This window comes from Callospermophilus lateralis, chromosome 16, assembly GCF_048772815.1.
Source record: "Callospermophilus lateralis isolate mCalLat2 chromosome 16, mCalLat2.hap1, whole genome shotgun sequence".
NCBI classification, from domain to species: domain Eukaryota; kingdom Metazoa; phylum Chordata; class Mammalia; order Rodentia; family Sciuridae; genus Callospermophilus; species Callospermophilus lateralis.
The window spans coordinates 83,901,931-83,974,019 of NC_135320.1; positions in this window are offsets into that span (position 1 = coordinate 83,901,931).

Sequence of the window (72,089 nt, forward strand, 5' to 3'; positions counted from 1 at the left end):
CTGGAGCCACAGGCAAGGATGGAGGACAGTGGAGGAAACTGAACCTAAACTCAAGGAAATGAGGAAGGTTCCTGGCCAAGGGGAGCCCTGAGAAAGGCCTGAGAGGGGCCAAGTGTCAGCGAGGTGGGACAGGAACAAAGGCCACCAGGCAGCAGGGGCAGTGAGTAGAGGGCACGGCCACATAGAAGGCTGCTGGCTGGTGTCGCCTGCTGCGGGGGCAGGAAATGGGAGACTCAAGGCTAGAGCACAGCAGGGCCACCTCGAGATGGTCTTGTCCCCAAGACTAAGGCTCTGAGCCTTCTCCTTCCTCTCTGCTCACCCCCCACCCCGCCCCTGGGCAGAGGAGTGTGAACCCATGTGGAAAATCCCAGAAGAAGAAACTCAAGTATCTCGACATGAGTTTGAGGTGGATCTGAGTCTGTGGTGCTTATTCCTCAAAAGCCACAGATATCGGACACTTCTTTCTTTATCTGAACTGTGCTTCTTTTCATTAAAATTGTGTTTTCACCAAGATCTTCCAGAAAAAAAAAAAAAACATTTACAATCCAAGAAGATTTTCCTTTCCTCCCTTTAACTTGTACCCAGCCCACTACCTCCGTCCTCCCAGTTGATGGTGGTTGGTGAGGGTGTGAGGATCCCTGCTGGCATGAGACCCTGAGGGTTTTGAGAAGAAGACCACCCCATAGGAGAAAGTGGGGGATTCAGAGTTGAAGACCTGCCCTGTCGAAGTCACATCATAACCATTGAATAGAGAAAGGAAAACAGAGCAAGAGCCACAGGACCCCATGGTGGGAGCTGTCAATTAGCTCTGGGAGCAAGGGAGATGTGACCAAGAGAAGGAGGAGATGTTCTTGCTGACTTTCTTAAACTATATGGGACAGGTCAGTTCTTCTCCTCTTGAGGGCAGGGCAATGCATTGTGTCCTCTTTCCTGCAATCCACACCCGCCCCAAACCTCAGAGCAGGTTCTTATCTGGAAATGGGATCTTTGCAGATGCAGTTGGTTAAGGTGAGGTCACACTGGATGAAGAAGGACCCCACCTCCAATGACTGTGGTCCTACAACAAGAGGGGCGAGACACAGACGCCCAGGAAGAACACTGTGTGAAGACAGCTGCATCTGGGAGTGCTGCAGCTCCACGTCCAGGAACATGGAGGTCTGCAGAGGAGGCCAGGCAGGATCCTCCCACTGACCTTCACCTGGAGCTGCCCAAGGACACCTCCATCTCCAACTTCTCATCTGCGGACTGTGAGAGAAGACACTCTTGCTGTTTCAAGCCACTAGTTTATAGTCATTTATTATGGCAGAAAATTTATCCCAGAAATCAATAGACTGGGCAGAGAACTAGGTGCCAGGTTCTGGATATATACGGGTGTTTCACATTCCTGATATACAGGTGTACAGGGTACGTTTCCACGTCTGGAAAGTAACAGAAACATCACAGAACTGGCGGGGCTTTGTTCATTCCACAAATGTTTCTGGGCATGGTCGAGGGGTGGAGGTAGAGAAGCCGTGGCTGGCACTGAGCAGTTTGGAGTCCTGTGCATAGCTCCTGCAAGTGTGGTCCCCAGGCCACCCAACAGTAGTGCTCCATCTGGCCCTGGGGCCAGCAGTGTGCATGTCTGAGCCCTGAGCTCCATTTCTGACTACTCTGCAGAGCCCCGGGGTGGGCTTCAGGGACCTACTCTGCAGAAGCTCTCCTGCTAACCCACAGCACGGAGGTGGCAGCACCATGGGTTCAGCTGTGGCAGCTCAAGGTAAGGCAAATTGGTGAGAGCAGCTAGAACCTCCCCTCCGCCATAGGAGGAGGTGGTCTGGACCCAGGATCAGAACCTGCTGAGACCATATGTGAGGGCATCAGTGTCCATCTCTAAGAGGGCAGAGATGAAGAAGGAGGCTCCTATTGGCCGGAAGCCTGTGCAATTCATGCACCAGCTCTGCTTCTCCTCTTTCCACCAATTTACCAGGATCCCTTGCAGCTGAACCATGAAGGGAGCGCTGCCTCTGGCTGCAGTGTGGAGCAGCGGCGATTCCCAGAACGTGAATCTCCAGGATTCCTCTGCCATCTCTATAGGTGCCTATCAGCTGTCATGTTAATAATCTTTACACACACGATATAGATTTTATCATGCTCATTTTACAGATAAAAAGATCGATCACGACTGATACAGGGATTGATTGCTAAGGTTACACACTCAGTGAATGTTGGAGGTGAGCTATGCTCTCACTCTTCCTGCCCATGGATCTCCCTCTATGCCACCTGGCTGAAGAACACAGTGGCAGGATGAAGGATGCCATTCTTTCCAATCATGGAATGAACCAGGTCAGTGATTCTTAAGTTGTGTTATGCACAGGAATCCCCTTGGCCAATGTGACATGCAGATTGCTGTTATGTAGGTCAAAGTAGGGGTGTTTCACATTCCTGACCAGCTCACATGAGATGCCAATGGGCTGGTCCCTGGACCACAATTTGAGTAGCAAGGAATTAGGTCACTTCAAGTAGACCTCATTTCTAAACTACATAGACATGCAGTAGTGTGGCTGAGGTCACTGGATCCGTCATGCATACTACCAGGCTAACTTTGAAGTGAAGGTACTCTCAGGCTTAGAGAAAGCAAAACACATTGAACTTTTCAAGTGCAGACACTCAGAACAGCTAGCCATCCAGCTGTGGTCAGTTCCTCACTCCCCCATCCCTACCAGAGACAGCTAGTCAACGTCTTCCCCAGATGCTGCCCCGGCTGCTTCCTGAACCAGCACTGAACAAAGTGTGAACAAGGATGATCCCACCCTACCAGCAATGGGTGGAACAGAAACGGGGTCTGTCCTCAGACTGGGCTGCTGCCTTTTGCTTGACCATGACCTCTTGTGTTTTGTTCCTGTGATAGAGACTGACCAACTGAACACCTTCTGAGTCTTTGTGACTCAGTTTCCAACTTGAACCTCTGCTTTACTCCCAGTTTGCCCTTCCGTTTCTGCACCACCTGACACAGGCATGTGTTTTCTCTCTTTTAAAAAAAATTTCTATTATAATACTGACTATTTATTAATTTTTAAATTTGTTTTAATTAGCTATACATGACAGTAGTATACGTTTATGCACTTTGCTATATTATACATAGATGGGATATAATTTCTCATTTTTCTGAGTGTACATGTTGCAGAATCACATTGGTCATGCAGTCACATATACACATACAGTAATAATGTCTGTTTCATTCTACTGTCTTTCTTACCCCCACATCCCCTCCCCTCCCTTCCCCTCCCCTCCCATCACTTCCTTCTACCTAGACTAAGGTAATGCTATATGAAATAAGCCAATCCCACAAAACCAAAGGTCAAATATTTCTCTAATATGCAGATGCTAATTCACAAGTGCCCCTTGCATCTGCACATTAGAGAAACATTTGACCTTTGGTTTTGTGGGATTGGCTTATTTCACTTAGCATGATGTTCTCCAACTCCAACCATTTACTGGCAAATGACATAATTTCACTCTTCTTTAGAGCTGAGTAATACTCCATTGAGTATATAAACCACATATTCTTTATCCATTCATCTATTGAGGGACACCTAGGTTGGTTCCATAGTCTAGCTATTGTGAATTGAGCTGCTATAAACATTGATGTAGCTATGTCACTATAATATCCTGATTTGAAGTCCTTTGGTTATAAACCAAGGAATGGGATAGCTGGGTCAAATGGTGGTTCCATCCCCAGTTTTCTGAGGAATCTCCATACTGCTTTCCATAGTGGTTGAACCACTTTGCAATCCCACCAGCAATGTATGAGTGTGCCTTTTCCCCCACATCCTTGCCAAAATTTATTGTTGCCTGTATTCTTGATGATTGCCATTCTGACAGGAGTGAGATGCTAGAGATATTGAACACTTTCTCATATATTTGTTGATCGATCATATTTGTTCTTGTGGGAAATATCTGTTCGGTTCCTTAGCCCATTTATTGAGTGTGTTATTTGTTTTTATGGTGTTAAGTTTATGGAGTTCTTTATATATTCTAGAGATTAATGCTTTATTGGAGGGGCATGTGGTGAAGATTTTCTCCCAATTTGTAGGCTCTCTTCTCACTTTATTAATTGTCTCCTTTGCTGAGAAGAAGCTTTTAAATTTGAATCCATCCCATTTATTGATTATTGATTTTATTCTTGTCCTTAATCCATATGTGTGATAGGTGTTTTTCCCATTCCTTCACCTTCAGCCTGTGGATGTCTTTGCCCATGAGGTGAGTCTCTTGAAGACAGCACATTATTGGGTCTTGCTTTTTAGTCCAATCTGCCAGTCTGTGTCTTTTGAATGATGAGTTCAGGCTGTCAACATTAAGGTTGTGATTGAGATATGATTTGTATTCCTGCCATTTTGACTTATTTCTGGTTTTGATTTGTCTCAGTGTCCCATTGGGTTGACTGTCCCTTCAGTGTAGACCCTCCCTTTGCTGGTTTTCACTTTTTTTTTCACTTCATCCTCATGGAATATTTTGTGGAGAATGGTCTGTAATGTACTTTCTAGTTTTGAATTCTTTTAATTTTTGCTTATCATGGAATGTTTTAATTTCATCTTCAAATCTGAAACTTAATTTTGCTTGATATAAAATGGGTTTCCATTCTCATTTCAGAAAAAGTAGACTCCAAACCAAAGTTAAACAAAAGAGAAAAAGAAGGACATTTCATACTTCTTAAGGGAAGTATATATATGCAGAACACAACAATTATGAATATTTATGCCCCAAACAATGGGGCATCTATGTGCATCAAACAAACCCTCCTCAATTTCAAGAGTCAAATAGACCACAATAAAACAACAATACTGGGTGACGTTAACACACCTCTCTCACTACTGGACAGATCTTCCAAACAAAAACTAAATAAGGAAACTATAGAACTAAATAGTATAGTCAATAATTTAGACTTAACAGACCTATGTAGAATAAATGGAATGAAATTAGCAATCAACAATAAAATAAAAAATAGAAGCTACTGTAACAAATGGAGACTAAATAATACACAATTGAATAATGAATGGTTAGTAGAAGAAACCAAATACAGAAAACAAAAATTTTAGAGGTAAATGGGAATACTGATTAAAAAATATCCAAATCTCTGGGCCACTGTGAAGGTAGTACTAAGAGGAAAGTTTATTGCATTGAGTGCATTCAGTAAAAAATAAAAAGTCAACAAATAAATGACCTAACACTACATCTCAAAGCCCTAGAAAAAAGAAGAACAAATCAACACCAAAAAGCAGAAGAAGATAGGAAATAATTAAAATCAGAAATGAAATCAAAAGAAACAATTGAAAAAATTGTCAAAACAAAAAGTTGGTTCTTTGGAAAAAATAAATAAACTAGATAAACCTCTGGCCATGCTAATGAAAAGAAAAAAAAAGATAAAACTCAAATTACTAAAATACAAGATGAAGAAGGAAATATCACCATGGACATGTTTGAAATACAGAAGGTGGTTAGGCCTGTGTTTCCCATCAGGAGTCAGAAGACAACTGCCCACCTTCCTTAGGGCATGGTTCCCATTGCCCAGGATGCCTGCTCCCAGGCCAGGTCCACCATACCCAGGTTCCTGCGCTGGTCCTCTGCCTCCCTGAGACACTGCTGTGGGCATCACCCATTCCTTGACCACACCCAAAACAGCCAAGTGTCCTAAACTCAAAATCAGTCTACGAGTCCTGGATTCTCCCTTCTTCCCCACAACCTGCTACTAATGTACAGAAATCTTTGCAGTCGAGCACCCAGCTCAAGGTACAATAAAGTAGTCTCTTTGTCACAGCACCGTAGATGGAAAAAAAAAAAATTCTTACTGGTCAGAAATAGCCTCAAGTCATTCTTAAACTTTAAGTGATAGGGCATGATAACAGTTCAAGGAAGTTAAACTTTGTTCAGGTTCAGTTGCCCTTATAAGTTTGTACATAAATAGAGATTAATTTTGTTGTTTTATGATAAGAACAGCTAGAATCAACATCCCAATGTGACTGGCTACATTCCTTTGGATAAAATACAGGTTGTTGGAACAGAAAAGGAAGGAGAACCAGATTTTCAACTCTTTAGATAACTATAACTCATCATTAATTAATTCACATCTAACAGCAGATGCATTAATGAGGTGAACAAATATTTAATGGAAAACCACACATCAGAGTTTACAAGTGCAGGTGGAACCCAGCTCATTCCGGCTCTCATTCAGGTTCAGTTGCTCTGTTCGTGCGTGTGTTGGCCTTGGCTCTGCAGCTCGGCCCAGTGCCAGAGTATTAGGATGTAGGCCTGGTGCCACGAGGACCTGGATTTGGGCCTCATCCATAGAGTTGCATGTTCTCTACCAAATTGTGCAGCTCCTCTCAGTCTCTGTTTCTTAATCCCAGTAATATCAATGACCTCTCCCCAGCCTCAGAGGCTACTCTCTGGACCAAGTGAGGATTTTAGCTAGACCTTGCCTTGAGACCTGACTGAGCCCTGTCTCGTCTTCCTGTGTGGATAACCAACCCCTCTTCTCCATCTTTCAGGTGTTCATAAACCCAAGGAAAGCAAGATGGGCTCCCAAACTTGCTGCTGGAGCGATGAGTAGAAAGGCTCAGTGACAGAGGCTCTGACTGGGTCAAACCCTGCGTGGGCCTGAAACGCGGTCACTGTGAAGTCCATGGTGAAGACCGTTTTCAACATGAGGAAGTCATAAATAGAGCTTGGGGGCTGACGTGTGAGAAGGCTCTTGCAGCACCCTTAAAAGCTGAGATCAAGGACTAGAGAAGTGGCTCAGTAGTAGAGTGCTTGCCTCGGGTGTGCAAGGCCCAGTGAGCAATCCCTGGCATTGCAAACGATCAAAAAAAAAAAAAAAATGAAGTGCTCAGAGCACGTGTGAGAGTGAGCAGCTAGGAGGGGGATGAGGCGGCTCCTCCTGATCCGAGGGAATACTGCCTGTTTTGTAAGCATCATGAACATGCTTATCTCTTCTTACTCACCTTTTAAGTCTCTCCTTTTCCTTTTAACTCATTCCTTGTGGCTCAGAACCACCCATTTCTCCACATTTCCATCAGTTAATACATTAAGTGAGGGTCCACTGCAATGAAAGACAGCATAGGAAAATCGTCAAGACCACGGGCTCTGGCCCCAGAACGCCTGGGTTCAAATCCCAGCCCAGTCACTTAGTAACTGTGCGATCTTAAGCAGATTAATGACCTGCTTTAACCTCAGTATTCCCATTTGCAACGTGATCAAAATATCAGTACCAGGCTTGTGGACAGTCATGAGGCAAAGCAAGTAAGCCCCTGGTGCTTAGTTGACAATTTATTATCCTGTGGCGGGTACTGAGGTGCACCCTGGGAAAGCCATGGGAGGAGCTGACGCTCGCTTTGGAATCTGCCTCTTTATGTAAGCTGTCTATTTCCCAGTTTCTCCCCCGTCTGCAGCCATACAATTTAGCTTTCTGCTTATGACAACGACCAAGTTCAATGCTCGGTTTCCATTCTAACCTAAGACTTCAGTGAAATGTAGCCAAAAAGCCCCCAAAACAAGAGGCATGGAGGAAGTGGAAACTGTTTTCTTTCGGCCTCATATTTTCCAGCTGGCCCCACTGAACCTGGAGGTGGCTTCTCCGTGGAGCCACACTTCTTGTGCTCATCCAAACTCTGCTTCCGCCAGGCTCTCTGCCAGCCATCCTTGGGGTTGTGCTTGTCTGTGTGCATGAAGGGGTCACAGCCTCGCCCAGGGAGGGAGGGAGGGAGTCTGAGGAACAGATGCTAATGTCTCAAAGGTCCAGACGGGAAGACAGACGCCAGTCACTTCTGCTCACTCACATGACCACGTGGAGCTGCCAAGGAGGCTGGAAGGCCATCCTAGCAGCCATGTGCCCAGGGCACTGCCACCAAGTGCCCAGCTGCAACTCCAAGGGGAGAATGGATTTCATGGGCTGCCATCTGCTTTCCTCTTGCTGCTGTCCTTGATCCCATCTTCTGAAGCCTGCTCAAGGGAGCATGTCAGAAAGACGACGCGCCAGGTGCGGTGGCCCATGCCTGTAATCCCAGAGGCTCAGGAGGCTGAGGCAAGAAAATTGCAAGTTCAAAATCAGCCTCAGCTACTTAGCAAGGCCCCAAGCAACTTGGCAAGACCCTGACTCAAAATAAAATATAAAAAATGGCTGGGGATGGGGCTCAATGGTTAAGTGCCTCTGGGTTCAAAACAAAGAAAAGAAAAGAAAAAAAAAAAAAAAAGACAAGTCAAGCTCAGGGAGGTGAAGGAGTTTGCCAAGTGGCCAGAGGCACAGACATGCCCTCATCACTGGCCTCCGCGGCAGTGTGACATTGGGCACCTCCTTTATTTACTCCCTTTTGAAAGTGAAATACTAGCACTAAATAACAAGGGTGTGATGGGAAAAGAAGGAAGTGCATTTGCACACACGACCTGGCACACCGAACACGCTCCTGAGACTTCGCCTCCTTCCCCCGGGCCGCAGGCCGTCTGTGCTTTTGGCTCAGTACTCAGCTGCAGAAATTCCTGTTTTACTTCCTTTCACTTGAACTTCTCTGGAAAGTCTCCGTATTTGGTTTTTGATCCCAACACCCAGAATAGCTTCTCTCCAGCACACCGGGCCTGCTGTCATGAGCACGTCCTGCAGGCTCATGCCCCATGTCCTCACTCGGGTGGCCTCTCCCTGTCTTTCCACCTTCAGGGAAACCCTTCACTGCTTTTCTCTGCCCCTCGTTGGCCCTCTTGGTTTCCGGTGGTTTGACCCCAGCAGAAGAGTGCCACACTTGTCCTTGAGGCCATGCAGCGCGCCTGGGGCGGCCATTCTCGGCTCCCCCTGAGATGGCGCCCCGGACTCACAGCTCCTGGTTGCTCCTTTGGGCTCTCCTGGTCTTCTGTAGCACTCACTCTGCCAAGAATGCCATTCCTCCTTCCCACACCATGGGGTCGGTAAGTCCCTGAACTGCAAATCAGAGAGCACCTTCTTTGTTTTCTTCACCTGCTCCCCATTTCCTCTTGGCCCCTGGCCCCTGTCCCCTGGTAAAGGAAAAACAGACACACGCTCTTAAACCAGTCACCAACTGACAACTCATCCTCTAATTTCTACAGAGAAGCTGCTGTAGAAACCTCATCTTCCAGGGCCCCCGCCCCACAGTGGGGTCTTGCAGAGAGGAAGCTTTTGCGCATTCCTGGCCGGCCCCTAGGGCTGGGCTTGCCTTCCTCAGGCGCTCTCAAGTCTCTGCAGGTGCCCCCTTCCCCTGCTCATCACAGGCTGCCTGGGAGACACAGCATGGAAGCACAGGGACACGGGAAACTCCCTCCTGTCTAGTCCTCTCACTGTCCCCCTGTTCAGCCCCCATCTTCTTTTGGTGTCTCAGTCTCTGGCTCAGGAGGTGACAGCTCCCATCAGAACAAAGGCCTCTTGTTGGACCCCTGGCTCTTCTCATCGGCTGCCCTGTGCCTTGCACCCCTGCCCCTGGACCAACCGGAGATATTGGGTCTCTTTTGTACTAGAGAAGGCCTCGGGGACTTGGGAGTCTCCCTCTGGCCCTCTGCCCTTCCTGAGTGGCGTTGGCACTGGGCATCCTTCCAGCTGCTGAGAACAGGTGCTCCCGTGGAGAAGCCCCGTGGGGAGGCTTGCCTCAGCCCTAATGGAGAAGTGGCCCTGAGTGTCAGCTCCCTGAGACCCTCCCCAAGCCTCTGCCCTCTTTTTCGCCCTGCCCAACACAGAAGGCTGCTCTCACTCCTGGGTTTGACAGATACATTTAACTGTGCGTGCAGTGATTTTATTGCCTAAATCTGGTGACCCTGCTCAGCCTTCTCAGGGGTGCCTATTGGAAGGTGGGGGGGGGGGGGGGCTTCTCCTTAGTCATGTGCTTCTTTCCCACCTTGTCCTCTCTTGTGAGTCACTAAACTTCACACCTGAGTAGTGGACAGGATGCAGAAGAAACCAACTTCCTGCACAAGTAGGGCACTGCTGGAGGTGACCAGAAAAGCTACAAACATCCCTGTGTCATGAGGTGCAAAGGCTGTAAGTGATAATATAAAGATAATTTGGGGGAGTCAGAGGCACCAATGATCCACTCTTGGGCCATGTTTACCCTGCATGTCTGAGCCTCCGTTTTCTCATCAATAAAATGGAGATAATAATGCACTCATCTAGTAAAACTATTGCAAAGACCAAATGTCCACGAAGGCACCATGACAGACAAGTCCTTTTCCCCAATGACTTTGGCATCTGTCCCGCTGGTGTTAATGGGGAAACGGAGATAGTTGGGGCTGCTCTAGACTCTAGAAGACTCTCCTTCAGCTGTTTGTTCGTGTGAAACTTTATATGAGCTCCAGAAAGAAAGAGAACAGCCCTGGTGACCCACGAGACACTGGCAGTTGGTGAGACTCACCATCTCGGCTGTCTTCTGAGGAAGGCAGTGCAGCCCACGATAATGGAGGGGAGGCCGAGGCTGGGGGACGGCCAACCTGCGACTTCCAAACTTGCATCCTCCACTATGCACTGGAAGAGCACCTACAGGCCTGTGCCGAAGCCCACAGAGGCAAAGGGGTCCGACCCAGGGATCTGCGGAGGTGGTGACTCTGCCGGAAACACTGAGCAGTTGGCAAGTTGAGGCCCCACGCTGTCATGGAGCTGACACAGTGGAGAAGCATGAAGAGGCCAAAGCCGGTCCTCCTCCACCTACTGCCACTTGGGCAGTGTCTGTCCTACGCTGTCCATCCCTTAAACGGATCCAGCCATCTTCTTGCACTGCAGCTTCCCTGGTAGGTCTTTCACCAGATCCTGTGCATTTTCTATTTATAGAATGAGATCATGTCTCCTCACCTCCAAATGGAGGACAAAGATTCTGCCATGTGCCTGCTTCCTCCAGAGGCCCTGAAAATCCAGCACAATCACATTAATACCAACAGCTGACAGTCCACCTGCTCCTGCCATGCGTGGGGCTTTGTGCAGGACGACTCATGAGCATCCACCAACAATGTGAGTGACCTTTGTCAGCATCAGGCCACAGATGAGGAAAGTGAGGCACAAAGGACGAGTCACCTGCTCATGGCAGCACAGTTACTAAGGGGAAGAGCCAATACTGGGACTCAGGGAATCTGACCCCAGGCTTCGTGCCCTACAGGGGTGGGGCTCTGGAAGCCTCTGGGGTTTATGGACACATCAGAGTCAGACTCAGCTTTGCTCAGGCTGACCCCTGCCTCATCCAGGAGGTGAAAATTCCAGGGTCATTACCTAGTCAGGACAGTCTGGCCAGTTCAGGACCTTGCAAACACCACTATTCTGTGCTATATTGCAACATTTATACGCCCATACTGCTCTAATACATGAAGTGGCTCCCACTGATGTTAGAGTAGACTTTAACTGCTTCCCCTTGCCTTGGACACTCCAGGTAGCCGTCCACCTCCCCTCCACCTCCCCTGCTGCAAAGTTCTTCTCGTTCAGCCTTAAAAAGGAAGCACATTTGGACACGCTCAGGTGGCCCCTGAAGACACTGTGGTAAGTGACAGGAAAGGATAGGTCCTATATGATCCCCTCATGGGAGGTGCCTGCAGCAGTGAAGTTCTGGGCACAGAAAATAGAGGGGGGCTGCAGGGAAGTCAAAGGGCCCTGTGGTTTTGTGAGCATGGAGTTTCCGTGGAGTTCTGCCCTGCAAGGTGAAGACCTTCTGGAGACCCGTTGCACAAGGATGAGAATGGGCCTAGCACTCCTTCCCTGCACCCCTAGAAAAGGAAAGATGGTCACTTATGTCACGTGGACTTTACCTCCAGCTTTATGCAGACAGATTTCTATGATTCTGAAGGATGTAACCTGAGAACAGGTGGCAGCTCTAGCCGCAGATCCATAGACATGGGCCAGTCAGGTGCTGGACAGGGTGAAAGAGAGGGCAGGAGCAGAGGGCTACTGGTGGTGTGGGGAGGGGGAGGCACTCTGGGGCCCTTGTACTCCTGGGGTCGAGATGAGCCACTCTGTGGACGGCCAGTGAAGAACACTGCAGCAGGGGAAGTGGAAAGCACCATGGATGGCTACCTGGAGTGTCCAAGGCGAGGGGAAGCAGTTGAAAGTCTATTCTAACATCAGGGGAACCACTTTACGTGTTAGAGCAGTATGGGCACATAAATGTTACAATATAGCACAGAATATCGGTGTTTGCAAGGTCCTGAGCTGGCCAGACTGTCCCGACGAGGTAATGACCCTGGAAGTTTCTCCTCCTGGATGAGGCATTTTGCGTCTCCACCTGATCTGGACTTGGGCCCTGTGCTGCCCCCACCTTTGGCTTCTGTGAACAGTGCCACAGGGAGCATGTGTATACACGTGAGCCCTGCACTGTAAGCTGCTCTCTTCATGATCTGGGCTGTGGATCTGCAGGGCTCAGCTCCACACTCCGTACTGTTCTAGGTCCCTGACATCACCAGGCCCCTCCTCTCTTCCTGTAATAATTTGTAGCTGTGACTCCTCCAAGCCTCAGAGGTTGCTCATTAGGACATTTTCTAGTGATAGTTTTAGGATGCTTGTTCAGGTTTGAATCACTACATATGTAAGTAGGGTGAATGGCCGGGTCTATGATGTGGTTTCTGGGGGCTGAATGGGGGGCACATTAAAGCCCTTCTCTAACCCCTCCCAAAAGTCTCCCATCAGACCATATTTCCATAGCCCTTGCCATGAATGGATTTCTCACCATAGCAGGCACTTGCTCAGGAATTGAGATCTGAAACAGGGACACTGTGGCCCTAATGGCACTGAGTTAGTAATGCTCAGTGAGCAGATCAGTTTCTGAGAGAAGTTTCTAGATGGTAGTAACTGGGAGCAGAGGATGAGGAGGAAGAGCAAGAGGAGGCCCCTGAGAGGAGGACAGGAGTCGCCAGACTCCAGGTCCAGACCCGGTCAGAACTTGGGATGTCATTTCCTGGAGGAGAAACCACGAGTGGCCTAATTGTCCTCATGAGGAGCAAGATCTTAGGGCAGGCTCTGGGGACAGCCAGCTGGGCACAAGAGAACTAGTGGGGCCAGGGAGGATCCCTACCTTTATTTAACTGCCAAATGGATAACAGAACATGGAAAAGTTAGGGAATAGTCCCCAGACTCTATTTTCTCTTAAGGAGAACAAACCAGAATAATGGCATGTACATTACGGTGTTTTGTGGGTTAAAATGTCTCTGCGGGGGGCTGAGGAGCGAGTCTGCCACGTCGCAGACGCTCAGTAGGAGCTGTCCCCCCTCACTGCTCCTCCTCACATACTTCACAGCCAGCAGGGTGCTGTCCTAAGGAAGGAGAGATGGTGTTTTCTCCCCTCAGGCCTGTTCTCGGGGAGTTCAGATCTCCAGATTGGGAGGGTCCAGAATGAGACTCCATGCCCAGAAGAAGGTTCCAGAATGAGGGGAAGGTAAGCGCGGCTGCCCACAGCTGAGGCAATGTCTGATGTCTGAACCGTAGGCACACAGTTCTCACTGGAAAGAAAACCAGAGAGTCCCTCGTGGGCAGCCTTCGTGCGGTGAATGGCTGCCCACAAAGCTCAGGAACGACCCTCAGGCCTGCCGTGAAGAGGGTCTCTACACCAGACTTGTCTTTCCTCCCTCATCTCCCTGGAAGGGATGTCAAGATTCGACTGCAAAACTCCCCTAGGAGGATCCCCACGGGAGCCGGGGTTCCTGGGTGAGACTGTGAGTGCTGGCCCGAGCCATCTGGGGGTGGGGGGTCCCCGGGTACATCAGCGCAGCTGTTTCCAGATGAACTATGGCAAGACCCAGTTGTGTATTCTGAAAGGCGCGCCAGGAGGGCAGCCTGGGGATGGGTAGAGTCCACCCTCAGGAAGGGTCAGTCTTCCTGGATCTCCTACAGAGTCACTGCTTAAAGGATCCTGCCATTTCTACAAAACTGCAGTGGGGAGCTCATGTTCTGTCTGTCCATGCCTGACCTCTCCTATCTGCCTTAGAAGGAAAAACAGAAGATAATTGATCTTGGATGTTTAATCACTGCCATCATACATCGTCCACATCGTCTTCATCATTACAAAGAACTGAAAGATCACAGTGCCACATCCAGGCTGAGACTTAGTAATTGAGGAAGAAGCTGCTAAGAGAGAAAGGAGGCCCCGCTGGGGAGGCTGGGAGCTGGAAGTAGCCCGGGCAGCTCGTCCACCCACCTCTCTGGCTTCCTTCACTCTCCTCCTTTTCATCTGCTTTCCCACGTCTCCAGTCTCTGCTTCAGTTATTCACCCAACTTCCTTTAACCTTTCATCCTTAAACCTGGATTCCAACCTATTTCCTGTTAGCAGACACTTGCAATTCATTGCTTTCACCCATTTGCTCGTTCACTGAGTCCTTAAAGCCTGCCTACCTGTCACGTCAGATGACTGTTGCCTGTGACGTGCCACGACAGGTACCAAAGATAGTGCAAGGAAGCAGACCTGCTCTGCATACTCATGAAACCCACAACCTGGGAGAGGAGCAGCCAGCGGACTTATATCAGCAGGTCATTCACTCTTGCATTCATTCATGTGATCAACAAGTAAGCATTGAGCTCCTACTGTGTGCCAGGGACTGAGCTATCCCCATGCACACCAATTTACCTTCTGCCAATCCTTACCCTCTCCGTATGTGCCTTTGAAAGGAAAATAAAAGAAAATTTGGCCCAGATAATGAATTATCATCATCATAACTGTCAGCATCACCAAACGGGAGTTCATGATTGAACATGAGTGGCACAGCCCTTCCCTGGTGGGATTCATGGTCTCCTTGGGGAGCCACTCAGGGATGATTGGGACCTTAGGAGACTCCCAGAGGAGGGATCATGGGAAAATATTTTTTGGGGAGGGATCTTGAGAAAATATTTTTCTTCTCCTTCTATTGCCAGTCTTTCTGTAAGTGCTTACTGCCAATTTCTGGAACAGATTTTGGTTACCCATGGCAACATCTAAAGCAAGTAATAAGAGCCAAGGAGAAGCACACGTTCACACCCTAACATTAAATTATCCACACAGCCCTCTGAGTGTGTTGATCAGGACACAAAACAAGTTCCTTGCTAATTAGAAATGCTCTAGACTTCGTCGTTAAGAGTGGGTGTGTTGATTTTGGAAGGGGTCTTTTAAATTTTTTTTTATTTTACCCTAAAATTTGCAAAATGTGTTATTTGCATAAACTAAGTTATTTTTAATTTTGGAATAGGAAGATGCAGGGATTCTTTCAAGTTTAATAAGACAATTGCCTGCCCTCTTATTCCCTCAGAATGAATTTAAAACATCTTCAAAAGACCTGCAAGCATGTACATGAGCTGGGCTCAGTCAGCTCGCCAATCTCACCCTTCACCACTTCTCAGGTTTTGGGAACGTGCTCCTGTCCTCAATGGTCCTTGTTCCTCTATCCCCCTGATGTGACCTCCCCCCTTCCACTCTCACTCTCTCCTTCCCATGTCCTCCAATCCTGGTCTTTCACTTCACTCTATCTTCAAATAAGACTCTACATCTTCCAGAGAGCTTCCCTGGACCTTTAGACCCATAGAACCACGGTTTCTCTACCTTCCTATGTTCTCCATTCTGGTAGTAGAAATATGTTACCATACTTCATTTAAATAACCGCTTTCCCCACTAGGCTGGGAATTCCATGACAACAGGCTCCCTGTGTCTATAGTGTTCACAAGTTATTCCTGAGCCAAGTACCTTAGCTACCAAATAAATAATAGTTGAACTAATTAATGACTCAGAGTCATCAGTAAACATAATCAATGTGAAGGATAATTCCGTCAGTCAGCTACTGCAGGTTAACTACCCAGAACACAGTAGCATTAACGGTAAGTTTTCATCCTCAAACTTAGTGCTCGATAGGCAGCTCTGGTGCCTTTGCTTCAACCTGCAGGTCAGAGGTCAGTTGGAACAGCCCTGTTCCACATGTCTGTCATTCATTTGGGACCTGCAGGTCACCTGGGGCAAGCATTTCTCATGGTAATTGAAGAAGTGCAAGAGGCAGAGCGTAATCACGTGAGGCTATGCCAAGCTTTTGCCTGTTTCATGTCCATTAGCATCTCATTATCAAAACCAGTCATATGGACAAGCCCAGCTTCCACAGGAAGTAGGTGAGGGGGCAGAACAGCTGATTGACAGTGATCCAAAATCTCATGATCATGAAGGCTCCGTCTCTGAAATACCCCACACTGGTTTCAAAGAAATTCTCTTTTGCTTGAAGGCAATTATTAAACAATTTCCACTCACAATGCAGAATGGCAGGATGCCTGTGAGATTCATAATTAGAAAATGAGTCACAGAACCTTCCACTAGACACATGCAAAGAGGGTAAAACATTTATACAGGTGGTATCCCTTAAGAAGTTGGATCTTTTATTAAAGACTGTGTCACAGTGGGGACAACAAAGGGTTTTGCAGGTAGACCTGGGTTCTGCCCTGTGCCAGCCATGTGATTCTGGTTCTCCTGGCCTCCTGGCTCAGGGGTATGGGGACAGAGATGGCCTTGGGGTGGCTGCAGGATAATATGGCATGTGGCCCATGTGCCCTCCTCAGCTTTGCTCTCTCCTCACATCCTTATACTCTTTGGGCCCTTGTTAAGGCCAAACTGTAGAGTGTCTGGCCCCATCATTTGCTAGGAATTGTGTGTCATTAGCTGCTCTGTCTTATCTCTCTTCTGGGGGCTATTTTGACATGTGGTTCACTGAATGAAATCTTCAAGGAATGAAGTTTGACTTAGATCTCATTTCTTAGAGCTGATTATCTTATCCATCTAATTTGCATTACTTTCCCCCTCGTCCTGTCCCCTCAACATTTATCAACTCCAAAGGGCTTCCGAACCATCTCTGCCTACTTACAGCCTGGGGTGCTCACCCTGCCCTCTCCCCCCACAGTGGTGGCCTCACACTGGCACCCTGTGGCTCACAGCCCTACCCTCACCCCCACATGCCGGCACCCTGATGCTACCCTTACACTGTCTAAATCCAGAGATCCCATCTGTGAGCCAAACCACTCACTGGATTTTCTGAATGTGTGTCAGGTTGGCATCTCAGATATAATGTATTAAATACTTGGCTTAGTCTCCATTCCCCAAGCCTAAACCGCTTCCTGTGTTCCTTAACTCAATGAATGGCATCGTAAGCCACCCAACCACAAAGGCCGGAATTGCAGGATTGCCTGATTTGTCCTGTTCCCTCATTGTCTAATCCACCCAGTATTATGTATGGTAGTTAAGATGGTTTTGACTATGGTGTAGCATAAAACCCCACCGCAAACCAGCTTAAACAGGAAGAGAACGTCATCATTTCATGTGATGATTAGTCTGGAGGAGGGCAGACCAGGCAGGCACTGGGTGTCCAGCTGCAGAACACTTCACTTCAGTTCTCTTGGCTTCTGTCTCCATGCTGCCTGTGTGAGCTTCGTTGCCACACTGACCACAGATTGCCCACAACAACTGGGGGCATCGTTGTCTATAAAGACACCCAGCACTTCCCTTGGCAGAATGGGCTTTCCTAGGAGTGAGAGACCCTCCACAGATATCACCTGGCCTTTGTGGGCTCCACGGTCCACCCCTGGACCAATCACCAGCAACACAATAGGTCCATCCGGCTTGGTGCAGGCCACCATGCTGACAGCTCTCCCTCCCACGTCTTTGACAACAGCATCTAACGAGTCCCACACACATCGCCTCCTCAACCCTCTGGGCTTTTTGTTGCTGGAGTCACTGCCTCAGTGAGGACGTTCAACACCTCTCACATAATTATTAATTTTGGTCCTACTGATTTTCTCACTCTGAGCTCACTACACCTCCCCATCCCAATCTTTTTTCAAATGTTCAGCAAATAGCCTAAGAGAGCTCACATCACGCCACTCACGTCTTAGAAAACACTTGCCTCTTCTCCTGGGATGACGTCTAGACTGAAGAACTGGCACTCAGACTCCTCAGACCTCAGCTCCCTGCCTTTCCAGTGGTGTGTCCTTGAATCCTGGGGGTGCATGCCAGGCCTGCCTTCATTGGCATTAGCCAGGCGCTGTGCCACATCCGCCCCTTGTGTTGCTCAGCGGCTCTGCATGGCTCTCTGTGAGGCAGACACTGTTGTCACTGTGCTTTAGAGAAAGGGAAGCTGAGATTCAGGTAGGTCAAGTAATTTTCCAAGGCCACCTCCAGAGTTCTATGAATGCCCAGTATGAGCTGAAGTTTAGAATCAGGGAGGACTGATTGCAAAGCTGGTTCTCCCAACCCCTCCGGCAGTCACCCACCTCCTGCCTGCATCTGGAATCTACTTCTCATGCCACACTTCTTAAATCTTTCTTGAGGAAGCCCAGTGAAGTTCTGTATTCCCAGGTTCATTAAGTTACCACTGAGAGGAACGTCTGCCTCTCCACTGTACCCTCCAAGCCCTATTTCTCCACCTCTCTTGCACCAACATCAGTCAGAGTGTGCAAGGACCCCTAGTTGGTTGTCAATAAGTGCATCGTTCTCACTTCCTCCTGACAAAGACCAGCTCTTCTCTTAATTGCTTCATTCTTCACAGGGTTGTAGAGCAACAATCTACACTCTCAAAATTGTCTACTTATTTTTTGAGAACACACTCAGGAGAGGACCCCACCCACAGTCACCATGTGATGAAGGTATTGAATGTACAGTTGCTACCTGCAAGGAATTCACACTCCAGTACGAGAGGTAGACATGCAAGCTAATGATTTCAGTTCTAAGGTTCTACATGAGCATCTTTGATTGAATTGGTTTCAGTACTGCACTCTGCAGGTTTGTACTTTGACCATGTATTGACCCCTGACTAGTGGCTTAAAAGTCTTGCATGCACATTTTCAAAAGAATCAGGATATTACTCCTCCACTGAAGCTTCTTCTTTTGTCAGAGGAAGACTCACTAGTGAAATAAACCTGGCTTCTCTCCAATCCTACACCCACTGCTCCCTGGGACAACATGGGATTTGGTATCATGGGAAGTAGGTGTGTGTAGGCTTCCTCACACTCTCTGCTCTCTCCTGTGAACAGGCTTGCAGAGCCTGTGTGCTCTCTGCTGCTCTCACCCTGGGGGAGCTCGCCTCATGGCTCACTGAAGCATCCCACATTCGGTGCCTATCACGATTCTCTGCTTTTTGACACAGAGCCTTCAGTGTTGCAGGAGCCTTATGGGTCTAAACTCAAGTGCAGCACTAAAGTGTGGGGGGATTGCCATCAATGGAAAAACACAGCCTGTGCAAGTCAAGATCTCTGGATGGATGCCCCCGGCCTCCAGTTCTTCAGTGGACAGGTCTGCAGGGTGTGGCACAATCTGGCTGAATCAAATCTTGTTGGTTATTTTGCTGAAACATGAAAACCCATCCTGACATTGGATTTTCCTTTTTTCTCTTTCTTGCTTTCCCCACTTCCTCGTTCCTTCTACTGGGTGATTTCCCAAATAGACTTACCAGAACCCAGTACCATAATCTCAGCATTGGTTCCGATCCAAGAGGTCTCTTCCCGTGAGCATCTGATAAACAGTGTGACTCACTCTGTGAGGACCTTGCCCGTCTCAGAGTGAATCTGGCTGGACGGCTGGAACATGCCAGTTAGCTGAGGCTGAGCCCTGTGGTCAATCCAGGGACAAAAGTTGTAGTCAGCCCCTCCCATGTCACATATGCAGACAGTCACGGTATGTTCCTAGAGAAAAATCATAGATTTCCTGAAGAAATGACCACAAGTGCTAGGTACACTCAACGACTGATGTGCATTAAGTGATTCACTAAGAGTCCCTTCATCCATAGGAGCACAGGTGGCCCTGTAGGAAAAGGAGACCACAGCATCTTTACCATGGACAGGATATCATTGCCTGTTAGAGTTCAAAGTGACCTGGGGAATGACCTCAAACTTCTCAAGTTCTTGCAGAAGAAGTTCAGAGAGATTGAACTCATTTGCTGCTAACTGTGTAGCCAACAACTGCGAGATCTAGGTGGGGGACCCAAGAGTCCAGCTTTCCAGTGCTGAGTTAATCATATTGTAAAACTCAAGGTGGTTCTGCCTGCCCATGCCTCCTGCGGGGGCTGCTTCCTCAGGGAGCCCAGAAGCTCCCCTAGGAGGACTGCAGAATTAGCCTTAGAAGCATCCCTTTGTTACAAAAATGATGGTCTTGGCTCCAAGTCAGGCCCATTTCTGGATTTACTAATTCACTCCATTAAGTCTAATCTGTGTCTACAAAGAAAAATGTTGCCTCTTGATTTACTTAGCTTACAAGAACATATTTCTTTTTATACACAGAATGCTTGGGACAGACCCTGAGTCAGCTCCCGGCTGCCCGTCCTTCATGATGATTTAGGACACAGTACAGAAAACGGGCTTGAAGAGAAGGAGGCGCAGACTTGTCTGGAAGCCTTCCCCACAGAGGGGGAGGGGCTCTTGGGTCTTGCAGGCGTGTGGTGGGATGAGAGAAGGAGATCAGAGTGTTGGGGAAGGGGCGTCTTATTTTGAGATAAGGACCAAGAAATTCATTTGAATGACTTGATATAACTATGAACATGAACAGCGCGGAAAGTCGCCTCCAAAATGACCTGATGGCAGCTGCAGGGGAGGACAAATTCAAGAAAGGGAAGGTAAATTTAATAAGCCATCAAAAGGACTGGAAAAAGGAGTCTAAGCTTATTATTAGAGTGGTAAAGACAGCCGACGGAACTATCAAATGCTGGGGAGAGGACAGCGGAGCAGGGAAGCAATCCATCAGGAAATGGAGTTCAAGCACAGCACCTGGAGCCGCGGAGACCGACAATAGAATAAGTAAGAGCAGAGATGGAATGAATAGAGCCTGTTTCTGAATAGTGGCATTAAGACTGGGGAGGGGACAGCATTCAATTCCGCCATGAGCTTCTCTGTACTATTGGAATCATTACTGTGTGCATGCATTGCTTTGAAATTTGAAAAACAAATTCCGCAATTCAGCAGTTAACCCCAGGGCACCCGTGTGGGTCCCTTTTCTGCATTAAGCCCTGTACCATGCATGGCTTTGAGAGTCAGGCAAAGGAGACAGCAAGGGGTCAAGTGTTGGAATGGAGGGGTCTTTCCGCTTGGGAGGAAAACAAGGACATGGGAGAGATTTCCCAATGAAATAAAACAGCAGGCAGATATTGAAAAATGAAGAAGAATCCACCAAATTAAAAAGGAGCAAGGACACTAGAGGCAGAGATCAAAACACCGGAGGCAAGAAATGCAATGAGATCTTTGAGCACCTGCGGGCTGTACGATACTGCCGGTATATTTGGTACTGGATTTTAAGTCTGCAGGGACAAATCAGGAAGGGCACCTAGGACATATTAGAGGGGCTGAATTGTCTTCCGCAGGCCAGAGATCAAAAACTCAAATACACCCATCAGTCAGGCAGATGACAGAACTAAGAGGGAAGGGAAAGACTCTGGGTAAAGGAGACAGCCCATGTCCTGACCAGAGCAGACGGTTTAGATTTTCTGGTTTCTCAAGTAAACCTCACATCAAACTTTTTATGTGGACTTTTTAAATTTCAAAGTGTTGGCAACTTTATGAGTTAGGCTGGGCTCTGCTCTGCTGTGATAACAAAGAAGCCCTCGATGCTCATAGTGCAACATGATACAGGTTTGTTTCCAACTCAGAGAAAGTCTAATGTGGGTGAAACAGCTCTCTTCCATGTTCATAGAAGAAAGAACCCAGGGTCATCAAGGTCATTGAAGCTGCAGCAGAGGTGCACCTTGCCTCTTGAGACCATTGGCCCAGGTCGCTTACCCTCAGTCTAATTTAAAGGGAGACTAGGAAACACGGATATTCTATGAACAGCTGCTTGTTTCTGCCCCAGCAACGAATGCAAACTCTATTTGTATATACTTCATGATCCTATGAATGATGATTGGTTTGGTAGAGGGTGGAAGTTTAAGAAGGTCTCTGCCATATTCAAAGATATTTTTTTAATGGTCTCACATTTTTATTTTGTGAAAAATAATTCCAGAAACAGTGGGACAGAATGACCTGGAGGGGCGTTACTAGAAGTAGGAGAGCTGCTGACGCTGACATTGCCTTCAGGACCAATCCTGAGGGCAGAAACAGGACAGGCATGTGGGGATGGAGGAGAAGAGGATCTCACAGTGATATGGACCCTCTGGGTCTGCAAATAAAGAGGAGGATGCTCATCAGGTGCGTGGGACTCGCCCAAGGTTGCCCAGTGGACAGTGGCTGGGCAGAGGCTCCCGTGGTCCAGCACACCCTTGTGTTACATCGGTGGAACGGTAGGAAGGAAAACAGAAGGAAATGTGAGATGTCCCCTTTGGGAAAGAGGCTTTGGGGAGCTTATCTAATGCAAACACTCAGCGCCATTGGATTTTGTTCATAACTGATTTTAAATGTGAGCCTCCTCAAAGATATCACTTTCCTCTTAACTTATAAGACCTGCCAATGGGTAAGCATCAAACAGATAATGTATTCATTTTTTAACCTTGATTTAGACTCTTTTCCTATTATCTTCTGGGAAATCCTCAGCTTAAGAAAGAAATATTTTTATCTTCCTCACCTCTAAACGTGTCCTGTGCTGGCACAGCATAAGCATTCTAATCAGCGCGGCTCCCAACCATCTGTGATGAGATTTCCACGGGAGGATTCATCTCAGTCTCTAATGCTCAGAAGTAGTTAATCCACTTGAGCCTAAAGCAGAAATAAAATGCAGAAAGGAAAATGTGGGAAGGAAGGAAAGCAGAAGTAAGGAGTGAGTGTGTGTGAGTGTGTGTGTGTGTGAGTGTGTGTGTGTGTGTGTGTGTGTGTGTGCATGTATGTGAATGGATTAAGAATAACAGTAATTTTTTTTTGCCTTAAAGCCTCAGAGAACATAATATATCCATATAAGAGCACAAAACAAAAGATTAGTGTTAAGCAAAAAATTTTGAAATTAATTATATGGAGGTTTTGTAGCAAGCTCAAGGCTGGTCTTTTTACGTCATCGTTCTAGTTAATCTGCTTTGCTCCCCCACATGATAGTCAATATCATTCCCATTTTACAAATAAAGAAACAGAGATTCACAAACCTACCAGCTTTCAAGCTCACAGAGAATCTTTGCTATTTCAACTCAAAACTCGGCTTTTGCTCCTTCCTTCATCCTTTGTACAGTCTTATATTTGGGATCAACGAATATTTATCAAATCTTTACCATGAACCTCCAATTCTGGCACCATCCATCTCCTCTCGTCTTCAACCCAGTCCTGTGAGGTCACTGTTGTTATGACAGCTGGTGACAACAGAGAAACAGAGGAGCTCAGAAGGAGAGGGCACTGCCTGGGGGCTCATCCTAGGAGCCAGTGGAGGTGAGAGAGCTCAAGTTCCCCAGGTCCTGGACCTCTTTATTGTGGTACTTTTCTGCTCTTTGGAAGAAGCTTCCTGATAAGGAAGACTCTCCGGTCTCCTGGTCTTTCTGTTTGTCTAGAGGACCTGCTGAAAAAGAAAAGTGGGAGCTGGGAGCACCTGACTATCACAATTACCTGGGGACATACAGGTTATCCTTCCAAAAGCAGAAAGCATGTTTTAACGGAATGGCTGGTCATAATGACATGCTTAGGGGCCATTTTTTTTTGGTGAAAAGACAAAAATATGGCAGTTGAAGCTGGTCTCTAGGGCATCTTTGTTAGCAATGTTTCAGCCAATATTGGAAACTTTAATTTTCTCATATGCAAAATGCCACTGTTGAGCATAATCACATGGATTATGAATCTGGATGATAGATCCATGAGGCCCAGCATACAATAAAAAATATATGCTACAAAGGCAAAGAAGCAGGAAAATGTGACCTAGATACACATATGAATTGTTGTGCTTTGCATATGAGGGATCTCCCCAAAAGCTCATGTGTGAACTACTGCAGGAATAAATAATTAGATTATAAGAGGTGAAATAATTAGATTATAACAGTTGTGACCTAATTAGTGGGTTAATCCATTTTATGGGTAAATCATTTGAATAGACTACGGGGTAGTAACTACAGGCAGGTGAGTTATGGCTGGAGAAAGTAGGTCACGAGGGGCTTTCTTGAAGATTATATCTTGTTCCTTTGTCCCTGAATACTCCCGCATATTCTCCCTCTTTCTCTCTCTCCCTTTCCCAGTCCTTTGCTATAATACCCCTCCCGTATAACGCTCTGCCTCATCTTAAGCCCAGCTCAATGGAGTCAGCTGACTGTGGACCGACGTCCCTGAAATCATGAGCTCAGATAAACTTTTCTTCCTCTTAGTTGCTCTGATCAGGTATTTCTGTCACAGCCACAAGAAGCTGACTAGCACTGTAATCCACAGAAACTGTCTCTGAGATGCCTCAGATGATGGAATGAGTTGACAAGAACTTTCAAAGAGCTATCAAAATTGTGTTCAAGAAAGGATGCACATTTAAAGGAATAGATTAGAAATCTCAGCAGAGAAATGAAAACTACATGAAAAAATACAGGGAAAATATAGAACTTAAAAGGAGGATATCAGAAGTGGAAGATTCACTGAACGATTGTGCCAAGGTTTGGCTCCACCTATTGCACAAATTAATAAGAAAACGCAGGCAATATAAGCAACTGTGAATATAGATTTATATTTTTAATTTTAGTATTATCACATATTGTTTTGTAAAGATGAAACTCTGTTCTTAGATGCATAGTTGTGTGGCCCAATTTTATGTGACATCATGACTTGGTCATGAGATACCTGGATAATTGGTCCAACGTTTTCCTGGTGTGGGGGGTGGTTTATGGATCTGTGATGGTATTTGCGGATAAGATTTACACTTCTCTGTGTGATACACTACATCCTACAGTAAAATTGTTTTTTCTTTAAAGAGTCAATTGCCAGAATCGGAAAAAAAAATCAATTATATGCTTGCCCTCTTATTTAACATTTCTGTTGGTCTTCATCCCTTCTGTTAAATACACATTTCCTTGTGTTATTATTTCCCTGCAACTTAGGAAGTCCTTGAGGCTTTATAGATTGCAGGTTCATTGACTTGGCACTCGCTGAACTTGACTTTTACCTAACATTGTGCAGGCTCCATCCCAGTCCTTGTGGGGTGTATATTTGCAGATAGGGATGTTTTTATTCCACCTTCAGGCTTGCTCCATTGGCTCTTGGTCCCCAGGACTGGATGAAAATTCAGCTACACCATTATTCTTATCATTACTTTCCTGTATGAAATGTGTTTTTTTATTCTCTAGTTAATATCCAGGTTTTCACTTTTTCTTTGCTTTCAACTGATTGTTGGAATTCTTTAAATTGTTTTTGTTTTAAGCTTCCATTTGACTCTGAGATTTCTGAATTTTTCTTTGTATTTATCCTATTTGGAATTTGCTGCAAAATTTGGGTCTTCAGTTTGATGTTTCCATCAACTTTGGGGACACTTTTGCCTTTATTGATTTACATATTTTTGTTTCACTGGCCTCATTTCTTTTCTTGCTACAAATTCAATTACCAATTGTTAGGCCATTTTGTGTACGCTATCAAAAGTTCCCGTGGCTCTATTTCCTTTTCTTGTACTTTTATAAGATTGGAATTGGGTGGAAGTAATCTGATTTGAGTTTTCTTTTTTCATTTAAATATTGGACATTCTAGCTGCCTTGAAACTCCATGTAAATTTTAGAATTAATTTTTCAATGCTACAAAAGTAATCTGGTTGATGTTGCATTGAATCAATTGATAAATCAATATTATAATCCTATTGCAAATGCCAAGATAACTAGAAAGATGAGAGATGATTTTCGATGCAAGAATTTTTAAAATAGATTGTCAACTTCAGGAAATAAGCACAACTAGAACAGTTATCAAGAAAAAACAAATTTCATAGATGTCTGAATATACATGTGATCACAATAAATATAGGCCAAAACAATCAACATTTTAATGAGATTATCAAAACAACAATTAAAAACTATTTTCACCTCTCATTGACCCAAGACATACCAAAAATAACTATGAAGAAACATTAGATATATAGGTAGGAAAAAATGCATACAATACACGTTCTAAGCAATACATTTTTTCCCAGAGGACATAAAAATAAGTGTTTTTTTTTTTTAAAAAAAGAATTTAAAGTAAACAGCTGCTATTGTTTGGATATGAGGTGTCCCCTGAAAGCTCATATGTGAGACAATGAAGGAATGTTCAGAGGTGGAATGGTTTGATTACAAAAGCTGTTAACAGTGGATTAATCCATTTCATAGATTAATCATTTGAATGGATTTAGGAGAGATAATTGGGAGCAGGCAGAGTGTGCCTGGAGGAGGTACCCTTGGGAGTGAGAGGACCCCGGCTCCTGCACCCAGGTGCTGTCTGTGCTCCCTAGCTGCCGTGTCCTGAGCTGCTTTCCTCCACCTGGCTCTCCTCCATGATGTCTGCCTCACTTTGTGTCCACAGCAATGGAGTCATCCTGCCACGGACTGAACCTCTGAAACCATGAGCTGAAATAACTTTTCCTTCTCTAAGTCGTTCTCTTTGGATATATTGGTCACAGCAACAGAAAACTGACAAACACAATAGCATTAATAGAAGGGAAGTTGCTCACTACTTACTATTAAACAAGAGTAATATTTGGTACCTAATGGATATCAAAGAATAGTTCTTGAATAAGTAAATATAGAGACACATATACAAAGAAGAAAAGTCATGATTTCAATATTTTCCCAACAGAAACTTGTAAGAAACACTGAATAACTAGAAAGCACATAAATTTTTGAATAATTAAATTAACAATGCACTCAACAAATAGATGCATGAACTTTACAGAAATGACCATTCATTAAGTGTTGAAAGCAGTCAACGGTCAATGTTCCTGAAGCCACCACTCCTCACACTTGTTGTGCATGAGAATCACCTAATGAGCTTATTAGGTCACATGGTACCTGGGGTGAATCCCTAGAGGCTCCACTCAGAACATTTTGTGGGGAGCTTGAGAATGACTTTTCTAACAAGCTCCCAGGGGATGACAAGCGTGCCGGCCCCAGAGCCATTCTGTGACAGCCTATTCTCTGAGAGTGACTTCAATCACTTCAAAACCAGAAATGAACAAATATCTTTTTTAAGTTAACAAGCAAAAGCATATGACTGAAACTTTTTAAAAATATTCTCCCTTAATTACTTGGAGGTTAAGAAAAATATCACAATGAAAAATTGCAAAATAGTTTGAAATGAACCGTGAAAGCACTGAGTGAAAACCTGAAAGATGGAGTGCATGTGATATGGAGAAGGAAATGGCCTGATATGTTTTTATTTATAAAAACAAGCAATGTGGGAATTAAATGAGTTATGGGTTCAATTCAGGAAGCCAGGAACAAACAAACAAAAACATAGCTCAACTTGTGGTAATGAAGAGCCGGCTTGTCACAGGCCGGAACCCCTGTGGAGAGCACAGAGAACGAGTGGATTCATTATAAAAATAACTAAGATGAATGTATCTGAGAGCCTCCAAGGGAGCAGCACTTGAGGCCCTGAGAGAAGGCCAACGCGGGAGCCTTTCTATGCCACTTTGTGTCCCATTGTCCTGCAAAGCACTGACAGACTTTTTACCCACATACCAGGTAAATAGGCCACGCAATAGAATACAAGGAAGTCCTAATGAGTACAGAACACGCCAGTTTCAGCACTCTCCCCATGGTTTCTGGGAGAGCTAATACTTGAGGACCAAAGATGCCACTGATGGGAAAATACAGAGCCTGGCAGCCTCCGCCACCTCATCCAAGATGTTCCTAAGTGGGGAAGCCAAGGAGCTGGACAGGTGTCGTGCTGAGATATATAATTTACATTTCTTGGTGGCCAAGAAAGATGGATTCCAATGAGTAATCCAGATGTTATCTAGAGACCCCCGAAAAAAATAAATGTTAGGAATATGAATGAAGAAAAGAAAAGCAAATTAAGTATTACAAAGAGTACAACCCAATTTCAAAACAGTTTAATTACTTATTTGGTTATGGAGGATTCATAAACAGAACTAATCAACATATATAGGATGCCATATGCAGCCATTATGACAAACACAATCTTTTGAAATGTGCATTTATGTAACATTTACTACATTATGGGCAATAAAGCAGTCTCTGAAAATTTCAAAGATTAAAATAATTTATAGTCTCACTGAACTGAAAATAAGCTAGACAGCAATTATATTAAGACAAAATAGGTTCAAATGCAGCCAGACCCACTGGCACACCCATGGCCTCAGCAGCTCAGGAGGCTGAGACAGGAAAATCACAAGTAAGAGGCCAGCCTCAGCGACCTAAGGAGAGCCTGTTCCAGTTTGTTCTATGTGTATATAGCATCAAATTAATTTAGAAAGTAAGGAAAACACTCAGAGCTGGGAAGGTAATTCAGAAGTAGAGCACTTGCCTAAAGTGTGGAGTCCTGTGTTCAATTCCCAGCACCAACGACAACGAAAAGAAAAGACATGTTCTTATAAATAATGCACAGATCAATAAAATAATCCTAAAACTGAAATGAGAAAATAGTTTGAAGTAAATGGTAATAATGTTATGGGCCTGGCTATATGGGAAACTACCAGACTCCAATTTGCCCTGAGACTCCACATCAGGTAAGAAATGCTTCTCCCAGGGAAAGCCCCACCTCTGTACCCATCAACAGTTGTTTAATAGCATGTTTGGCAACACAAAATGGCGATTCTTATACAATGTAAAAGTGTTCTCTCTTTGGTCCCTATTTTTCTTGGACAATGTACCCTGTCAGAGATTGATTTTCTAGATGTTTCCTTGTACACAACTACAGACGTTTTGGCTCACCTTCTTTTCTGCTTATGATTTTAGTTCACATGACGTTTGTTTATGGTTTTGAATCATAGAAACAACCACTTAGGCTTTAATATTTTGAACTATAAAAGGTTACTCAAACCCCGGGAGGGGGTCGAAGGTGTAGACTTGCAACCTATCCATTGGCCCACCAGCTGGTGAATAAAGTTTCCATCTCCTGCTTTAGGATCGTCTTGGGTGATTTGTTGAAATCTCGCCTAAACAATGAAAATAAGATTATCAAAACATATCATAAAATTTTAATTAAATTTGTAATCCTGACCACATGCCTTAGGAAAGAAAAAAGTTGGAAATTCAAGAATCTTATGTGTTCATCTCAACAAGTTTGAAGAAGAATGGAAAATTAAGACTTTCTCAAAAAAGGAACAAAATTGGAACAAGTGTAGAAACTAACAAAAATAGGGGACATAGGAGGTAAAATTAACACAAACAAAAGCTAATCATTTGAAATGAAGAATTGCAATCAATAGGTAGTTTGAAAAACTTATCAAGAAAAGAATGATGAAGCTATGGATTATAAATATGGGGAATGGAAACGGGATTTTGCTACAAATGGGACAAACATTATTTTGAAAAGTATAAATGACAGTTTACCCGTAGGTTTGAAAATTTACTATTTTCTGAAACTGACCTAAAAAAAAAAAAAAAAAAGAAAATGTGCACAAACTTAAATCAATTCTATCAATGCTATAAGACATCTCTAATCTTCCTAAATAAAAATTATCTCAGTTTAATGAATTCTTCCAAATGCTTAAGGAAGAAAAAGATTATAACAATTCTTCTAGATAGTAGTAAAATAAGAAATTCTTTTTACCTCATTCTATCAAACCTATTTAGACTTGACACACGTGGCAAGAAGATTGCCAGAAAGGAAACAGCAAGTTAATCTGTCTAGAAATCATGAAAATTTCATATTTTATATCAATAAAACCATTGGTGAAATAATGACCATGTCACCAAATTAGGAATAAAATAAAATTTTCCTTAAGGTAACAGATGAAATCTACATTGAAATGTGGGGGCGTGCGCACACACACACACACACACACACACACAAACCAAACCCTGATTAAACAGTGTTATTGATGACAAGATATTGAACGTTTTCCTTCATGAAACTGGGGAAAAGTCAATAATGCACAGAACCAGTTTTATTAAATATTGTACATAAAGTCCTACAAGCCTGCAACTTCAGGCACAAGTTCAAAATTACAAATAGGCATGTGAAAAGACGTTCAAAGCAATCTGTCATTAACAATCATAAATTAAGACAGCAAGGCGATGTCACCACACACCCACAAGGACAGGGCAAATCCAAGGGGCTGATACCACCAAAAGCAGGTGGAGGGACCGTGGGAGGTGGGACATGGGTGAAAGGAACAAGCCCTTGGAGGCCTGCTTTTGGATATTATAGCTTGTCCTTACCCTCCTACCCTTCTCTCTCTCTCTCTCTCTTTCTCTCTCTCTCTCTCTCTCTCTCTCTCTCTCTCTCCTCTTGGCCACCAGGAGGTGAGCCATCTGCTCCCATCCTTCTGCCAGGATGTTCTGCCTTGCTCCAGGTCCACCTTGGAGCCCCCGACCATGGACCTAAATCTCGTAAACCATGAGCCAAAGGAAATCGTTCCTCCTTTTCAGTGGTTTATGCAAATGCACTGAAAATCTGAAGTACACAACCAGGCTAAGACTGCATGCACAGTAAGTACTCTTGGAAACAGTCAAGGTCACCAAAAATAAGAAAGGTCTGGACAGCTTCCACACCAGAAGAGCCTAAGGAGACACGTCCTGGGTCCAGGACGAGTGCTGGACAGAGAAGGCCTCCCGGGGAAACCCAGGGCGCCTCCTATGGGGAGAGCTACGGAAAGTGAACCAGCTTTGGACTTCAGTAATAACTTCTCGATATTATTGTATTGATTGTAACAATGTCCCACACTGATGTAAGGTGTTCATAAGAGGGGGGCTGGGTTGGTGGGGATTATGGGACCTCCACCGGGCCTTCTCAATTCTGCTATAAGTCTAGAATTTCCCCCAAAATAAAGTCCATTGAAATCTGTTAAAATAATCAATGATATCTGCATTTCTTGTTGTAGCTCATTAGAAATTAATTTTTAAATATGCCATTTAGGATATCATTTTACAGTTCTCAGGAAAAGATGTGCAGTTAAATATACACCAGGCTCCTACATTAAGAGCTTCAAAACATTTTAACAAACTGAATAATATCTTAATAAATATTGTGTCTACAGAAAACCTCAGTATCTAGCATTTTCTGCATCAGTGACTCAAGGTGGTAAAGGTGGCAACCCTCGCCAAAATAATTCATGTCATGAATTCAATTCAAATCAATATGAAAGTATGTATTTTATACAACCTTAGAAAAGATCGTATAAAATAGATTAAATGTGAAGAACAACTTGATAGCAAAAATTTTTATTATGATGAAGTCATTCAGATAATACATGTTGGTGCAAGAATAAACCATGGGACATAATCGGTTCTAGATTCACAGCCACACACCCAAAGATAGTCTGCTTAGTTCCTGAATCAGTTCACCGTCCACATGAAAACACAACCACATAATCAAAAAATAATAAGAACCTTGACTTCCACCTGTCAGTCTGCAAAATGATCACAAATCTACATGGGAATTGCAAGGAAAGACAGCCACGCTCCTGTGAGCCAACAGGGGAGAGTAATTTAGGGACCTTTGACCAAGGCAGAGTTCTTCATGTGAAAGTCACTGCTTCTGTAGGAGAAGACTAGAAAACTAAAATACAGACGGCACTAAAATCAAGAACACTCATTTATATCCAAAAACACTGTTAAGAGAATGAAAAGAAAAGCCATTAGATAACAGAAAAGATAAAAACCTGACCCAAAATGTAGAGACAATTTTCACAAATTGATGAATAAAAGACAAACAACTGAATTAAAAAGTCAATTAAAAAAAAGCGGATATGTTTCAAAGAAAAGGCAACAAGCATTGAACAGGTGCTCAATGAATGGTTCGTTAGTGAACTGCAAATTTAAATTAAAGGAGATGTCCCTACCCAGCCCCAGAGCTGACACGGCTAGAAAACCTCCGCTAGGAGCTCTGTTACGGCTGTGAAACAATCACCAATCCCCTCCTCTGGAAATCCGCCTGGCAGTATCGACTTAGACAGAAACCACGGCTTGACATTTCCACCTCCAGACATGTATCCAGCCGACCTGCTTCCCAATGAGCTCGAGGCAAGTGCAAGATTAGCCCCACTAACACCGGATCTATAATATTAAAAATGTGAACTTCCATGTAGTATGAAATGGAAAAAAAAATCACAGCACAGTTACCTCCTAGTGTCTCTGGGGGATTGGTTGCAGAACTTCCTATGGATACCAAAATCCATGAATGTTTGAGTTTCTTATATAAAATGTATACTATTTGCACACACAAATACCTGACCTACACACATTGTCCCATATACTTTGCACTATCTCTAGATGACTTATAATACCTAATACAAGGTAAATGCTATTAAATAGCTATTATACTATATTATTTTAGGGAATAATGACAAAAAAGTTATAGATGTAATTTTTTGATATTTTAATCTACAGCTTATTGAATCTGTGAATAAGGATCCCAAGGATACAGAAAGCTGATGGTATGTTTCTTATTTGTCTCAAGCAATATTATATATCAATGAAAAATATAATGTACATATATGTTCAACAAAATGGGTTTAAATCACAACATACAACAGTTACTATTATGGTATTATGTAAAAATGTGGATGTGTAACCGATGTGATTCTGCAAGCTTTGTAATGTTTTGAATAACCAATAAATAAAATAAAATAAAAAAATAAAAATAAAAAAAAAATAAATTACAACATACTATTGGATTGAAGAATCCAGATCCAAAGGAGTGAATACTCTCTAACTGATCAACACTCTTTGCAAAAAGTTCATGTGACTAGAAGGTCAGTTGGTGATTATTTTCATAAAGAAGGTGAAAGTGAGCAGGGCACGTGTTAAGTCAGTTTTTCACCTCTGTGACCAAACTATCTGACAAGAACAACTTAGGGGGAGAAGTTTATTTTGATTCCCAATCTCCAAGGTTTAGTTCACATTGGTGAGCAACAGTGGTAGAGGACTTGCCCAGCAAGCATGAGACCCCGGGTCCCTAAGGCAAGGTGGGACATCGTGACATGAGGGTATGGTGGAGGAAAGCTGCTCAGCTGCTGAGAGCCAGGAGGTGGGGTACTGGGGAGGGGCCGAAGGGAAGATGCACCCTTCTAGGGCAGCCCTGGTCCCCACCTCCTCCAGCCCTGCCCACCTGCCTGCAGTCATCAGCTGAGCAGTCCACTCAAACTACCGTGCGCTGGCCAGGTGACCTGACTGGGTTGCTTCTGAACCTCCTTCCACCATCAGGACACTTGGGGGCATCCCATAACCAAATCAGAATGGGGCACCAGGGGGATTTCCAGGCTGCTGACACTCTCCTTGATCTCCTGATCGGTGCTGTGGTTACATGCATGTGTTCATTTTTTTTTTAATAATTAGGCTTATATTTATAATTTACATACATTTCTGTATGCATAAGACCTAAAAATAATAGAAACAGAAATGACAAAGACTGGAACAAAAATTCATGTGAGGACAATTAAAAATATAAAGAAGATCAATAAACTAAAATTTGTTGGAGGGGGGTAATAATACTTGAAAGGCAAATCTGGGGTATGGGGGAGAAGCTCAGTGGTAGAGCTCCTGATTAGCATACATGGGTCCCCAGCACATCTCCCCACCCCACACCCCAAAAGGAATTACAGGTTACAAACCTGTAACCAATCTGCTCAAAATATAAAGGGAAATAATGTTTTAAAATAATATTTTTTGTTCCAAAAATAAAGAGAAAAAATTTAAAGTACTTTCCTGGCCTTTCTGATCTTGTGTGATAGCTGCGTTTGAGACATCTGTTCTCAAGTGCTTTTAACTCATAGCTAAGGTTTATTTGTGTCTTTTCTTTCCATTAATCCAGAGGCCTCGGTCTGTTGTCAGTGACTCCACATCCTGGATTTACATAATAGAAGACGTGCTGTTCACTCCGGAACCTCAATAAAAATTTCTCAGCACATTTGTCTCTCTCGCATCATCACCAGTTATGACGGTGACATCATGAAAAACACTAATCCCAAACAGTCCCAGTATTGAATCCAACTTGAAATGCATCTGCTTCTCCCGAACAATAGCTGTGTATTTAGCTCCTTGTTTTCATCTGCTGTGCATTAATCCCATCAGCTACTGAGTTTCCAGTAAGTGTTGGCCACAGGGCTGGACCTGTGATTAAACCAAACATAAATACGGCCCCTGTCTTGCAGGGCTTCTGCTTCTGTGGGACTAAGACACAGATGTACACAGAGTACAGAGTGCCACGGGCCACAGTAAAAATATGTCTGGTGTCATCTGATGACTCAGAACAGAAGGTAAGTTTGTACAAAGGATGGAAGATGGTTGGAGGACGCGTTCCCACCATCTGAGCCTAAGCCCATGTGGATTTGGCCTGATGACAACAGGGAATGAGCTGGAGATAGGACAGGGAGAAGCCTGAGCCTGCAGCCCCCAGCCCTGTACCGCGTGCAGGAAGGCTCAGAGGTCCTTGCAGGAATGTTCCAAGGACCAGGTGAGAAGGCCCCTGTAGGATTTTGAAAGTCAACATTCTGTTTGCTCTGCTCTCTGTGCCTGAGCTGTCTTACCATCACCAGATGACACCAAGAACGTTCCTGCTTTTCCAGTGTAAAGGGCTATGCTTAATCTACTTTTAACGTGCTGCCTAAGAGCATAAACGCCAGGAGTCCCGGCAACTCTTCCTGGGCTTCTAGGCAACATGGGTTTCTCCCTCCTTCCTATTGGCAAGTTGTCTTTCATGAAAGCTGAGGTGGGGTTATGCTCCATGAGGACCCCTGCCCTAGTGTTTGGGATCTCTGACAACTGTGGACCCTGCCTTCTTATTTGTGGTGCTCTGAAGAGCTCTAAGCAGGCAGTGAGCATTTAATTAATATTTTTTAATGTACCTCTCCATCACAGGGTTAACGATGTTGAAGCAAATGACCTACCAAGTAGCCAAAATAAGGCAGAAGAATTTTTGCATTGTGAAATATCATTCCACAATATTTTTGAGTTTTTAAAACCAGAGTCTGCCTATAAGAAAATAAATTCATAAATTCTTGGAAAAGAAAGCCAAGAAAAGATCCTGACATTTATTGGATGCGCACTGGAAGCCAACACTGTACTAAAAATATTGCAGGCATGAATCATGGTTAATTTTATGTCAATTTGGCCAGGCTACGATCCCCAGTAGTTTGGTTAAATATAAATCTCGGTGTTGCTGTGAAATTATTTTTAATATAATTAATATTTAAGTCTGAGTAAAACAGATTAGCCTCCATAGGATGCAGGATGGGTGGGCCTCATCCAACCAGTTGAAGACCTCAAGAGAGAAGACTCAGGTTCTTCCAGATCAACTTAGGCTCCAGTCTGCAACGTGAAAACATCGACTCTTGCCAGAATTTCCAGTCTACTGACCTGTCCTGAAGTTTCTGCACTTGAAAGGCTTCGTAATCGCGTGAATCCATCAGCCTGTGTCAAGTAACGCCGATGAGGCCCTGCATGCGCCACGACCGACTTACCAGGTAAGTATTATTTCCTTTTTTCCAGAAAGTTACTCAGGCTCAAAAACAGTATGAATCTGGCAGAACAAATGTAGCAGATGCTCCATTCACCAGTATTCCTTTCTTCCAGTGAGACTAACTTCCTGTTTTCCTAAGACTGACTTGTTCTGGGGATGAAGTACACCTGCTATCCCAGGCAACCAGGATAGTTGATCTCTCTATCGCCTTCAGCTGGTCTTTTGGGGAAGTTGCCTTTGCTGCTGGCTTTGCAAGGCTGCGTGATTTGCTTTGGTCAATGTGGGGCTGGGAGTGGCTTCCAGTGGAGATGTTGGGTTTCTGGTGTTTGTGTTGTGGCTTTCTCTCGTGCCACCCTGTCATGGCTGGTGGCTGGTTGGTGGCTGCATTGAGATGGAGGTGCAGCAAAGCCAAGCTGGCACAGAGGACACGCACTGGAACCTGGGGAGATCATGGTCAGGAGCTGAGGCTGGCAAGTCTTTGGCCACGTGCTTGGGAAATCATCCAGAGAGTCAGAGATGCTTGGAGGATGGGGAGAAATTCCTGTATTAAACTCAGGGCAGCGCTAATAGGAGTCCATGGATCAAAACACTGACTAGCTCTTTTCCTTTCTCGAAGTCTCTGGTCCCCCTCCTGTGAAGTACAGGCACCCGCCCCATGCCCACGGAGATGCCTTCAGCTCCAACCCTGTAGATGGCCAGGCCCTCCTCGGCATCCACACAGACCCATCCCTGGATTTCCTGTATCACCAGAAGGCAAAGGAGAAAGTCTCAGAGAAACCTGGTGAGCAGGAACAATCAAGAAGACACCAACAAGTCTGTGAGGGCTTTTTAATCAGCAGAATTCATTATGGCGACTCCGAGTGGCTTTGGAGAGATCCTAATTTCCGGCTTATCTCGTTAATTGTATTTGTGCCATAAATGACTTGACTTTTAGTTTGTCAACAAAAATAGACAAGGGAAATTAAGTAATTATAGACACTAAATGTTCTTGACTGCAAGTGAGCTAGTCTCGTGGCCAAGCACTGTGAGGACAGCGACCCCAGCCAAAGCTCCTCTGTGGCCTTCTCGTCCATGTCAGAGGGTAGCCGGTCCATGCTCACGCACGTCTTCTCCACTTATCCTGACAGCCAGCACCTATGTGCAGGTGGCCCTCTGCTTCCCCTTGCCATCAGCATCCAGGTACAGAGTGTTTCTCCTGTTGCAAAGTGTGCACATTTTAATAGCGTCTAGTTGAATGATCTTCTAAAAAGGCATTGAAGTTTTCGCATTATGCAATTTAATGCTCATACGCAAAGATTTACTGATGTTGAATCCCTGGGTGTCAGAATTGGTGCAGTTCTTTATAGATGAGTCAGCAGCCTCAGAGCTGAATTAATTGACCGAAAGTCAAATGATGATCCACGCACGTGGGGAGGGTCTCAGTGAGGACCGGGAAGGGAAGAGGTGTGTAGCGCGTTCTCCCTCCTCCACAAACACCGTTCTGGATCTTCAGACCAGGAAGAGGAATCAAAGTCGGCCTGAAATGGGCATCGGAAGTGTCAAGAAGGAGCTTAGGAGGATGGGAAAGGATTCTGCATTACAAGCAAAGAGGGAGCGCAGGCAGGTCTGCAGGGCAAAGACACGGTGCTCCTCTGAAGCAGAGGACCGCAGTGTCCTGGGGGACCTTGCCACAGGCCGCCCTCACCTGGGGAACCTCGAAGGCCTTGAGGCTGAGCCCTACCTGGACCTGCTGCCTTCACTGCAGGTAAGGGAGGCCCAAGCTTCCTCTCACCTCCAACAGTGAGGACTGAGCACAGAAATGCCCCATAAAATAATCCCAAGGACGAAGGAAATCTTCATACCACTCCAGTGGTTTTGCAAAGATGTGAACTAAAGAGAATTCACCTGCTATTAACATACTGAAAACTTCAATCAAGGCCAGCATGCCCTCAAAACACACATTTGCTACTTGCTGATATTTATTTTAGACATGAGCATATGTAGCTCGTGAGCACTCCTTAGACAGTGCAGGGGTCTGAGTACTGGTGTCCCTCTAGATCCACTCAGAAACTAATATCTAATCTGATGTTACGAAGAGGTGAGGCATTTAGGAACTGAGCTTCCTCAAAAAACTAAAAGGAGATTTACTAGGTGCCCCAGCCATCCTGCTGTTTTGATTGTGTCTTCGTCAGCTCAGGCTGCATAACAAATTTTCACAGACCGAGTGTCTTAATAATAGCTAGTCCTTTGTTCAGTTGTGGAGGCTGGAAGCAGGGATGGTTTCTATTCCTGGTGAGGCACTCTTGCTGACTTGCAGAAGGCCACATTCTTGTTACGCTCTTATATGGCCTCTCCTTGGTACATGCAGAAGGAGAGGGAGAGGGAGAGATGGAGGGAAGGAGAGCATGAGGTAGAGAAAGAGATTGATTGTCTCTTCTTCTAGGGACACTAATCCAATAAGAACAGAATGCCATCTTTTGACCTCATTTAAATTTAATTACTTCTGATTCTTTCCCCAGGCGCCCAATTTCCAAATGCAGGCACATACTGGAGAGTCGGGCCTCAATAGGAATTTGGGAGGACCCAACCTTCAATCCCAGACAGGTTGCATAAAACACGAATCCAACTTGGAGTTTTCAGTGTGTATGCCTCCAAATCTTTAAGTACAGAATTTTAAATGAAGGTGAAGTTTACCTCTGTTTGATTTCTGACTCTGAGATTTTCCGTTTGTAAGTGAATGCCTTTTGTTTGATGAATTAGGGGGTTTCCTCTGAACACTGACCTTGAAAGTTTTATTTTTACCTGTCTCGCAGGTACTGAGATATGAGCTAGGGTCTATGTAAAGGTCCATCTGGGTTTTCTCCATTGCATTATATGAATTTTTAAAATAAGATGAGTTATAAAATGCCCTGAATATTCAATAGCAGACTAATAAGATGTAGGAACTGCCCAGTGGGAATGGATGCTTCCCATTGAGAAATGAAAAAAATAAAGAGAAAACAAACAAAGAAAAACTTTAGGTAAGTTTTAGCTGAATCACGACTGGCTAGAATGAATATAGGAATAGGCTTTTTAAAATGAATGGGACATAGTTTATACCCTGAGGGAGTCAAAATACTCCAGAGAACATCAGACACAGAGCAGAATGAAATTTAGTGTTATTGCTCAATGTCAGGCTGTGGTCTGAATGTTTACACCCCTCAAATCTACATGCTGAATCCTACCCCAAGGAGAATGTACTAGGAGGTGGGGACCTAGGGGGTGAGTAGGTCATGGTGTAGAGCCCCCAAGAATGGGATTAGTGGCTTTATAAAAGAGGTCCAGAGACCCGCATTCTCTTCCACCATTGGAGGACCCAGTCCAGGGTGCCATCTTTAGCCAGGGAGTGGACCTCACCAGAGGGAAGATCTGCCTGTCCATTGATCTCCAACTCCCAGGTCGCCAACTGTTTTACTTAATACAAATCGGAGGAAAAGAGTACAGTCAGGAGAAGGTAGAAAATACCTACTTAGATTCTAAGAATAAGGAGACCAGTTAAGAAACGCCTAACTGTAGCGAAATTTATCTTGTACAAGAGCACACAAATTTCGCTTGCCACCCTCCGGACACCTGTAATTTGTTACTGCTACTCAAACACTCAAAACAGTGTCAATAAGCTAAGCATAAGTATTGCCTTTATTTCAGGGAATCAAGCATCGCACTACCAACCCTCTTTGAACCTGCTCAGGAGGCAATGCTACCTCTATTTTATCAGGTGAAAGCTAAAGGTCAGAGAGGTGAGGGAGTGGCGAGGGCGACCCGACACAGTGCAGGCCACTGTCCTGCGGGATCCAGTGACCTCTGGAAGCGGCAGGGCAGCCACATCCCTTGCCTCGGTCTCGTCTCACATGAATTCGCTGAAACAGAAGACCAGGCTCTTCCTCTACGAAACAGCATGGCAACACGGGGTGCCCCACCTCAAGGGGAAACAACGTCCTGTTTGCAAAGCTTTGAGGGAACAAGTGTTGGGCAGGATTAGAAGCTGGGTTCCTGAAGAACTCCTCTCACTCTATTCATATGTCACGGCAGAGCGGCAGACACTCGTCAAGCCCAGGGAGATTTGGTAGATGCCATTTATAGTCTGCCCTACTCCAAAGGAAAAGGGACCTGAAATGCTACCAACTGGAATGCGTTGCACATAGATCTGTGCCTGTAAGTAAAAGGGTCACTAACGGGAGAATAAAGGCAGTTTTTGCAAGGAGCCTGCTCACCCACCAAAACAGGTCCAGAGCGTAACCATTTTATGGTCTGATACAGAAGCAGAGGAGTGCTGCTCCCTGAAACTGGCCAAGTGGGGTACACTGCAGTCAAGTCCAGACCAACAGGAGTGTGAGTGTGAGACTCAGTCTTTGACCCTACTTCTGTACCTGACACCAATTCTGAATTCCTACCCATCTTCTTCCTCTCAGTCCTAACCTGTCTTGGTCTGGCTTGGTCAGGGACCTTCCGGTCTCCAGCTGTACCTTTCCTTCCAGGATTCCGGGCTTGCTGTCATTGGGTCAGCCTGTGATCCACCAGGCACTTGCTGCTTTGCCTCTGGAACACATGGAGCTTGTAGGACTGAGTCATCCCAGGGAATTTCTTTACCCATCTGCCTTCTCCTTGCTCTTTCCTGGACCCTACAAATTGCCATTTATTACCTCTGCAATGAGATCATGGGGTGGGGTGCAATAATCTTACATTCCAGGGTCCACACCAGAGGCCCACCATGAATTCTAATCCAGCAAGGAAACCCAAAGATCAGCACTAAGTCAAAAACCATTGCTGTGTGTCAGGAGAGGAGACCCAGAGAGCCAAGCTGAGCTAAAGTCACCCTTGCAAATAGCAGGGAGAAGAAATGGGACTAAAAAAAAAAAGGTGTGTGTGTGGGGGGACTCAACGGAGCTCAGTGCTCTTGTCACTAGAGACCATTTGCTACAAGGGCCTGTCTTCATTCATGCCGAGGGCTCTGTCAGACATGCTGCTGGCCAGCTGACCACAGGAGGGAACCTGGCACCCAGGAACACCCACTCTCAGCAGACCCCCTCTCTACCAAAAGGAAGAAATGAGCAGTGGCCACGCTCTGGCTTTGGGGCAGCTCCCATAACATTGAAATCGAGGTGAACTAGCAACAGGGATTGAGTAATAACCAGGAGCCCTGTGGCCACACATGCCATTTGGCACAAGGCCCACTCCAAAAGCAGCATGAAGCTGCTTGGGGTCCACCCATGGGCTGCATCAAGTCTCTTACTGAAATGAAAAGGAACAGGAGCAGGTAGCGCAGTAGCCTCCCTCAGAGGCAGAGGCCGGGCGACCATGGTTTCAGGCCAAGCTTTCTGGCAGCACCTGCAGAAATTTAACTGTCAATGAAAGGGGACCTTGTCATTGTGCCTGGCAGAGGGGAAGAGTCTGGGTGGAATGACCACTCCCTGCCACGCTGATCACTTTATGCCATCGAGTCATCGTTCCTACACCTTGGGAAAGAGGAAGACAGACAATGTACCCAAAGTTAGAGAAGCAGAGCAGAAAGAGCTGGGTCTGGGGGAGGCGCACCCCGATTCCGCCATCGCCGTTTTCCTAGGAGCAGCCCTGCTTCTGCACGGAGGCAGCCCCGCTGACCCAGGGACAGTTGGCCACGGGTGATGACGGCGTGCTGTCTAATCATGGATTTCCTGAACTGCACTGGGTAATTCGCTTAAAATATTCGCTCTGCTCCGTCCTGTGCAAGGAACACAGGACAATTAGACAGCACAGCCCTTTGTCCTAGAGGGGCTCACAGTGACATCTTCTCAGAGATGCTGCTGAGCGCTGGAGCTCTGCCTGGAGGGAGAGGTGGTGGAGAGCAGCAGCAAGTGAGCAAACATGACTTTTAGAAGAAAAAGCCCCGGTTTCTTCCCCGGGGCCCGTGCAGGCTGCGTCAGCAGTGTTCTGAGGGGGTGGAGAGCCAAGATTCATTTGTCGCTTGAGAAGGCACATGCGGGACGGTCAACACACTTGTTTGCTTTTAATAATGGATTAGAGGCTAAGTGGAGAATGCGAAGCTCCAAAGGAAACAGTTGGCACTCTGCCTGCTGTGAATCTCAACACACTGTATCCCGGGAATCTCTTTCCAATAGGACCCAGAAGCAAGCGGAAAGCAGGGTGTCCTCAGAATCCTGCACGTAGGCAGGCAGGTGTGCTGGCCCTTCCCCTAGAGCATCTGAATGTCTTACCTGATCCATCCCCCAAGGCTGCCACAGGGAGCCACCTGCACTGGGGAAAATGGTCCCCAACTGAATCTCCGTTGACAGAGCAAAACTTTAAATCCCTTGTTCACTCCCTATTGTTGAGCAGATTTCTTGACCTTTCTGAACCTAAGATAAGTAAAACACCAGATGTGGTAGAGGCAGAAAATATTGAAGAGGGTAGCGGTGATAACCACCCGCTGACTGCCTGCCGCTGGCTTGCTTCCTTCCAATTATTAGTTATCATTCTCCTTACACCTCGAGGAAAGCATCTTCAGCTTTGTTTAAAAGAAAGAGGCACGGAAATCCAGATGTCTTCTTGCCCAGGACCAGGGAGTCCGCAAGGGGCACAGCCAGGGCTTGACCCTGCTCCAGCCAGCATTATCTACGGCTGCCTCCCCGTGACCCTCTGGGCTGAGTGAAATGTGAACCAAGTGACCCTAGGAGCCTCCAGGGTGCTGGCGATGTGCAGCAGTTGTCTGAGGAGACTATGGGGTGCAGAGCACCCTGGGCACCAGTGGTGGGCTCAGGAGGTCAGCCAAGCTTCCCACTTTCTTGGTCCCTCCGGCTCTCCTCCCATTTTCCACTGGATAGGTGCCTGCACCACACTGTGCCACGTACTCTCCATCTCTCTCCTCACAGAGGTTCCTTCCCCCGGGTGGCCTGGCCACGCTGGCCTGTTGCCTTTCTATTCTGTCGATGGTGCGCAGACTCCATGGCCATAGTGCATCTGGCTGCACTTGATGGTGAACTCAGGGCTTGTCCAGTTCCTCTGCCCTCCCCTTCTCTTTTTCTGCCCTCCTCTCTATCCCATTCCTTCCCCGGCTGCGTGCTCTTGCTGAACGAGCTCACGTGCTCTTTGGAGTCAGCTGTCTCAGGTTACGTGCCAGTGTGTCCAGAATCAGGACTCCAGTCCCGGTTGTGGCTCTGAGATGGGCCCCTTACATCCAAGTCCTTCCCGGACATTTCCAGCTGGATGCCCACCGATGTCTGAAACTGAACATCTCAAAGCACAAACATGAAAAATGACATTGAACCCGTCTCACTGCCATTGTCTAACCTGCCTCTCCAGCCTATGGCCAACCTAGACCCTCAAAAGGGGCAAATGTGACTCCGGTCTCTCTGAGGCCACAGGCACATGGCTGGCTGCCCACCGTCTGGGGGTACAGGCTGTGCCTGTGACCTGGAGTGAGCAGTGGACGAGCCACACAATGCCCCACAGGCTGGCACCGTGTGTCCTCTGGCTGTCTTATGTGTGAGGCTGGACACTTCCACCCACTCTCTTTGCACATGGTGGAGTGATTCTCAGCCCATCTGCACTCGGCTGACTGTCCAGGTCTCAGAGGACACCCTCTCACATCTTCCCCAGGCTTGGTCACGGTCCTGTCATGTGCTCTCCACAACAGCCCTCACCCCACCCAGGAATCGGCCACTCTTCTCCAAGCCAGGTAGCCACAGAAGAGAGATCACGGCTGCTCTCACCACCTCCCCATGGCCTGGGGAAATAAGGTGTCACATCATTTCACATTTTTTAACAATAAGTAGGCAAGTGGTCAATGGATTTGTACGTCCATCAATTGGGAAGACTCGGAGTTAGAAACGCACGTCTTGAGTTGTGAGTACTGAGATGATGGTGGGGCCGGGAGGAGCTGGGATTGGCCAGGGAAGAGTCGGGGAGAGCCAAGCCCTGAGGAATCCTAGCAGCTCTCGGAGGAGGGGAGGGTGACACTGGCCCAGAGAAGACCTCGTCATGGTTGCCAAGGCAATAGGAGTGGACCCCGGAGACAGACCATCCTGGAAGCCGAAGAAGCAAGCCCTTTGTGGCAGGGGGAGGTCTACAGTGAAGTCCCAGGCAGGCTGTTTTGGATTTAGCGGTGGAAAAAGGCCGTCTCAGGGCAGGGCTTTCCCCTCAGCTCCTCCCCCGAGTCACACCAGGTGCCTTCAGGCCTCTGAGCCTCTGCAAAGCTCCTCCCTTCACCTAGCCTACCTTTCTATCCTCATTTCTTCTCTTGGGAAACCGAGATGCACCTCGTAAAGCTCATTCATTCAATCAACGGGTATTTATGAACCGTCCACTGTGCAGGGCCCTTCTGGGAGTTCCTGGAATTTAAATCCTTTGCTTTATAGAATCATCGTTGATCCTTCTCCAGGCAACTGCTGCCCCCTGGACACCCCCCCACCAGCTCCAGCCCCAGCCTGCTGAACTGTGGATGGCTGCTCACCCACTGTCACTAGAGCAAACCCTTGGGGACACAGGATCAGTTTTACTCATCTCTGTAGTTAGACCACAGTGTGGTGTGTTGAATCAATTCCCCTACTGACTCTTTTTATGTTGTTTTGTTGTGAATTTTATGCTGTTTTTGACCTCTGACCTCATGGCAGGTAACATGGAGCTTGATGGCAGCTTCTTTGTCGTGAGAATTTGAAGAATGAATGAAGGGTGAGAGCTAAATAACTGGAATTATGTGAATAATAGAAAGAAAGCAGGGCTTCTGAAGAGGAAGTGGTCCCAAGAGAGGGTTGCCAATGGGTGTTTGTTTTATGGGTTTTTTTTTTAAGGTATATTGGACCTTCCAGGGCAGGTGATTGGTGGGGTCTGTGATTGAGGGACATTAGCACGGACCAATCAAACTCTTCAAGCTCTGGGTTTAATAGGTCAATCAAAAAAGCACAAGTTCACCCCTTAGTTACATAATTAATAGGACAGGCCTAACCTTAGGGTCTGGCACATCTGAGGGACAAGGGTAGATTTTGTGGTTGGCCGCTGTTAGGGGCCCAGGGTGGGTAACTAAGGAAGAGCCTTTATGGGTGAAGCTGTCAGGGGCACCGAGAGGATGTTCTCCAGGCCTGGTGTTTCCTTCCAGATTGGCATGGTCTCTTCCTTCTTTTCCATTTTGAGACCCCTTTCCTGGTGTCCATGGTGGTCCATCTTTCTGTCTCAGCAGGTATTGAGAATAAAATGACGGCCATCCACAGTCCCTGTCCAGAAGAGGTTGTATCTACTTGGTGAGAACCCCCCATGCATGCTGGACTTACCTGGAGATGGATTTAGATGCAGGGCTAGATGAAGGTGTACACGTACGGAGCAAGCTGTCACTCTCCAGCTACCTAGGGGAGGGAGGAAGGCCAGTTCGCCTCTGGCACAACAGGAAGAGTGGTCTCATCTCATCACCAATAAACCACTGTTTATGAAAATGGTGTAGCTCCCTCTGCACAGGTCTGCAGTGATGCTGCTCCACCTCTACAAGGGCCCCAGCTCTGCCGGTTCCAACATCTGCCCTGAGTGTGTCCCAACATTTGAAGAAATTGTCAATTATAGGGGGAGAGCCACTCACTGGAGGCATAAAATGATTGCCAGATCGCTCTTCACTTTTTAAATTGCTTTGACACAGTAGCAACTGTGAAAAAGACACGTTTGGTATTTGTCAAACCAGGTGTGTGCTACAAAGTTCCTGAGAGGATTTTATGCATGGAATGACACGGGCTGACTGGCAGCCAGAGAGCAGTCACCAGCACCCCTGCCATTAAGGAAATTATTAAAACTCTGCAATTTGGAATGGATGGCTTGCTCCCTGTCCTCCCCACATTGCAGGTTCTGCTGACCTACAATGGAGGCCCATCCACGTAGCCCCTGAACCAAGACAAGCCTTCCTGAGCAGCCTCAGCAGTCTCCAGAATGTTACCCCATTAAGGAACCATGTAATCCACACTCAGCTCTCTTCCTGCTTGTTTGCTTCCCACATGAATTAATTTTTAAAATAACTACCATGAGATTGTCTCTGTGATAAGTTGTAGGTTGCACTGTAGCAAGTATCACAGAGCATTGTAATTATTTTCCTGTGAGCTTTATTTACCTAACATCTTTCTGCCTCTTCTGTGTACAGACCCCCACCCTTCATGTTTGCAAGGAGGAGTCTGAAACGGAGACCTGGTCAATTGCAGTGATTTATCCCTCAGGTCACACAAGAGACTTAGGAATGTCCACATAATACATGCTGTACAAACTACAAGCCCTCACTGGGGAGATTCTGCCGGAACTAACAACAAAGGTGTTTTCCTTCCTCTCCCATTTATTAAGTTATGATTCTGCCTGACAGCGCCTTTGCTGCCACGTGGAGAAACCTGGAGAACCGAGGTGCTCTGCAGAGAACAGAGGCCATGGGAGACAATAGATCCAGCCACGCCTAGCCGCTTCTTCCTGTCTCTTGTGTACCCAGATGTCTCTATTCAGTATTCTTGTAATTAGAGTGTGTGTTTGATTCCTTCTCTTAGATCAGGTTCGGTTTTGGACATTTCAAACTAAAAGAACACCAACCGAGAATGAGAAGTTGGTGTCTGAAATGGGGATGAGCGTTCTGGGGAGTGAAATGTGGAGCCGGCTTGTCAGGACGAGATGGGGATCTTCATCACCTGTGCCTACTCCCCCTCCTCTCTAGCCAGAATTTGGAACTATTTTATTGAAAAAAAAAAAAATTGGTTATAGGTTTCTAGCTAGCAGTGTCTTGAGATTTTAAATTTGTGCCTGAAAAAAACAAAAAACAAAAACAAAAACAAAACAACAGAACATTAATGACTTGGTAGACAAATGGGAGATGGTGGGTTTCAGGCTGTGTTGTTAGTTTTCCATAAGCTTCTATAACAAGGGGGAGATTTATCTATTTAAAAAAAAAAAGGAAATGGTATATCCCTTTATTTAAGAAAACTCTGTGGCTGGCCTTAGCAATGCCACACTGTGAGGTTCTAACAGGGAGGTGCTCTGTGGAATTGCAGAACCAGGATTTCTACTCCTCGACAAAGTGGTCTGAACAAAGACAGAGCCGTGATAGTCTCGGAAGGCATCTGGATCCTCCCCACCTCGCAAGGACAAGGCTTCCCTGTAGCCTGGCATGGAGGAACGCGGAGAAGGAGGGATTGCCCCTGCTTGTCTTGCTAGCCTGGTCTTTGCGTTCCTCTGAGGCAAGAGTCAAGACAGAAGCCGTTAATCTGGGGCCAAGGAGGATGGTCGGGACATCAGGCCTATTGATAAGCCATCCAAAGGGCAGGGTCCTGATTCAAAGGCAATGATCAGCCATCGTTTGCCGCATCAGTCCCGCACTCTGTAGAAAATGAAACTGTCAGATAGCTGACTGGGATTTTAAAGAATATTTATGGTTAGAGAAACACTAAACATCATAAAAAAAAAAAAAACAGTCTATATTATGTGATCCCTGAGACGGTCCCCAGGGTCATTCAGGCAGACTAAGTAAAGGCTTGGCAACAGCATGACATTTCTTCTCACTGCCTGCACCTCTTAGGAATGGCCAGGCGATGCCACATGAGGGAAATCAGCTGGTAGGAGGTGCCCTGGCAATCATGTCAGCTGGGGAGGAACTCCATCTGCCATTCACCAGCAGGACGAGGTTTGGGAGTGGGTGTCCTTCCCTACACACCCAGGTTCGGTACATCTGGCCAGGGCCACTGCAGATCACTCCTTCCTTGTCCCTGTCCTCCGTGAGGTATTTATCGTGACTTTGTGTTCTGCCTCAGGACTATATATTATGGGAAGCAGACAGTAATATTTATCATTGGCCCAAAGTTTCCAGAATCTTTCCAAGCTCCAATTAGATTTCAGAGAGAAGAAAAATGACATTTTAAAACCCTGAATTTGGGGATGAAAGTACCCTTTGGACATCATTTTGTAAGGAGGAACATTGTCTGTGAACAAGGTACACATTTATTAGACATGAGTATTTGGGGGATTTTATATGTGCTGAGCATTTTTGTAAATACTGTTTACAATTAAATACTGGATTGTACATAGGACAAAAGGCCCCTTTCCTGTGATAATTAGAAATCTCCTCCACTGACCATCACAGATGTGAGGAAATTCAACTGTTGGCCTCTTAAATCATTCTATCCCCCGGGGATTATTTTGGTACCAATCTGCATCTCTTTGGGGGACCATCGAGAGAGTTTTCTGGTCTCAGTTTTCAGGATGAATCCCTGGGTCATATGGTGGCCAATTGACCTTTGCAGAGAAGGGAGGATCGAAGAGGAAGAAGAGGTAAGGCAAGTGCAGAAGAGAGCTCTGATGTCCCCAAGAAACATATTGTATTGCGTGACTCATCCTACAGCTGCGTGGACAAAGTCGGTGTCTTTCTAGGTAATTCCCTTTTTCATTAAAATGGTTAAAAGTGGGTTTCTGTCACTTTTAAATTAAGGAGTCCTGAAAGATACTCTTATCTTTTCCATGGTGGCATTGAACATTAGTGCAACATAATTTTTCAACTACTAGGAAAATTTAATTCAAATTAGTAACTCACTGAATACTGTTAATTAAGAAGGAATCACTATCAAAGGAAGAATATATATATCATTATTGATAGTGTTCCAATTAAAACATTTATAATCCTCACATCCATATGATTCGTTCAGGTAGCATATGTTGCATTCAAAATATACTATCTAGCTAAAAGGCAATAGAGCAGAGTGGTTAAGTTCCTGGGCTTCATAGTGGGCAGTCTCTGGCTGGACACCACCCCATCATCTGCTCAAAGGGTGGCTTTGAACAGCCTAGCTCCTCCATTTTCCTCATCTTTGAAATTAGCATGATGTTATGAATGCTGTAAGGTTAACACCCTTGGATTTACACTGGCACAGGTTCCTAATGGGGGAATTCTGTTCTCATTCGTAATGGATAAATGCTGTCACTCAGTCAGACACTAACATGGTGGAGTCTCTCTTCTCTATCAACACATCAAATTGGAAACATTGGTCTCCACAATGCTCCTGAGTCATTACTCTAATTCTAAAACCATCTTGGTGCCAGTCACAGCCTCAGCAGCCCCCTGCATGGTGCCCAGTCCTTGGTGCTGTGGAGCAGGACAAGACTGTGTAAGGGAAGGGCCCACACAAGGGTCCAGAGAAGAGCTAACTCAGCCGCTCACACACTTGCTTCCCCATAAATCTCTCCCCATTTCCCATTTCCCATGTAACCAATGGAGCACAGTAATGAAAAACTCAATTAAGATAAGCTTGTCTTAAAAAAAATAAACACACATTCAATTTATGCCATTTCTTAGAATTAGTTTGGTTGGAAGAAATTCTCATAATACTGTTAAATTTCCTATTCAACTCTCAGCCAGAGAACAAGGGTTGCTGGCAATAATTGCTTTTTTTTAATGATTCATTGCAATTCAGGGTAAAACCTGCTGTAATTGTAGCCTTGCAGAGGAAGTACCTTCTGATGAGACTTTGGACACAGCCAACATATCATTTTGTGCTTTCTGCCGCTTTCCATGAAAGCTTTCCAGGCTTTCATTTCTGACACTTATCAAGTGAGTCCATTTAGACCAATTATCATCTTCCCTTGAAAAGCTAAGTGGGCAAGGACTTAGGTAGGAGAGCCACAAAATTGTCCTTCAAGTCAGCTTGGAGAGCTCACTTGGCTGTTAATTTTTGCCCTTGCCTTGCTCTGGGTACCTGCTTCATTGATCTCATTCTGCAAACCTGCTTTTTCTATTTCTCTGCTCTCATGGCAAGTAAATGATCTGTTTGCCCAGAAGTGGAACAACTTGAACTCTCAGTTAGGCACCAGCCCCAGCTACACAGTTTCTCAATACAATGTCCCAACTCTAAATTCCAGGAAAAGAGAATCAAATCAGCCCGCTTGGACCAGGATCACACTTGTCACTGAGTTCAGCCAGCGAGGAAAGATCATTGAGCCAAACATTTCTTCCCCCTGAGTGGGTAAGACAGGCAGTTATTGCATAAGAGCCTGTGGGTTGAAAACATTTCCCAAAAGGATCTGCTGCACCAGCTTTACCCCAGCTCTCCTGAGGAAGAAACTGAAACCTAGAAAATTGAGATTGATCAGGTCATCCAGCTGCTGTGTGTACAGCTCTGAACTCAGATCTGTTTGACCATAAAGCTTGTGATTCTTATTAAATTAATATTTCTTCTGGTGGGGTGTACAATGTAACCCAGAAGTTTAGGAAGAAAATGTTAGTAAGGATATGACCAAATTCAAAATACTCTAATGTTGTATTGGTAGTATCTAAATCATTTCCCTCTCTATTACAAAAGTTAAAAAGCAGAACTATTAAAAATAACTATAGTTATAATAATTTATTAAGGGATATTCAATATGAAAGTATACATTTTGATATCAGAAACATTAAATGTGGGAGAAGAGAGTATAGAACTTTTATACATAATCTAAGTTAAGTTGTTCTTGGCTTAAAGTAGATGGCCATACTGTAAGATGTCTTATGTAAACCCACGGTAACCACAAAGTGAGATACCTATAGTATATACACATAAGTTAAAGGAAGGAAAACATCACTGCAGACAATCATCAGATCACAAAGGAAGACAGCAAGAAAGGGGAAAAAAGGGGAGAAAATTTACACCAGCCATCAGAAATTAATGGACAAAGGTATAAGAGTAAGCCCTCAGCTATCACCAAATGAAGAACTTACCTATCATTTGCCCTGAATTCATAAATGTGTATGGATTTACATAAAACTTCTCCAAACAAAAGCCACAGAATGGATGAATGGATTGAAATAAAAAGTCTCAACTATGTGCTGCCTACAGGAGACACACTTCAGCTCTATGGGCACATAGACAGACAGTGAAAGGAAGGACAGAGACTTTCCACAAGCAAAAACCAAGGGGTGCAAGGGCAGCTGTAGGTACATTAGGCAAAATATACTTTAGTCTGGGGTGTAGCCCAGTTGGAGAGTGCATGCCTAGTAATCATGAAGCCCCAGATTCAACTCGAAGCACCCCCAAAATGCAATAAAACAAAAGCCCACTTTAAACAAAAAATATAAAAACTGACAAAGCAAGAAAAGATAGCAACTCTAAATACATGTGCACTTAGTATTGGAGGACCTAAACATCTGAAAAAAGAATAGGCAACAATATGATAAAAGTAGGGAATCTATACCCCACTATAGCAATGGCTAGATTCTGAAAACAGAAAAACAGCAAGTGAACCTCAGGTTTTCACTACACAAGAATATGGAAGTAACAACTTACCAAAACTTATAGGAAGTAGCAAAGCAATTCTAAGAGGAAATTTTATAGCATTAAGTGCCTATATTTAAAAAAAGAAGAAAGATCTCAAATAAACAAATCAACATTATACCTCAGGAAACTATAGAGAGAGGAACAAGCTAAGCTCAGAATTAGCAGAAGAAAGGAAATGACAAAAAATCAAAGCGGAATTTTTCAAAAATCATATACTAGAAAAGTAAAAAAGGATAGATAAAACTAGGGGTATCTGGAAAAATTAAAATCAACACAACATTAACTGGACTTTAAAAAAGAAGAAAATTAAATAAAATCAGAAATGAAGAAGAGACATTGTAACTGATAGCACAGAAATACAGAGTATCATAAAAGACAAGTACATGCTAACAAAGTAGATACCCTAGAAGAAATGGTTAAGTTCTTAAGCACATACAACCTGCCAAGACAGAATCAGGAAAGGAAATGCAAATAGACCAATAATGAGGCAAAAACAGAATCAGATGCAGAAAAGGCATTTGACAAAACTCAAAATCCATTTGTGGTCCAAACTCTCAACATATTAAAGGTGTAAGGAATGGATTTCCACAGAGGCCATATTTGACAAGTCCACAGGTAACATGGAACCTGACAGTGGAAAGTGACAGCTATTCTGTGAGATTAGAAGCGAGACGTGGAGGCTGAGTCTCACCATTTTCCATCCCATGTGGCACTGGATGTCCTGGCCAGAGCAAGAGGAAGAAACATAGACACCCAAGTCAGAAAAGAAGAAGCTAAATAGTCCCTGTTGGCAGACACAGAGAAAACCCTAAAGACTCTACCACAAAACTCTTAGAACTAATGAATTTGCTAATCCATTGAGTAAAATTACAAGATACAACAACAAAAAAGTGATATTGGTAAATTAGGTACTCACAGGCAAAGAAAAATATAATCTACAAAGATCAACTCAAATGATTAAGACCTGACACTGTGAAATACCTGAAAGAAACATAGATTAAAAACTCTGTGGCACTGTTTTTGGCAAAGATTTTTTTTTTGGATGTGACACTGAAAGCACAGACAGCAAAAATAAATAAATCAGTAAACAAGTGAAACAACATTAAGCTAAATTTTGGCACAATGACAGAACAACAAACCAAATGGAAAGGCAGCACATAAAATAAGATAAAATGTTATTTTAATGTTATATAAAATGTGGCAGAACCCATATTCAGTAAAGGGTGAACATCCAACATATGTAAGGATCATAGCTAAATAGCATATAAAGTTCAACAGCAATAAAACAATCCAATTAAAAACATGGGCAGGGGCCGGTGCTGTAGACTAGTGGTGTGCTTGCCTGGCATAAAAAGACCTTAGGTTCAATCTTCAGCACTGCCACAAAAGCGGGGAGGCAGAGGACCCAAATAGATAGACATTTCTCCAATGGAGATGTGCAAAACTCATACCCAACATCACTAATCCTCAGGAAAATGCAATCAAAGCCATGGTGAGTTGTCACCCCTTACCTGTTATAATGGCTGTTATCAAAAGTCAAAAGAGAACAAGTGTTGGAAAGATAGGAGAAAGACGAACTCCTACACACTGTTAGTGGCAATTTAAACAGGTCCAGCCATTGTGGAAAACAGTATGGAGGATCTCCAAAATTTGAAAATGGACCACCAAATCATTATCTGAATTTTTTATTGAGGCATAATTGAAAAATAAAAAGTGCAATCCAGCAATCCCACTCTGGGGTGTACATAGGAAGAAAAGGGAAGCGGGGTGTCAAAGAGCTACCTGCACTCCCAGGTCTCCACAGCCTGTGGAGAATGATGATGCACAACTCTAAGGCACCCTAAGTGTCCACCAGGACTTAGGGCTGTTTAAAGAAACTGATAAACACACATGTAACAATGGAAAGAGAGGCGATTGGCCTTGAACAGGGGTCTCTTACCATTTGTGACAACATGTATGGACCTGGAGGAGAGTCTGCCAAGTGAAATAAGCCAGACGCCCAAAGACAAATGCCACATGATCTCACTTAGATGCAGAATCTAAAAATGCCAAAAGTATAGAAGCAGAAATCAGGATGGTGGCTGCCAGGGCCCAGATGCATAGGAAATTGGGAAACATTGGTCCAAGGGTACAAACCTTCCCTTGTAGAATGTACAAGTCCTGGACAGCCAATGCATAGCATGATGACTACTTTTTGATGATGATGTTCACATATTTGATGGCTGCTAGGAAAGTGGGTCTTCAGTGTTCTGGCTACACACAGACAAGGCGATGAGTAAAGTGACAGATACGTTGATTAGCCTGATTGTGGTAATCGTGACAATCATTTCACAATATGTATCAAAACATGCATTGTGCACCTTGAATATATGCAATTTTTATTTTTCAATCATGCCTCAATAAAAAATTCAGATAATGATATTTTGGATCTTAGGGCTAAATACCTACTTCATTTTTAAAAGAAGAAAGTATTAGGTATATTTTTTTCTTTTTATTTTAACATGCAAAATAAAAATAAAGTTTCTGCCTACTTAACATGCAGACTGACTTTGAGACCTTAGTCCCTCTGTCCAGGGGTAACACGTACTGCAGGGACAGGTGGCTATTTTCCATATGGAGAACATGAAAGTCACACTTGCTTGCTTACAGGTTTTTCAGATGCTCTGTAGTCTGAAAAACCTGGAGAGAAGTTTCACAATGATATACACATAGATGGATAGTCTAAAGTATTCCTGAAAAAAAAAATTAAAGCTCATGGCTTGAACATCATAATGACAATTGAAAAAGAGAGACAATGAGAAAATGGCCCACTTACTTGAAACATGGTTTTATGAGCCACTCTTCTTAATGATAAATCTTGCTTCAAGTGTATGGAAGGTCTTGAGATATCAGCTAACGAGAGTATAAAGCCATTACAATTAGAAGGACATTTAACATCTAAGTGTGCAGAACATTATTAATAATAACATGCTTCAGTGAAGAAAAAGGTTCTCTGTGCTAGGAAAAATAAAATGATATGGGCTAATTTTAAATACATCATCTGTTTAATCTATATTATCCCTTTTACCTTTATATTTTTGTGCTTTATTATAATAACACATGAGGTTGAATTATTCTATATGTAATTGGGTGTTTCATAGATCAAAAGCTTGAACATTAGCAACTTAATATATATGTATGTATATATATATATATATATATATATATATATATATATATTGCATGTAATTTGAAGTAAATACATATGTAGCTATTAGGGGAATTTCTAGAATTTTTTGATAGATGGGGTAAATAATCAACAATGCTTATGGGTTGCCATCTTGAATCGTGTTTAACTGGGAGAAGGATTAGATGACACCAAGCATTGGGTCAATCCTAAAGAAATTATGAAGCTCTCAAGAGAAGGGGAATTTTTTTTTTTTAAACAGAGAGAGAGAGAGAGAGAATTTTTAAAATATTTATTGTTTAGTTTTCGGCAGACACAACATCTTTTTATTTTATTTGTATGTGGTGCTGAGGATCGAACCCAGCACCGCATGCATGTCAGGCAAGCGCGCTACTGCTTAAGCCACATCCCCAGCCCAAGATGGAGAACATTTAAGACAGCAAAAGGCCCTGAATCTTGGAGCAGTGGATGGAGACTAGTCTGCAAGATTGCACTGGTCAAGATGGATGACATGGAATTACAGGTTGACTTGGGGAAAAGGACTGATCTCTTTGATAGAAACATGGAGGGTCAGGAGACATGTCCTTGACAGAGCACTTCTCTGGCATGAAGGACACTTACCCAGTGGCTAAGCAGGATAGGGGACAATGCTAAAGGCACAGTTTCACAGTCCTGCCTGAGACTCTGCAGGACTCTTCTCCACGCCACATGCTACTGAAAGCCCTTGGAGGCAGAGGGAAGTGGCTGGTATCCGTGGAGAGCCCCTCTATTCCCATTTTAAACACAATTTACATATTTATCTGGATAAGATAAAAAATGTGCCCCTTTCTGCTCTTGGATCTCTCTCTGGTGACCAGCCATTTCCTATCCTACACCAGGACATGATGCAGCCCCAGGAAGTCAAGTGTGGGTCTCCCACTGCTCCTGGGGAACACCAGGATGGGAAAAAAGAAAGTTTTTTTTAAGTAAAAAATAAAAGTGATAATTTAATAGGATTGCCACAGTAAAAATATTATGTTCACAGCTTTAAGATATAACTTTTTTTTTCATGGACAAAACAGTGTCTCCAGGACACCTTCTGCACTTGGAACTCTCTTTAGTGGAATAAGGGGTGACATACCACTTTTTTAGAACGTTATAGTTATACCTAATAGTTGGGTTCATTTTGACAAAATCGGTTCTCATTCCCCACTTTCCCTCCCCTCCTCCCTCCCCCTGTTCTCTTTCCTCTAATGATCTTCCTTTTGCCCATTTATTGATTTACTTTTGATTGGTGCTTTATAGACATACACAGAGGTGGATTCACTGTGTATATTTATAGATGCATGTATGTGATTTTGTCAAATTCATCCCGCATTTCCTCCCTTTCCCATCCCTCCCCCCATCTTCTTCTTCCACTCCACTGATCTTACCTGTCTCTATGATACTCAGACCCCTGCGTCTTACCCTGCCATCTTCCCCTGATTTTCCTCTAGCTTCCTCATTCGAGAGAAAACTTTTGACCCTTGGCTTTCTGGCTCTGGCTTATTTCACTTAGCCGGATGCTCTCCAGTTCCATCCACTCACCAGCAAATGTCATAATTTCATTCTTCTTTATGGCTGAGTAAAATTCCATTGTGTATAAATAGCACATTTTCTTAATCCACTCATCTATGGTGGGGCATCTGGGCTGATTCCATAATTTAGTTATTGTGAATTGTGCTGCTATAAACATTGAAGTGATTGTTTCGCTAGATCTTTTAAAAGGAGGAAGAAATCTGTGGATGCTCTAGATGATATTAACTCCCACCACACACACACACATACACATACACACACACACACACACATGCATGCACAAGAGTTTGTAGTGGTGCGGTATTTCACATCTTTCCTCTAAAAACTGATAGATTGTGCATTTAATTTTAGTCACTTACATGTTATACAATAAGTTAAAAACAAAAGGCTGGCTTAGAGTTTGACTATAACATGACTTACATTTAGTAAGAAGGCAACCCTTTTTTCCTTAGGTATTCTTTTGCTTAACACTTCTGGAGTACTTTCCGGTTTCTAATTAGAAAGTGTGGTTAAATAATTTCTGTGCTTTTCTAAATTCTTCATGAAAACACTGATGAATTATTGAGTGACCTAGGCCAGCTCCCTCCTTGTATCCATGCTTGAAATGAGTCCAAATGCTTAAACTATATTACCCTAATCAGGAACTACTGATCCCCCAGTGCCCGCCAGCAGCATGACTCACAGGAATTAACCAGCCCAGAGGCTGCTCGGACAGCATGATCTCTGCCCCAGAGGGAGACCACTCATCAGAACTGCAGGCAACCTGAAGGCCTAGGGGGGCCACACCTCCAGCACTTATAGAGACGGACTTGAGAGCAGAGCTCAGAAAAATAGCTATAATAACTGACATATCTTCATTGCTCTTCCCAAAATGCTTTTATGGTGTCATCTCTCATCTAACCCGTATGCTCACTTTTTGAGAGAATTCTTCTTGTTGTTGTTGTTATTATCATTCCCATTTCAATTTTGCAAGTGGCCACGGAAGCCCAGTATCTTCTCTTGACTATCTTCTCTTTTTTAAATTTTTGTGTCAAGAACCTTAACCGTACCAGCAAGCAATGGGCAGAGCTGGACCTCACGCCTACCGAGAGCCCTCCTTTGACTCTGTCTGAAACTACCCTCCTGAAGAGCCCTCCTAGGAGCCACCCCCTCAGGCACTGCATAAAGGATGGCCACGTTCCTGAAGTGGAGCAGCGGGCATCACCTCCAAGTTGATCATAGTGAAATGGCTGAATGTATTTCATTTGTATATTATGCAGTTTAGCTTTCAGGTTGTGCTGCAGAACCAAGGATCCCCAAAGGTCTAAGAGTTCAGAGCAACAAGGACTCTGTGGTCACTGTCCCTGTGAGTGGGATGCAGCTCCACGGTTTTCTGCAGGGTCCAGGCTGAAGGCGCAGCTCCCATCTCAGGCATGGAGGGCAGCGGAGCTGAGCTGCAGGCTCAGAACCACAGGATGGCTGTGGAGGTGTGGCTGGGACGCACCTGAAGCCTCCCCTGGCCTGGCACCAGTCTTAAAGGAACATCCCATGTCACCGCAGGGCAACTCTCCTTGTTCAGGGAGGGGCTCAGTGGCTGTGGACCTCTTAGAGTGGTAGCAAGTATTTCAAACCACAAGAGCAAAGTTTTATTTGTGCACTGAAGGACAGCACACAGCCTTTGGAAAATGAGACCTTAAACCTATGGCGAAGTTCCTCAAGAAATATTCATGATTGATTTTGTTTTCCGTGAGAACTGCCCGTCTCCACCCACTGAAAGGTCAGATGCCCAGGACCATACTTCTGTCTGCTTTGTTCACTAATGTAAATAGCTGTTTTGAACACAATGAAAAAAAGCCTAGACCATCCTAAAAAATTATTGAATTAATGAATAAATGGATTTCCCTCTGGTTGTTTAAATCAGTCTCTGTTACATAATATATTGCTAGATTAGCTCATTTATCCTCTTAGGAAAATTAGTTAGTTCTGTGCATTATCAGAGTATGCCAATCTTGTAGAAGGGCCTCAACAAAAAAATCATTAAGTAAAAAAAATAAGTTTTTCTGATTACTGACATTCTTGACTTTTATGATACCAATTATAATTAGGTATTTATATAAGTAATACATATATAAATATTTTAATTAATTTCTACTATTTTATTTTGCTTTCTATTTGACTTGTGGTTTCTATGATTCTTTTCCTCCTATCATGTCTTTACTTTTGGTTACATAATATTTGTATTACTAGTTTTTATTTCTACAGCTCTCATATGCATATACTATATTTATTTCCTTTTAGTCATTGCTTTTTAAAAGTTTTCCCCAAAATAAGTTACTGAAATAGACATTTAATCATATCTTTATCTATTACACAATACAAAGGTCAGTTCACCTGGTGGAATGAGATGGACATCGTTAGCCTAGGTACACGTATAAAGACATGAACCATGTGGCTCTACTTTGTGTACAACCAGAGACATGAAAAATTGAGCTTGAAATGCATTCTGCTGTCATGTAGAACAAATTAATTAATTTTTAAAAATCGGTTCATCTCCTTTCCCTCCCCGTTGAAGACCTTGGTTGAGCATTTCTGTTCCACCTTGTTCTTCCCAAGCCATGTTCTCCCTCCGCTGGTTCTGTGCAGCCCAGGCTGCCACCAACTTGCAGGCACGCTATGGGTTCTTTGCAGCTTCTCAGCCTCCTCTCTGGCTCAGTTTCTTCTGCATGACAAAGGTGTCCCCACTTCTTTCAGCGAGGGTTCCTTGGTGACAGACTTCTCCTCATTTAAATGTCTTCACTCACCTTCACTCTTGTGTTTCTGGGTGTGAAATGTTACAGAAGCAGTTATTTCCCTCCACCTTTGAAGAGATCTGCTCTCTGTCTTCTGGCCTCCACAGGGAAAACTCGGGGCTGCCCCACCAGCCCATTTCAGCAATCTGACATTTCTCTGGAGTTGCCTTTCAGACTTTTATCTCTATCTTTGATGTCTAGCAGTTTAACTACAAAGCATCCAAGTTTGGGTTTCTTTTCCAGCAGGTTGGCTACCTAAATCTGGTGGTTTGGGAATTTCATCATCAATTCTTTTTGAAGAGTTCTCTCACCCTGTGTCCTTACGTGCCTTTTGTTTTCTGAAACTATTAGATGAGGCTAGACTTTCGCATTCTACCTGTTTTTCTTCTTCTCCTTCATATTTTATATTTCTTGATCTGTCTGTTCTGCATTCTTGGTAATTTCTTCCTGTCAAGTGATTATATTGATTCCCAAGCTGTCTAATTTAATTTCCTGTTCTTTATTTTGCTCAAAATATTTTTGATTTCAGTGATCACATTTCTTTTGCAAAGGCTCTGTATGCTCTCTTAAAGCATGTCCAAAATGCTACTGACCGTGTAGTATACCTTTCTCATGTTTCCCATATTTTATTCCCTTCCCTTCATTATGTTTTGCATGTAGCAATTCAAAGCCACACTTCTAGGGAGTCTAATCAGGTATGTTTCCTGCTGACTCACACCAAAGGCGAAGCCTGGCTTCCTGCACTCTACAGTTTTGGACTGTGAGCTCATCTCCTGAGAGACTTGGCTGGTGAGAATCTCTGGTGGTCTGGATTGCCGACAATCACCTCCACAAGGGTTTGCATTTGTTTCTGTTCAGTGCCCAAGGCTACAATCAACCCACAAAGACTTTTTAAATTCTCTAGCTTCTGTCCTCCAGACTACAAAAGTAGGTTAACAAAGGGCAGAATCTAAAGCACTAGTGAACCAACTCTTCGGGAGATTTTTCCCACTGCAGCAGAGAGCTGATCTCTCTTAGTTTTTTTTCTTCACTGGCAAGCAGAACATTTTTCTCTGAAAGCCCTGGTGGTCATGGCCTTATTTGAGAGATCTCAGTTTCAATTCCCAACCCCATATCCATTTCTCAGTCTCTCACTCTCCCTCTGGCAGGATGGAAAGCTGCCTTACTCCCAGGCTTTCTCCAAAACACTGACCCCTGTTGGGCCCCCCTCTGAGGGGGTCCAGTCATGCTCTGTTACTGTGTGTAAAGCCCGGATCAGCCTTCTCCTGGGGGTCATTGTCTTTGGCAATGTTTACTTCCGCTCAGGCCTTACCCTGTGTCCTAGCACTGACTTGGCTTAGGAAGGGGCTATGCACTTTGCATAAGAAGGGAATATATATGTGTATGTACTGTACATAAGAAGGGAAAAAATATATATATATGTACTGATTTTTTTATTTCTTTTTAAAATGTGGTCTTGAAGAAAGAGTTGACTGACACCTGTCACCTCTGATTCATCCTTCAACAGCTCTTAAGAATAAGCAAGGTTTTAAAAATATTCGTTTTTTTTTTTTTTTCTTTTTCCTGTCCCACTGTTAATCTGAAGTGGCAGAGAGCAGGGTAGCGATTCATCCGATTCATCCACCAGTGATGTCAATCATGCTGCCCCTGGAAGGCAGAAGCAGCCCTGGCCGCTCTAGGGCTTGAGTCTGCCATGAAGCGCCCGTGTTCTTTCTTTCCCAGATTATGCAATCACAGACATACAGGAGATCCCTGTGGTTCCAGAGGGAGCGGCACTGTAATGCAGAGGCAGATAATCTAGTTAGCATTCTTTATCTCTGACGTTTAATTGTTGCTCCTCTTTTCTAAGACCAGCAATGTGTTAAACGCTGTGGCAGTTAGATAAACTGGACGTTCTCTCCCTCGCAGAGGCTCCTGCCCGTGAGGAGACAGGGGCATCGACAACTTCAAACCACGAAAGCACGGGGAGCAGGAAGATGCTTCCTGTGATGTGCCAAAGGATTTCCAGAGGAGATGAACGGGGAAACAAATCCTCAGAGACTGCTGAGAGCCCGTCCACGCCTTCCTTTGAAGTGTTTATTTGTACTGTGTTTTGTATTATTGGTACTGAGCTTGGGAATAGGCCCTTCCCATGAGTCTTCTAATAGCAAACCATGGCCCCCATCATCATCTGCCGGCACAGTGGACAGCCGCAGGGGCTGCAGCATCTGGCGTGAGAGGCTACCTCCTCTTCGCCCTGTGTCTTCTGACCCTCCTTCATCCTTTCTCGTGCCTCTAGTTCAAGAAGCCGGCATCTCCGCTGTCTAAACCTGGCCAACTTCAAGTTGGCATGGAGTGGCCACCCTTGTTGGGAGGCAGGCAGCTACATCACTGTGCCAAGGACTGGGGGAGGCCAGGAGGTTGGACGTGGTCCTTCCAGTTATTGTTAAGTCAGCTCACCTCAGCACAGCTCTCTTCAGTTTTACCTAATTTACGCAGCAATCACGAAATTTATTGGGATCTTTGGCCTCTTACTGTGGGGTCTGTAATAATCACTTTGAGGTTCATGTAAGAGGGGGAGCCACTGTGTTCACCATTCAACAGCTCTAAGCGATCCTGGGCAGAGTAGATTCATGATATGGACAGGAAACGATGAAAGAAAAGCCAGAAATTGCATTTTTTATTTTATTAAGTTCTATGGTTTGGCTGGATTCAGCTATTCCTCCAAAACTGCTCAGTAACACAGATAGGGAACTATAAAACTCGCAAAACTACAAAACTTGAAAACTAGAGAAGATGATCTTCAGTGCCCGTGACTTGGCAAAGAGTTTTTAGGCTGGACACAGAAGCACAATTCATAGAAGGATTTACTGATAAATTGACCTTCATCTGAATGTAAAACTTACACTCTGCCAAATCTTCTGTCAGAGAATGGAAAGACAAGCTGCATGTTGGGAGAATATATTTGCAAATTTGCAAACCATGTATCCAACAAAGGACTAGTATTTTTAATGTCAATAAAAAAAGAAAAGAAAAACTTTACAATTCAGTTTTAAAAACCTAATTAAATCCAAATTAAAAAAAAAATTGGGCAAAGGCATGCAGGGCCATTTTAGTGAAGAGCACATAAAGATGGCAAATACACGTGTGAGAGGGTGGTCAACATCACAGCCATTGGGGGAAGGCAAAGTAAAACCACAGTGCAAGATCATTGTCAACACGACTAAAGTGAAAAATAGTGAAAATATCAAAGGCAAAGAAACGAGAGCTGGGATTGGGGAATTGTAGAACACTTCAGAAAACACTGTAGAAAACCATCTGGCAATTTCTTTAAAGCGTAGTCATAGATATATTTACTGCAACCCAGCATGTGCACCCCAGAATATTTTTCCTAGAAAAATGAAGATTTATGCTCATAAAAATCCTATATATGTATGTTTTACCAGCTTTCTTCACAATAGCCCCAGACTGGAAACAACCCAAAGGCTGTCCACAAGAAAAGGGATAAACAGATGAAAGTCCATCCATAACATGGAATAGCACTTGGTTCATTCAAAGAAATGGACTCTGGACACAAAACCACCTCCAACAATTTCCAGAGAATTATGCTGAATGAAAAAGTGAATCCCAAAAGGTTTGCAGCCTGTATTATTCTACTTACATAATGTTTTTGAAATGAATAAATTATAGATTTGCAGAGCAGCAGGTAAGTGGTTGCCCGGGTAGGGGTTTGTGGGTGGGGAAGAAATGGAAGGTGTTTAAAGAGCAGCCAGGTTCTTGTCACGATAAAGCTGCTTTCTGTCTTCAGTGTGGAGGTGGCTCCGTGAACCCACACAGGTGAGAAAATTGCACAGAACTAAATAAACACACAAGTACAAGAAAACCAGGGAAATCTAAATGAGATCAGCAGATTGCATCAATGTCAATATCCTGGCTGTGATGTTGCCTTATAGTTTCGCAAGACATTTTCATGGGGAGAAACTGGGTAAAGTGTACATAGAAATCTCTCTGCATGTGAGTCTATGATTATGCATATGAATCTGCAATAGCATAAAAAAATTAAAGTTTAACTAAAGCAATCTTTGAGAAAAGGCAGCAGGAACTTTCCACTTAGGTGGGGATGTGTCCTGAACTGACATTTCAAGCTTCTCTCTGAGGCTCTCATCCTCTGCCTGCAGCGCCTCTGCCTCCAGCTGCTCCTGGAAACAGTGGGCCCTGAGAGCTTTTGCCTGTGGCGGAGATGCCAGCCCTGAAGCTGAGCCCGCTGCATGCCTATTTCTCCAAAGCCGGAATTCTGGCCAAAGGCCTGATACTCACGGATGAGTCCAAGTCACAGTACGGCAGGGCTGAGAGGTACGGGACAGGCACATCCATTGCTCCTGCGGGAGCTTCCCTCAGGCTGTTGGAGAAGGCACTGGACACGGGCTTCCCTGTAAGAAATGACAGCCGCCCATCTTGTTCACCCAGGGTCTTCAGTCATGGAGACCGTGGGCGAACGGTCTGTATTTCTCCACAGGGGTTCATCTCTCCTGCTCTCTGTAACTTGGATAAACAACCTGAGTGTGGAGCTGGCTGTGTGGGGATCCAGTTCCTGAGACAGGCAACAGTATTAATGAGCATGGGCTTTTTAGGTCGAAAGAACTGGCTCAAATCCTGCATCTTCCTCTGAATGTCCATCTCCTAGCTATGAGCCATGATGACATACCCCTTTCCACAGATTGTCAGAGGGTAAAATTAGGTAATGATTAGCCCATGTGTTATTCAGCTCAGGCTCCACAACAAAACACAATGGTTGGGTGGTTTAGAAGCTTGTTTTTCACAGTCTGAAAGCTGGAAAGTTCAAAATCAAGGCTCTGTTGCTGTGGTTCCTGGTGAAGGTGCCCCTCCTAGCTTGCAGGCAACAGATTCTGGCTCCTGCCCCAATGTGTGGGCACAGAGAATCTCTGTTTCTCTTATTAAAAAGCCACCAATTTTAACAGATTAGGTTCCTACCTACCCTTATGACCTCATTTAGTCCTAATAATCTCGCTAAAAGTCCTCTCTCCAAATACAGTCCTCCAGGGGGTTAGGGATTCAAAATAAGATTTTGAGAGGAAACAGCATAGCCCATTGCAATCTACTTAGAGTCATTATCTGGCACATAGTAAACATTTAGAATACAAAGTTGCTTATAATTTGATTATTTATTTTTGTTGATGCTCTGATGGTAGATAGTAGAAGTCAGGTGGATTGTTCTAGTTAAGCAAAAAGAGGACTTTTAAACATTTTTTTTTTTCTGTTTTTGGTACTGGGGATTGAACCCAGGGGTGCTTAACCATTGAGCAACATCCGCAACAATTTTTTTTTATTCTTTATTTTTATTTCTAAGTTGCATAAAGCCTGGCTAAGTTGCTGAGACTGGATTTGAACTTGTGATCCTCCTGTCTCAGCTCCCTGAGCTGCTGGATTACAGGTGTGAGCCACCACACCCAGCTAAGAGGATATTTTTATATAAAAAACACAATATGACGTTTCAGTTCCAGCATGGGGATGAAGCCAGGTTTCAGGAAGTTTCTGGAGATTGGAAACTGAAGCTGAATCCAGAGCCCAGCAGAAGTCCCTCCACCCATTCCCATCTCTCCTCCTCACTGTGCCGGTATCCGCTGGTTTTCTTCGCCCTTTAGGGTGCATAAAGTAGCCAAATGGCCATTTCCTCAGCTTCCAGAGTCCCCTCTCCTCTGTGCAGAGGCCAGCCCAAACTCACTCCTGTACAGATCCATCTCAGATTCCCAGGAAGGACACCACTGCCTTGGGTCAGAGGTCCATGCCTGGTCTTATCCCCAGGGGCTGGAGACCACAGCCTTGGCAGATCCGGGTGTCGGCTGCCTCGGGAAGGAAGGAGTTTCAGACAGTGATCATCATAAGCGAGATCACCCTAACATGTCAGTAACTTTCCAGTGACTTAGTCCTGCTTCACAGGCCTCACATGTCCAGCTGTGAATGAGGATGTGGTCCCCATATCTGTCACAAGGCAGGGTTCATACAGCCCTGTCCCCACCCACTTTGCAGAGATGAGTCTTTCAAAGCCCATCTCAGGTAGGTGTGCTCAGTACAGTATGCTCCCTCTCCCCTGGGACCCCTTTTTCCCCTTTCTGTGTGGCCCTCTGGGGGTGGTGTGCTACCCAGGCTTTTAAAACTCATGAGTTTCCTTAGACATGACTGCATCAGGACGTGCTGGGGAACTTGCTGGGCCAATTGCACACCATTGTGGGGCCAGGTCTGAAGGGAGCACAGGGGATTCTCACTCCCACGCCACAAAGTCCCCTGTACTCTGGTAATATGGAAGGGGGCAGCCAAGGGATCATCCCTTTCCATCCCAAAGACTCATGACTTAGGCTCCTCCATGGCATGGCCATGTGGCTAGGTCTGATTCAGCAGCTCAGGCTGGACCACTGCCCTTCCGTGTCCTCACTGCCCCTGTACCCAGGCCCAAAGTAGCACGCTTGGCCAAGGATGATGACTTCCCCTGTCAGCACACCATCTGCCTCTCTCCCCTTTCTGCTCTCATTGGATGCTGCTGGCAACTGTAGCAGGTGACCACAGACAAAGCACTGGTTTTCATGAGGCACTGTTGGGTGAGGTGAAGGACACTCTGTGTGGAGAAGGACTGCTGTGAGACAAATCTCATCAACAGTCAGGAAGACCCGAAGGACCGGAGGAGAAGGGAGGAGCAGCCGTGCATCGTCCTCCTGTCTGTCTTCCGCTCAACCCCCTCCTCCAAGCATCCTGGGTCTGATGTGCCCAGTAATTGCTGTGACCTGGAATGGCTGTCCTCTTCAATCCAATTTAATTCAATCCAGGAAACATTTACAGCCAAAGCTCTCCAAAACCTGCCCCATTTAACTAACTCACTCGGTTAACCAAGAGGGCCCCATTCCCTGTGGAATATTCTAGACTCTGACTGCAGCTTGCCCAGGCAGCTCCATGGCTTCCCACAGGTCTGCCATGTGCTAGGGACAGAACCCAAGATATCACAGGGCACGAAGGGATGGTGTTGTTTCCATGAAAACTGCTGTGGAAAACCACGGGCCGCCATCACATCATCTGCACAAGAGCCAGACTCGGGAAGACAAGGGCCACGCGGTTCTCTCTCATGTGGAATCTAGGAAAACCTTAAATAGACGACCGGAATGCAGAAGGGAGACTCCGTGAATAGGAAGGGGACGAGGAGGCAGGAGTGAGAGTGGGCCACAGGAGAGTGGGCTGGCAGGGCTCAGAATAGGTCACACGCACACAGAATGTGGATCCAGGAAGGGCACCAGGCTGCACAGTCCATACGCAGTAAGGGGCGGTCCCTATATTTATGGCACTAATCTGCAAGACTATGTGAAGCCGTTAGGAGCAGGGGCTGTGGGGTGTGAATATCATGGGTCATTTGAGTGCTCTAAGTCCCAGTTTCCTCTCCTATAAAGTGAGGGTACACATATCTTCTATGGATGGTTCAATGAATACAATAATTTCTGTGGTGTGCTGAGCACCTTTCCTAGCACATACTGAGCAAACGCTGGGGGCAATGAAGATGACGATGCCTGAGAGTTAACATGCAGTTACTAACTACTGGACACTAACCTAGATGCTGAGCTCACAAGATGAGTGAGCGCAGTGCCTGTCCTGCAAAGCCCACAGTCTGCCAGGAAGAAGAGGTGCAGCAGATGAGCTGGAGAGGTATGTTCTCCAACCACAATTGGCTGAGTATCTATCACACATCAATAAATGGCTGTACTGACAGCTGTTATTATAAAAACCTGCCCTAGCCATCATAATGCTCAAGTCCAGTGGAGGAGAGAGTCACTGAATAAATCCACATGGGGTCCCATGGAAGGATTCACTGCCCACTGGGGTGCACGTGCCAGGACAGGATTCCCTGAGAAGCTTGTGTGCAGTTGAGACTTAGAACTGACTGGAGCTGTCACTGAGGGCTGGGAGGGCTGGTACCGCAGGTTGAGAGACCACCACAGTAGGGCAGCATCCATGGGTGTTTTCATAGAGCTGCTCTGGGGGCCATAAGACAGAGAAGGAGCAAGTTTTTCTGGATTTGGGAAAGTGGTATGACCTGGGAAGGCTTCTCAGTGACTCGAGAAGAACAAGCAGATGTTCCCCCAACAGACAAGTTGAGAGAGACTGTCTGGGACCATCTAAGAGAGGTGGTGGTGTGCACAGGTGCTGGAGCCGGGCCAATCTAAGGAACAAGGAGGGGTAGCCTAGGCCAGGTAGCTGGAACCCAAGGAGAAGCCACTGTGCTTCCTGCAGGTAAGGTAGGGATGGGAAAGACGGGTCACAGGCTTCGGACAGCATGGTCCTTGGAAAGGATCATACAAGGTGGACTCCCAGGGAAAGGACACATTTCCCTGTGCCTGGAGAAGTACATGATATTATGAGTAGAATCATGGAACAGTGGTACGTAAGCCGTGCCTTCCACCGGGAGTGACATTTGGGCAGAGCAGGCTGAAAAGCGGGAGGTGGAAGCAGTGGGGGGATGTGTGCTTCCCATTACCATTTCTCCCATGTTTACCATCTCTGAATTTTTCTCTTCTATATTCTGCCTCTGTAGTTTAATCTCTGGCAACATTATTTTGAGCTAATTAATATAAAATTAATACAGGCATTATCTAAAGTGGATAATGACTTAATATTTTCCATATCCCAGGCAATAAATTTTTGAAAGTACTTCCAACCCTCCTCATAAAAATCTTCCACAAAATTAGTGAAAGAGAAATTTGAAGGCTGTTTTAATTTGTATCCAAAAGTATCAAGTGTATCTGGGAAAATGTATAGATTGTAGTTCTGCATTACTTTAGGTCAAAGATTTTCAGTGGGGAGGTTTTTGCCCATCAGGGTATTTGGCAATGTTGCCACTAGGAGGTGGGGGTGTTGCTACTGGCCTTAAGTGGGCAGAGGCTAGGGATGATGCTCACCATCCCGTGAGGCACAGAAGAGCCCACAACAGAGGCATCCAGCAATAAATTATCAGCAGTGCCACGTTCAAGACCCCACCCCTCTGTTTTAGACCATGAAAGAACCTCTAAGATTGTTCGTTTCAAATTCCTAATTCTGCTGCTATGATATATAGAGTTAAATTCCTGAGATGCTCTACATGCGGGTGGCTGGTCAACTGCACGTGGGGCTGGAACCCAATCTTCTCACATCTGCTCTTTCCTTTTGGGGTGCACTAGGTGCCTTGCAGGACTCTGCTAAGTAACCAGTGCATTTGAATGCTATGAGCCCTTAATTTGGGAAAGTAAAATGACCTGGGAAAGCTTCTCAGAGGAGATGACTTTGGGCTGATTTGAGAACAACAAGTAGATGTTACCCCAACAGACAAGTTGAGAGGGGCTGTCCAGGGCCTTCTAAGAGAGGTGGTGGTGTGCACGGGTGCTGGAGCTGAGCTAAGGAACAAGGAGAAGTGTATAGAGAGTTGGTTGTTGCCACTAGGAGGTATATCTAGAGAGGGGTTCCATATCAGTGCTGACCACACAGGTGACAGGTGGCTTTATGACCTGGACGGCTGCTTCTGCCAGGCACCCTAGCCACCTCCTGGATCCGCAGTGGAGCTGACCAGGAGAATGGCCATGTGGAGTCCAGCCATGCTGCCACTCTCTTTAACTGTGAGGAAAGGCTGAGCAGTTCACTTCTGCTTTCCCTCAGGAGATGAGGGACTTGTTTGAAGCATGAGCATTTATAAACGATTGGACAAATGCAAATCACAGATGAAAAAGACTAGCTGAGGGTGAGGACCAGGAGCCCCGAGGAGCCACAGCTTCCAGTCCTCCCTGCACCACAGAATGTGATAGGTCCTCCTGTTTGCAGAGGGTGGGCTGTTCCCAGAGAGGAGGGCCCTGGGGGTCAGAGTGTGGAAGGGGATGTCCTGGCTTTAGTTCTGTCTCTTGCTGGCCGTGTCAATCTGTGAAAGACCTTTTAGTTGTTAAGGCCTTTGGCTCCCAGCTGGGAGGGGCTGGGAGAGGCTGGGAGAGGCTGGGAGAGTCTGGGAGAGGCTGGGAGAGGCTAAGAGAGGCTGAGACTTGAGTTGTGGGGCTTCAGGACTTGAGTTTGTGTTTGAGATCATCAGGTTGAGTGAGAGCCATTTTCCCAACTGAAGCTCAGAAGAGTCCAGCTAGGTTTCCAGGTTGGAACTTTGTTTGAGGTGGAGGGACACATGCCACGATCCCTGGTGACCTGAGATCTGTATTTACTCTGTATTTAATTCCTGGGAGCAATTTTCAGGGTTTTTCTGTATTAGCAGAAAAGACTGGAGACATTAGGGACATCTTCTGCTGCATTGACTTTGGTCATTGCCAGCAGCTCAGAGCTGCCCTTCCTCTCTGAGGTTGACTAATGGGTACTCACGTGTCCCTCAGCTGGCTTCCTCATGCTAGTTCCCCCAAAAGGGCATCATTCTTAAACCTACCAGGACGCGGGACAGTGGCTCCTTCTCATATCTGCTTCCCACCCCCACAGTCATAGACATGTCACTCAAGCCAGGACAAGCCCGGTGGAGACTAAGGAAGCCTAATGTTGGATGGTGGCTGAACACCTGACCCTGGGCAGAGACTTGTTGAGGGAATTGAGGTTTCAAACAAGAATCAGGAGCAGGTCAAAACCAGAAAAATGGCATGGCGGACACACTAATTAGCAAACTTCCATGTGATCCAATTAACAGTGCTTCTGAGACTTGCCAGATGAGACGGGCTGCTGGATGACAGGCTGCTGAAAACGGGAGTCACTTGTGCCCTGCGATTGCTTTTTGTGCTCCTAAGATGAGACAAGACTAATAAAGACTGTCTGCACCTCCAGAGTCAGCAAACATTAGGGAGATCAAATAAAATCCCAGGCACTGAAGCGTCCTGCCTCTGTGGCAAATGGGGGCTGGGTCCTTTGAAATCCTCAAGCCTGCAGCTGGGGACCGCTTGGTCACATCTCGAGGTCAGGGACCTACCCCCACGTATGGGTGGGGCAGAAGCGGAGCCAGCGAGGCCTGCAGGAGAAAGCACACCACCCCTGCGTCAGGAGGGCTTTGTGGCTGGTCGGAGGCCGTCCCATTGGCTGAGGCCAATTGGAGCTTCAAGCATTTCCTTTCCTGTTCATATTAGCCTTTTCCAATTTATTGTACAACGTGGACCTTCCCGACCCTCTCCTAGAAGTTGCCAGCAAACAGCTGGCCTCAGAAAAGCAGAATGACCTTCTCTTGTGCACAGGAGGTAGCAGGCATGGCCTTTGGACCCCACTGAGCCCCCGTGGGGGCTTAAGCTTAATCAGGGGGTGCATAAATTCGGACTTTGTTGAAGCTGAGTCAGCAATGATAAAACGGGGCCCATTAGAAGACTTCAAGAGACGCTTTCTGGAAAAGCCAGGGCTACAGCCAGGACTACATTTTGTCCTTCATGATTCAAACAAAACAAAACAACAACAACAACAACAAACCTTGTTTCCTTGTGGCAATACTTTTCAAAGGAAGTACAAAGATCATACACTTTCTTTCATTTACTTCACTCCTTACATCCAACAAAGATCCATGGAGTGTCTGAAAGGCAGAATAGGATAGAGCCCAAGACTTGGGTTAACCCCAAGGTACAGAATAAACTTGCCCTCAAACCTCCTCTGGAAGTTCTTCCAGGATTCACAGAGATGGGATCAGAGTGAATGAGCTCAGAATTAAAAGTTGAAATGTGCACCAGGCTACGTATTTTGAGAGTGGGTGCAGTCAGCAGAACAACAAGGCAAGCAAACCCGCAGGACATCTGGAGCCCTCAACCTGAGGTCAAAATGTTACTACTAGAGAGTTAGAAAATAAGTACATTTTTTTAATGTTTAAATTATAAATGACAATAAAAAGTGAAACAGAATCAAGATCTTTTCAAGAAAGCCAAGTATTTGCAGAAGAAAACCAAGTAGAACTTGCAGAAGTGAAAAATGGAGTCATTTCGACTAAAGTCCCAGAGGGCAGGTTGACAGCCCACATGCGCAGAGCTGAAGAAATCAGTAGGAAACTGAAGAGAGAGCAGTACGCACAGGTCCACAAAGCAGCAAGGAAAATGGCAGGAGGCTATAAGAGAGGCCAGAAGATAGGAAAACAAAAATGAGCCATCGAGCCTTCGTCCGTCAGGAGTCCAAGGGGTGAAAGATGGGGAGGGGTTAGAGAGAATGAGGCTGAGAAGGTGTTCAAATAAAGATGGGTGCCCTGTCCAGGAAGCAAGTGAAGACTCAAGCAGGGACCGTGAGCCCCATCTGACCCTTCTACACAGACTCGCTGCCCGGGACACTGAGCCTAAGAGCAAGCAGAGAACACACCTTCTTCAACACAACCTGGAACAAACTGACTGCGGGCCCACCTCAAGCCAGCCACAGACTGTCAGCACGCGGACGACCGTGCCTGACCTCAATAGCAGTAAGTCAGATATAAACACCGAAATATGATTCCATTATTGATCTTTCGAGAATGCTGATGTCACTAATGATTTTAATGGCACATGGGCATCTGTATGTGATGTAGAGCTAATGACTCAGGCTCCCCCAAATACCTGATTACTGAGGAGGTCCAACTTGAGGTATTTTCTTCTCCTGCCCAGTTACCCCTCACTGTTTTGTTGTTTTAATGCTTATATAGGAGCCAAACTAAATGGGTCCCTGCCTACTAGTCGTGCTGCCTTGTGTGAATGAAGAAAATTCTTTGTGCTATGTTTCCTCATTCACAGAATGGAAACAATAATAGTACCTGACTCTTATTCATTAAAAGGATTAAATGTAATAATATGTATTAATTTCTCAGGGTAGTGTTTATCATTGTCTTTTCCTGTGTTGTGTCACTGTAATGAAACACCTGAGACCTGATAGTGCATAAAGAAAAGAAGCTTACTTGGCTTATAGTTCTGAAAGCTGAGAAGTCCCAGAGCACAGTGCTGTCATCACCTCAGTATTTCTTGCTGCATCGTAACACAGCTAAGGGCATCAAATGGTGAGACAGCAGGTGTGCTAGTTAAGGTCTTTCTTCCTTTCCTTATAAAGCCACCAATGCCGTCACGAGGCACTCATGATTTATCCAGTTCCATTACCTCTCAAAGGCCAACCACCAAATATGAGGAACAGAAGATTTGGGAGATTAAGTCTCCAACACATGAATTTGGGGAGTACATATTCAAGCCAAATAACTGATCCAGTTAAAAATATATTTTGATGAATACATCACATCCTAGCCAGAGATTCTGGTGAGAGGGGGAAGAATAAGGGGAGACGAGGCAGCCAAGGACAGGACCAGGGCAGAGGGTGCATATTCTGTGACTGAACCACTGGAACATCTGGGGGAGGGACTTCACCAAGGCACACGAGGACCTGCCCCAATCCTTTGATCTGCTCACCTGGACTCATTTTCACACCCCTGCGATCTGTGACTTACAGGTCAGCAGCTGCGAGACTGTCCCTTGAGAAACCCTGGAATGTGCTCGCTGTGGACGGCTCCGCGAGGGAGCAAGGCAGAGGTCTTACCTGTGCCCTCTGCGATCCGTCCTGGAGCCCTGTCTGGACAGGTCCTCCATGCTCACCATCACACTGGATTTCCAAAAGGTCTGTGAGAGTGAAACCCAAGAGCACGGCATGCCTGAGTCCCGTCTTGATGCTTTAGCTCCAGGGTCCTGACACTCCCCTGGCTCTCACCCGCCACCCGCTGAGCTTCAAGAGACTATGAACTCCCGAGGGTCAGGATCTGAATGCTTGAATGAGTGTAGCAGGCCTAAAGAATTCCTAAAAATTATAACGAGAACTTAAAACAGGACTTTCTGTCTGATGCTACATTTCTATTTAACAGTCTTCTGATCTCACTAATAACTGAGTCATAACGTCTCCACGTGAGGATGTGAAGAGTTGGGCTTTGCAGAGTGAACTTCAGAGAAAGTGCAGAACTGTTCCTGGAGCCAGTGAACCAGTCCTGGAGGCCAGGTTCCTCTGCTGTGGACCACGGGACC